The 72089-nt window shown below is 38.7% G+C and overlaps 1 protein-coding gene across 1 annotated transcript; it reads left to right on the top strand.

The window, feature by feature from the left end:
* The first annotated feature begins 16094 nt into the window (after window positions 1-16094).
* On the top strand, window positions 16095-57815 carry ALDH1A2 (aldehyde dehydrogenase 1 family member A2). The gene is made up of 13 exons (XM_075208061.1): window positions 16095-16303; window positions 26055-26159; window positions 26649-26789; window positions 27994-28123; window positions 31583-31644; window positions 43228-43356; window positions 43449-43562; window positions 49130-49232; window positions 50257-50441; window positions 51248-51412; window positions 52113-52270; window positions 53523-53597; window positions 55606-57815. The coding sequence occupies exons 1-13, from the start codon at window positions 16187-16189 to the stop codon at window positions 55676-55678; spliced, it is 1557 nt and encodes a 518-aa protein (XP_075064162.1). The 5' UTR covers window positions 16095-16186; the 3' UTR covers window positions 55679-57815.
* The last annotated feature ends 14274 nt before the right edge of the window (window positions 57816-72089 follow it).

Here is a 72089-nt window from a genome sequence, read left to right as displayed (position 1 = left end):
GAGATAATGTGCCAAGATTGGGATCTGGTAAAATACTGATTTACAAATTACAGCCTTTCAGTCTTCTAATCACAGCTCAGTGTTTATTAAGCCTCCTATTGTCTGGAGAATTAGTGGAGAGAGGACGTTTTTTGCCATTTTTGTTTTCTTTAGCCACTCTTAGGAAGTAAAGAAAAAGTTTACCAAAGAAAAAAAAACTTCTTTAGATATAACGAATTTAACACAATTATATGCATCTTTGTTTGAGACTGGTAAATAATTTAGCATTGCCTTTATGTTAATTTAACAGTACTTACATGTATGTACAATATATTAAAAGAAAATTAAGGAGCAAACCTAAATGGCACAACTGTTAAAATAAACATGTAGTTAACTAAAATGGAAGTGAACTGAAAATATGAAAACATTTATCTTAAGACCATATTAATAGGTAACTATTTATATAAGAGAAGGTAATCATTAGATGGACAATTTTTCTGGTGTCGTTAAATCAATTCTCCAATCTCAGTACTTGCTGACAGGGGGCTTACATGATTAGTCCAAAGAAATGTACTATATAGCCAATGTAAATAAATTGCTTAGTTTTAAATGCCAATCTGTTAAAACAATTGACAAGTAAACAGGTGACTTGGGTCCAAATAAAAATAAAAAAAATCCGCTTTAGCATACAATATAATTCAACTATTTGTATTTAGTTCCACCTTAACACAATTCAAATGTATTGTGTTAAATTAATTACGGCATATTTTGTATACATTATCTTGATGGAAATTTAGTTCGACTTTCGTATCTAGTTGTCCATGTAGAACTTTTGGTTATAAACGTAAAGTCTTCATCAATAGAAAAATCATTTGATAGACATAAGAAGATAAAGCCTTAACAGTAGATAAAGAGGAGGATTACAACAACGCTATAAATATAATGAAAACATTGGAGAGGATTCTACAAAGTGCCCGTGAGGAAAAAAATAAACGGAACATGTAAGATAAACCAACAGAACTAGATCTGTATTAGTGTCTGTCAGAATTATGGGTTTTTTTTGGTGTTAAAATTGAGTGTGGCATAAATTTGTCTTTAAATCAACAAAATAAAAGAGAATACATGTAAAATATGCCTTAAGGACATTAATTAAATGTCAACCTAAAAAAATAATGCTCAATCAACGCTCATTTAAATGTGAATTCTCACTTGTGCTATATTAAAAATGTCATTTTCTTACCCAGTCATTCTTACCCTAACTTGCTGGGAAGAATAAATAAGTAGAACATACTGTAGAAGGTAAACTAAGCTTTTGATGTAACAAATAAGATTTTATTTAAATGCTAAGCATTTTGCAATGACCTATAATTGATTAAGTTGAATACTTTTTATTCATAGTTTTAGCGAATTGTTTCTTGACCCACAAAAGTTTCTTCCTGCATTGTTTATTTTTTATTTTTTATTTTAAGTGGTAGACAACATTTTTACATAACAAAAGAAGGAGTCAGTTGAAGTACGGAGAGCAATTTACTATGAATACATCATTTTGAAATTTATTTTTGTCAATCCAACACTGATAAATTCTCACTGCATAAATTAAATTCCCTATAAGTCATGTACATGTATTCTATAAATAAGCCCCGTTTACAGCTTTTAGCTTCTAGCATTTGGTTTTCTTAATATGTTTTGTAAAATACCTACTTTTTTATTTATATTCCATAATTGAGAAGATGATCTACAACCATTTTCATCATTTTCTCCTACATTATGATTGATAAACTTATCATCTTCTTCAGAGCATTAAAACTTACATTTTCCAGACAGCTGCAACATTCACCCCATCCTCATTTAGACCCCTTTACTAACTACAGTTGTTCTTTTATTACAGTCTCTGGTTGAGAGTATGTAATATTGTTTGTACTAAGTAAAAAACCCCTCCTGTCTGTTCAGGAGCAGCAGCTATACGGAGACAGAGAATATGGTGAATACAGCACTCTGTCAGTTCCTACATTGGTTGCCTGTATTTTTTACCAAATACAATATAAAACATACAAAACATACAATATAAAACATACATATACAAGTCTGCACCAACATACATCTCTTTGCTTCAAACTCAACCCACTCTGCACAACATCTGCGTCTTTCATCCACTCTCATTACCTGCTCTCATTCCCAGTTACAGGATTTTTATCGGGCTGCACCCACACTGTGGAATTCTCTCCCTCACACAACAAGACTCCAATCCTCCAGGCGTTCCCTGAAAACCCACCTCTTCGGGAAAACTTATAACATTTCCAAACTACCATTCTAACCTCCCTAGACCAGGGCCATCTTAACAACATTATGGGCCCCCGGGCAAAGCAGTGCACCGGGGCCCCTATATATATATATAGATATATATATCTATATATATCTATATCTATATCTAGATATAGATAGATATATATATATATATATATATCTATATATATATCTATATATATATCTATATATATATATATATATATATATATATATATATATATATATATATATATATGGATGCATGGAGATAGATATATAGAGATAGAGATAGATAGATGTACTTGCTCAGTGACCCTTGAAGGTTTTTTTGCAGGTGTTTTTTTTTCAGGATTATTTATTCTAATTAAGAGCCGTGCCTATGGGACCCCCTTGTCCGTGGGGCCCCCGGGCACCTGCCCATTGTGCCCAATGGAAAAGATAGCCCTGCCCTAGACTATTCGTCCCGATTACCACCCCTCTACACAGTTCACCCAAATCATATATTACATGTGTTCTCTTTCTATGTTCAAACAACCCTCTGACCCCCAAACCAACATTGCTGTGTGACTGGATTACTTACACAAAGCACTTTTTACCCTTGCACTCTGGTTGGAGCAATATACAATATGTGGCATATTAACCTAAACTTATGTATCAAACCCTGGTATTGTCCTATAGATTGTATGCTTGCGAGCAGGACCCTCTTACCTCTTTGTCTGCCTGTTCATATCCAGTCTTGTTTTATTACTGCTTTAGTTCCCAATTGTAAAATACTAAGGAACATCCTGGTGCTATACAAATACATGTTATCATTATTACTCTTATTAATATTATTATTAGTAGTAGTAGTAATAATAATAATAATAACAATAATAATAACAACAGTAATAATAATAATATGGTACCTGCTGCCACCTAAGCACAACCTTTAACCACATATAGCAGCAGAAGCACCAGACAGGAATGTTTTTGCACAATTCAAATCATGTTAGATACTTTCTTATAAGGAGTATATTTTATTATCATATGTCCATAGGTAGGGGTTTTAAATATGAAAAAATCCACAAAGGTTGACCTATTAACATTCATGCTTTACCTATGGTGTTTAGTGGTCCCTTAATGCCAATCCTTTGAAAGAGTACTGCACCACAATGGTACTTCAGAGAAACACTATTTTGATGTTTCCAATAGCTACTGAATGATGTACATTTCACCTTTGTGAAGACAATTTTCAATGGCAATATCTGTGTCTGAAAGTTATGTCTGGTTTTCTTATCTTGCTGTTTCGTAGTTATTTTTGAACTATTGTATGTAGTGCTTAACTGCTATTATTAGTTACAATATAATATGTATTAGCGTTATATGCCACAGTACAACACAGCTTTTCTGAGATCATTAAAACATAAGGGGTATCTTCTTTGGGCTGTTTCTCTAGTACCCAACTACACCCTAGAGCCAACACTTATGTTTCAAATCAGTTATTATTATCTTTTATTTATAAAGTGCTGACATACTACACAGCGCTGTACAATGAGGGAATCATGACATACACAAATTACATACATGACATGAAACAAAAGGTAGAGGTGTCCCTGACAAAATCTAAGAGGTCTGGGGAACCATGATAGATAAGAAAGCGGAATAACAATTGTAGCAGCTGGACGGGAATGTGTGTGTTGTTATTACAAGACAGCGGCAGTATCAGCCACCGATAATAAAGAAGCTCTTGGTGGAAGCCATTTCTGTGCAGCTACCGGCATTGTGACATTGGCGATACAAGGAGAGACAGCAAAAAGTGGAGACATGATTGTAAGCTTGCGAGCAGGGCCTTCTCACTTCTCTGTCTGTTTTACCCAGTTTGTATATTAGTTTATTATGTTTGTCCCCAATTGTAAAGCGCTACGGAATATGTTGGCGCTATATAAATAAATGATGATGATGATGATGACATGGAACAAGAACCATTCACTGTAGAAACCATAAAATAATCAGCTGCTGTCATGCATAACTTTACCATTTATAATAACTGGACTTCCATCCTCCTTCTGCTTGTGGAAAAGACTTGTGTTTTCATGCTGCACAGGAAATATTAGGATAACAGCGAACTTGGAGTAGTTGTGAGAACCCTGGTGTCTTACTTTAGTATAATCTCTAGTATCATCATAGTTCTACGTGAGCAGATCAGTCAGATATAACCATGAGACTCAGGGGAAATCTATATTTTCTTTTCCCTGGTCTAAGAAAAGAAAGCACACTGCCATAAAAAGTGTACATGTCATCAGAACTATGTATACATTATAGAGTAACTAGGTACATGTCCAACAAGGACAGTACTGGTCAGGGGGCAGCAGAGAATTGCTCATATGCTTTTTATTGGCGATGGTCGAAAATGTTAAAACTGTCTCCTGGAATATTTGCTTCATTCTGCAATTTGAAGCATTTGTTGGCCTCATATGTTCCACAAAGAATTCACAACTCTTATATAAACCACACTCCACAGCAGAGTAATTTAGTATTTAAATTCTGAGAAATGTGAAATTTGCAAAAACAGTTCTCCAGAGTGTGGCAAAGCAAAACTGAAACTTAAAGATTGTATCATGGGAACGTCATGCCTCTACAAAGTTACCTGTTGCGCTGTGAAATTAAACTTGTACCAAATGTAGAGGCATAGTTGACTGAATTGGTGAATGGCCTGGGAATGTGGGGCATAAATAAAATGTCCCAGTATTCCAATCAAGACAGTTAGGAAGTATGAGATAGAACTGTCTGAGCATAGTGCATGTAAAGGTCGAAACGCGTAGGTTTGTACTGGAGAGACTGACTAAGTCCCCATATAAAGATAGAAAGTGGAGAAGCAGCACACAGACCCCAAGAACCAAAACAGATTCACTGTGGTTGAGGCGCGCTTTCCTGATCAAAACAGATAGGAGAACTGGCAGCGTCCCAGCAGGAGATATTTGTACAATTGTTGTTACGTGTATTCACTTTGAAAGTACATAAGCTATTTTTTTAATATAACATAAAATAATAGTATGCAAAGATTGTGATCCTTCTGTCTTTTTCTCTTTCTTGAGTATATGTGGTAGGAAAAAGCTGTATAATGAATTTCTACGAGTGTCAGAGCATCCTGAAGATCCACACTGTCAAACAAAAAAAGGACAGGAATGTAACAGAAAATAAATAAATCAGAGGAGCATGTATATTGTTATTATCAATTAAGTGTAGAAGCAAAGAGGGAGAGAGATAATAAGGTTCCCTAGAAAAAGAACATTATGTCTGTTTCAGAGACTTACAAATGTTTTATGTGTTATTTGTTTGAAGAAAGACAATATTAAGCAAATGCGCCAATACACTTATCTACTTTTTGTTTGTTTAGCTGTTACAAAGAGTGTGGTGGCAATTCGTGTTAGGCAGCAGTTGTTCTCTTGTTGTTTTTGAAGCGCCTGGAATGTTGGTATCATTTTTGTTCTTGTATAACTACGTATTTAGGGCATATTCATTCAAAATGCATACGGGCAAATTTAAATATGCACTTATATGTCAGTAAATGTAATAATATAATATAAGCCTTAAGAGTTCCTGGAAGGCATAGCTTTACTAGTATGGATTCATTTGAATGTAGAAACACAAAGACCATTCTAGAGAAAATCAGCTGCAAATGATATTCCTCTATTTCTTCTGCTTTCTGCTACGTTGTCTTTGTCAAAATGCAAATTTACAGTTGGTGGTGTTCATGGTGCCCAACCTGTGGCAGAAGAAGCTGTGACACATTGAAAGGTCCACGTGCTGTGTTAAACTCAGTTAGTAGGGTTATCCCATGGTCATTAGGAGCCAATCAAAAGTCTGTGTTCATGCTTTAAGTCTAAGACGTTCCTCCAGTTTGAAGATGTCACATAACACATTGAGTCTCTTCCTACCAGTAAATACTGTAGAATGTTCACATGCTCACTCAGTTATGAAGGCTGATGTCTGAACTGAATGACTTTGACCATAAACCATTATACAGAAGTATAAAAGTTGAATAGACCCAAAAATATACAGCTGTAACTAATAGATTTAAAACAATTATTTACACATTGCTTTTTCCGGAAAAAAAAATTAATGTCTCAAACCAAATCATTTCTACCAGGCTAACATTCTTCTGCCAACAACCTCCATACTAAGTATACAATTCTAGCTTCTAAAAAACTACAAAGCTCTTTCTAACACCAGTCTACCTTACATCTTATCCTTTAATATTAAATATTCCCCAAATGGTCTCATACCGCCTGGTAACTTCATGACTGTAAGATTTCTACTGAAATTCATGATATCAAAAGATCAGACACTGTTACACCTTAAAAATATTTAAATATTCTCTCAAATCTCATCTCTTCATACAAAATTATTAACAGATTTTTCAACTACTGAAGATCCACCAGTCTGGATGCAAAGCTTCATAACTTAGACCAGTTTTGTTGTAGCAACCACAGTCCTCCCTTTCCTGGATGTTTACTAGCTTTATTCCTGGATTGAAAATCTTGCACACAGGGAGGGATCTCACAACACATATTGACTGTATGTTTATGTAAGTATGTTATATAACATTCTGTATGTCCCCTAACGTACCGCACTGTCCACTGTGTTGGCATTTTATATGTTAATAAATAATAATACTAATAATAATAATAATGTGAGGGCGCTAGGTTCACTTTAAATCTAGCGTGGGCCAATGGATGTACATCAAGACCCAGAGCCACATTTTATAAGTCACATTTTAAGGTCAGGCTTTGCATATAGTCAGATGTGGCTATTCAAATACAGTACACTAGGGAACGTTTTTAAATCATAATCAAAAACTTATTCTGTATGTGCTGGTTTTAATTATTTCATAGGTTGCCCTTTTTCCTCTCTACATCCCTTTCTAAAAAATAATCTCCTGCTGTGTCTTTCAATAGCTTGAATTATAAGGCACTTATTTTAAGGCACAGTTGGAAGCTACTCTGAGTGTGGACTTTTTTTTTTTTTTACACTGGGCTATATAAAAAACAATGCGTTATGCTCAAATATTTTTACCATTGAGATATATAATATGTATTTTTTTATTTTTTGAATACAGCACTGTGTAAATCATGAATATATAGCAGTTGATCCCTTTGTTTGTGTTTCTGCTGACATTCCCATTCAATGTCTATTCACAAGACACTGAAAATAGATTGTGCTGTGATTTAAAATGTTTTATAATATCAATGGCCATTTTGGTTTTCAAACATTGTTTACAAGCATTCCACTACCTACATTGTTCAATGAAGTACACATGCGATCAACATGGGGTTATCCCATATATATTTTACTGTGAAAATTAGATTTATACTGATTTTGGAAACCATTCATAATTTGAAGATATTTTTCAGCCCTCTCCGGTTTCAATATTTCCATATTTATACAAAAATTTATTATTGCTTATATTGTATACCTGATACACATGTCCACCTGTATATAAAGAAGTAATTTCCCTTCTTATTCACATGCATTCCTTAAGCCTGAAGAACATAGTGTGAGCTATTGAAGCGCGTTGCTGGGTATACTCTCTTGCTTGTGGATCTGTGCTCTTTTCTTCATGAAAATATTTTTGTTATATGCTGATGTGATGTGTTTTATGCTTTAAATATTAGTATTAAAACTCTGCTTGATCGAATGGAGTCTGTTTCCCCCTTCTGACAGTGCCTTCTGATTATGAACATGACTTCTACTGACTTGACAATGTCAGAAGGACAAAATATTAAGCAAGCTGCATCCAGGGACCATTTAGTATTTGAAGTCAATACTATGAGCTGTGACAGTTTAATCCTCAAAGTGATCTCTATTCTGATGTTCACACCCAGGGTAATAAAGAGCATTGATCTATAGGTAGTGAAAAAAACAATGAACACACCAATATAAAGTCACTTAGTAGCGGTTGGGCCACCACATAAAGCCAGTACAACCTGTATGTTCCATAGCATTGTTTATCAATGTCCGTTATTATGCAAAAGGAGTTTAGAACCCTTTTCCTTGAGACAGTAACTCAACTGATGCCTGGTTGATTATGGTGTTAAGCACCATCTCAGGCTTTGTTTCAGAACATCCCATAATGTTTAATTAACTTTGGATCTAGTGATGGAGAAGGTAATGACATATGGGTAAGATCACTGTCATGTTTATTAACCCAATAGGGTGAGCACACATGCTCTGTGAATGAGGGTATTGTCATATAGGAAGACACCTGCCAGGAAACAAATGGTATAACATTGAGAAAAGATATTCGCTCAGTACTATTAAGGTATCTATTAGCATTGTAAGCACCAGAACCCTTCTTGGAAACAAGCACTCATTGCTGTAGAGTTATAGAAGTTGGCATCACATATGTAGTCATCCTTTCATTGAGGGGTGATTCATCTGACCATATCACCCTTCTTCACTGCTTGGTAGTCTTTTGCCTGCACCCTTTGCACCAATGAACTTGCACATTGACAGTTGTGACGAGTGGTTTATATGCTGCAACTTGGCTAAGATATCCTGCTCTTGTGGATTATTGTATTTATTAAACTGACTGCTCATGTCACAAGTTGAAATTTGCAATCAATTAATTTGCAATTCCTTGGTTGTTTTGAAGTTCCTGCCAAACGTACCATAACAATCATCTTTCTTTCAAAGTCTTTCGCAACCATGCTTGCCATAATTATAGACAACCAGGGCAGCCCCGCATTTTGTTACATAACCCTGACCATGCTAGGATCTTATTTGCTTAATGAACCCAAGAGACAGCTGTATGGTTCTTTTGCTTTCAATATGCTTGGTAACTGTCATTTACCCATGTGTTCCTATAATTTTATCCACTACCTGTAGAGTAAAGTTGTTCATAGAACACTGTAAAACTATCATTGTCATAGCCTGTAACTGTCCTTCTGACTAATGGTAGTCTCAGCAATTGAATCAGGCATTTTTAATGTTTCAAACTAGAATACCACAACATCACTCCATGTGTCGGGCCAAAACAAGATTTTTGCATATTAGATTTCTTCATATTCATATTCATATGGTCATTTGTGTGTGAGTAGGTGCTTACTGCAATGTAAGAGAACCCATTAGATCTGGATATTTGGAGCTAAGTTAATGGACCACTGTAACTAAAAATTGCTGCTTTTTACTTAATTCAAATAACTAATTAGTCCTTTTTGCAGGGCTTTACAGAGAAGCCTTGCTGGAGAAACTCATGTTACCAGGGAGTGTATGATCACTATTCAGCAATGGATGGGAGTGCTTGCATGGCTGACATGCATAGCTGACACTAGTGTCGGACTGGGGCATGAAGGGCCCACCGGAGGACTGCAATTCTACTGGCCCACCAGAGGGGGTGTGGTCAGCCATAATAGAGGCAAGACCAGACACTAGAGTGGGAGTGGTCAGCCCATAAAGGACAGCTAGCACTATAGTGTAGTATATAAAGAATGCAATGTGTATATAAAGAGTACACAGTCTTGACCTGACCCTTAGATTGGGCAGAACAGTCACCAAAAATCGGGATTGTCCCACTAGAATCAGAACATTTGACAGACTGTCATGCTTTCTCCTACCTGTTCTTGTCACTTTCACCACCTGTGGCTGCTGGTTTCTTTAGTTGCTGCTTGTCTGGATCTTGGAATGTTGGGGGCCCTAGTTGGAAAAAAATTGGGTCAATTTAGAAAAATCCAACCAGCCCTGGCGTTAAATCAATAGGACCCACGATTAATACTTAGGCCGTTCTCCAGCCCCAACATTAAAATAATAGTATTCCCATTTAATAGATACACCTGTTTCCCTCCCTCCAAACAGCCCCAGCAAAAAATGTATAGCATTTACGTATAATAAATATACCTAGTTCCAGCAACCGTCGCTGCCATTAAATAATTCATATTCACATTTAATAGACCTCATGCTCCTCAAACTCCACATTCAATTAATAGCCCCCAAACCACCCCATTTTAAATTAATATTCCCCACTATAAAATTAAATTGCCCCACCATCACCCCACAAACAAAATAGCACCCATTAGTTAGCCACCACCTACCACTCACACACTTTACATTGCCACAAGCCCGCTGTGCCATCACAAACACACATTACTGTGCCCCTTCATCACCAAACTGGGCCCCCTTATGATGACACTGCGCCCTCCATGCTGCTTTTGCTCCCCCCTTCTCCTGGCCCCCTTTCATCACCCTGTGCCATGCTGCTTTTGCTCCCCCCTTCTCCTGACCCCCCTTCAATACCCTGTGCAGTTCTGCTTTTGCTCCCCCTTCTCCTGACCCCCCTTCAATACCCTGTGCCATGCTGCTTTTGATCCCCTCTTCTCCTGGCCCCCCTTCATCACCCTGTGCCCTGCTGCTTTTGCTCCCCCCTTCTCCTGGCCCCCCTCCATCACCCTGTGCCATGATGCTTTGGCCCCACTTCACACTCTGCCATGCTGCTTTGGCCCCCCTTCACACTCTGCCATGCTGCTTTTGCTCCCCTCTTCTCCTGGCCCCCCTTCATCACCCTGTGCCCTGCTGCTTTTGCTCCCCCCTTCTCCTGGCCCCCCTCCATCACCCTGTGCCATGATGCTTTGGCCCCACTTCACACTCTGCCATGCTGCTTTGGCCCCACTTCACACTCTGCCATGCTGCTTTGGCCCCCCTTCACACTCTGCCATGCTGCTTTGGCCCCCCTTCACAATCTGCCATGCTGCTTTGGCCCCCCCCTTCACACTCTGCCATGCTGCTTTGGCCCCCTTCACAATCTGCCATCCTGCTTTGCTCCCCCTTACTTCCGTTCCTTCACTTACCTTTTCTATCGGCTTCTTTCTTCTCTTTTTTTCTCTTCTTGTCTACTTGCCGACTCCTCTCTGCGCCGCTCCTCACTGAACGTCGGGCATGATGACGTCACGCCTGTCATTCCGTGTGAACGGAGCAGAGAGGAGGGAGGAGGGTGGCCGGTGTCACGGTCACGTGAGTATTTTTTTTTATTGTTACTTTTTTTTTTTAAGGTATCTGCTCCCCCACCAACGAAGAGGGGAGCCATCAGGGTCGGGGCATATATGTAGATAGATATACACACACTCTTTCAATGCACAGTAATGTGCAGTAAATGGTTGAATATGTACATTGAGAAGTAATAGAGAAAAAATGGCACCATTTTTAATAATTTTCGTCATTGACATTTTGGCTTGTGTTCTGCAGCTGGATTAGTTGCCAATTAAAACGCTTAGTCTGAGCCTCACATCCATTTTATCAGCTATTTTTTTTTAAGCCAATTTACCACTAGTAAGCTGCCTTGGCTGGAATTCCGAACAAATCCCATAATGGAGGCCTATGTATAGCATATTGACAGATCATAATGTATTGCATATAATAGTATATATCATATAGATAGTATATCGCACGTCCAGATATATATATTTACTATTGTTCCTACGTGGAGCTCTGGCTACTAAAAAAATTAATTATTCATAAGAACTATCTATTTCCCAATAATTGGGTAGTAAATCACACTGATAGTCTATTTTCTAAACACCACTTATTAGTCTAAAATGCGCTTGTAAGTCTTCATTTCAATATATGTTTTCATTATGACTCATTGCTTTAGTATCCAAACTGGACTTTCACAAGACTATTATTCCCTTTACCAACAATATTTGAGTCAAAATATACTTTGTAAGTTGAACCAGTTATATTGCTTTATGTAACTGCACTCAAGATTTGTATAGTTATTGGAATGGTAAGGGCTACTGAAAATATTTTTTTCCTAAAGCTGTGTACACACTACTGATCTTTCCACCAACTTTTTATGGCGATCGATTTTACATCCGATCGCGCGGTCCATGGACTGCATACACACTAGCCTTGTTTTAGACGATAAAGGGAAGAGTGGACGTCCCTTTAGCGACTTTTACAGCCATGTTGTCGTGAGCAATGATTGCAATTTCGTACACACTGAAGCAACATTTGCGGGTTATGTAACGATATACCAAAGACATTAGCATAAAGGGGCATTTCTGGTGTTGGATTAAGACTTTTATTAACTTTATTACAGATATAGAAGTGTAATTACAAACATTTTTTATTTTCTTGTTTTATAGATACCATCGTCATATCCGATGAAAGTTCTGAGGGAGAAAACAATGTTGTAAAGCTCCACGAATATTTTAAATGAAATAAAAGGAAATATAGCCAACATCAAGAAAAAAATTAAAAACCTTGATAATATTTTTGTTGACATGTATATGCTGTTTGGAACTGTTGTGCCAGAAACCAGTAGCACCCTTAAAGTAATACTATTTTTTTTCACTTGACATATTCTACAATACAAATTTTTGTACTTTTTTTTACCTGCAATAAAACTGTTGCATCAACACTGTGTGATTTATTCTGGGCATTTTACAAATATTAGTTAATAAAGGTTAATATGACTTTATAAGTTGAATAGTTTATAAAGGTAAAAGTTTATAAGGGGTAAATATGAATAGATTCCCAACATAGATGCAAAGGATAATAACACACGTGCTTTATACAAGAGTAATGGTCTGCAGCCAGACAGGTGCAATACCCATCTATATAAAACACAAGTCTGTGATGTGCGGATACCGCATCACGTGGGACTGGTACAGGCATCACAAATTTACATACACACGCCCCCCCCAGGTCGAGGAAGTATCGGAGGATTGTCGTGGATCGGTCGGAAATTTATACACACTACACAATGGAAAGGAGATTGAAACGAAAATATTGAACGGTACGACCAACCAAATGAGGAGACAATCGTCCATTTGGGCAGACTTTCGACCACCGTGTCACTACACACACTGACCCGACTTTCAAACGAGCGGTCGTATGTTGGCTGGTTGAGCTGATTATTGGACAAAAATCCTGTAGTGTGTACCAAGTTTTAGAAAGCAAGAGTCATTGAAGGCTAAATATATGCAAATAAAATTGAACTGCACATTCGAGCAACTGTTGCACAGCATGTAGTTGGAGCATAACCCCACCATGCATCCGCGGAGTTACAGGGCTTGGGTAAAAATCGGAATTGCTTGAACGCCAAAACGCCTGAATGAGAGAGCTTCCTGCAGAGCCCTCCGCTGCTTAAAAAAATAAATAAACTGTACTTCTATTGTTCCATCACAATAAACAGCATATAGTTAGTCAGGAAGACATCAGGCATCCTAACTCTAGCTAGTCCCAGTTCCCTCTGTGGTCACCGGTCACTAGCTGGCATCAGTCGCAATGCACAAGTGCACAACACAGGTGTGGCTTGATAGACAAGTGACACTCCCACCTTGCCTTTGAAAGGAGTTCCCTGCAGATGCTCTGTAACCACTTTGACTGGAGACCAACCTTGTCAGCTTTGCTGGTGCTGTGGAAAAAGACACTTTCAAAGCATATAAGTTAAATCACACTTTATGCACACTTTGTGACACGTCTTATACCTGTATATCTCTGAACCTAGGTGTTCTGCTATACCTGTGTTTAAACCGTTCTGCAGCCTTTACATGCAGACTGTCACTTGAATAGCTGATTCCTCTCTTAGAGTCCTGTGACACATTGCTCCATATGTTCCAAAAAAAAATAAAAAAATAAAAAAAATATATATATATATATATATATATATATATATATATATACACACAATATATATTGTCACTTTCCATTTTGTCAGCCAAGTTTTGTATTTGACTTCTGTGCTTATGTTTTGGTAACCCTGTAAAATCCACATACCAACTAGTACTAAGTAAAAGTGATATATTTCCGACTTTGTTTTTTGTCGCAAAACTATATTCTCCCAGCACTCTAATTGAAATGACTTTGCTGCATATGTCAGAATGAATGGTTAATATACATAAAACCCCATTCCAGCACCTGGAACGGATGACTAATATAAACAAAACCTTATTTCAACACTCGATATGCATTGCTAAGGTACTCAGACATCCATTCCGGCACCCGGAATGGATGTTTATGGTCCATGGAGCCCCATTCCGGCATCCTGAATGGATGGTTAAAGTCCTCGGAGCTCACATCCGGTAACCGGAATAGATGGTTAAGGTCCTCGGAGCCCCATTCCAGCATCCGGAAAGGATGGTTAATGTCCTCAGAGCCTCATTCCAGCATCCGGAAAAGATGGTTAAGTTCTTTGGAGCCCCATTCTGGCAGCTGGAATGAATGGTTAAGGTCCTCGGTGCCCCATTCTGGCAGCCGGAATGGATGGTTAAGGCTCTCAGAGCCCAATTCCGGCAGCTGGAATGGATGGTTAAGATCATTGGAGCCCCATTCCGGCAGCTGGAATGAATGGTTAAGGTCCTCAAACCACCATTCTGGCAGCCGGAATGGATGGTCAACACCCTCAGAGCCAAATTCCGGCAGCTGGAATGGATGCTTAAGATCCATGGAGCCCCATTCTGGCAGCTGGAATGAATGGTTAAGGTCCTTAGACCACCATTCTGGCATCCGGAATGGATGGTCAAAGCGCTCAGAGCCAAATTCCGGCAGCTGGAATGGATGCTTAAGATCCTTGGAGCCCAATTCCGGCAGCCAGAATGAATGCTTAAGGTCCTCAGAACCCCATTCCGGCATTTGAAATAATTGTCTACAAAACTTACACACTGTGCAAGAACATATCTGTGGAGCAGAACAGAATGCAATATACAGGGAAAGAAAACAGCAAGCAGAGGGTGCGGTAGGAAGCTAACTCATTCCAGTGTTCCGGCTTTTATCTAATCCCTGAATTACACTGGTGGATGGGGTTACTGCGGTGCTATCTAGCATGTCCACTGGATCACCAAGTATCCTAAGTCTGTAGTTAAGCGTTACATATTTGGGTGTAGTCTCCTTAGAGTCTCCTATAGAATTTATTTATAAAGAAATAGTATTTCTATTGCTTTTAAATTACTACACTAAAAGTAATACCCATATATCGGCTTTCTATTATATAATGCAGTCAATTTTTACATACCTCTATCTAGTTCTAAATAGCCTGTTGGTTCGACCAGGCTTTGTGATTTATCTACATTTATCATACTACACAATCAATATAATTAAATTAGACAACCTTAAAAGTAAAATCACAAATTCCAAGACATCTTAAAACCTACAACTGACATAGGACTGCCTGTCTTTACTTGGTGGGTACACGCAGATGAACAATTAGCTAAATGAAGTCTTTATTCAGGTACAAATCCCCCCTGTAAAACCTTTTAAGTTGTTTAAAGAAACATGATGCATCTAAAAACTCATCAACATGGATTATAAACACAAACTGATCTCCTGTTCAGAATCATGTAGTTTATCTGCCCATCAAGGAACTGATTTCCTTGTTAAATTCCCTGGTCCTGTTTAACAGACTGTATATAATTAGGTTCTGAGATGCTAGTCAGTTTAATGAGCTCTGATTGTCTAAACCCTTTTGGTTTTTCTGATAAATTGAACACAACACTGAGGTGATAATTTTTTTTTAATTACTGCAAATTAATCCCCTACAAGGACTCTCCAAACATCCCCTACTTGATATAGTAAGTATGGCAAGTACAATGTGGAAAGAGAATATAGAGGTGTTGGGAGAGCCCCAATCACTGTGCAGCGCTGAATGTGTTAAAGGGAAGTCCTACTGACTGCTGATGTGACTGAATAGGCTTGTGTTGAGTGGCTTATGTAAATAGACGTTTGTAATTATATCATCATAGGATGAACCAGCCCCCCTGCTTCTCCCCCTGTGTCCAATAAGAAGAGACCCAGCTTGAACCCTGCCTATATACAGGGGAAGGGAACAAATATCCAGAACACTCATCTTTTCTACACCACAAACAAATATTAGGTCAGTTAAAAAGAGCCAGAAAGGAAGAGGTGGGTTAGAAAAAAAAAAAAAAAAAATTACATTTTGCAGCATCCAGCTATGACTTCCAGTAAAATAGAGATGCCTGGAGAAGTGAAGACAGACCCCGCAGCTCTGATGGCCTCTTTACATCTTCTGCCCTCACCCACCACAAACCTGGAGGTCAAGCACACCAAGGTAAGAGGATCCACTGCTGGGTGACTTCTGAGGGAAGTCTGGATCTCCTCCACTACACACAGACACAGCTGTGACTAGTACAGATAGACTCATTCCATTACTTATTACAACTCCCATTTTTCCTCACTGAGTAGCTGGCTCACTATAAAATCTCCACCTATTATACCAGGCGATACTTTATAAGTTGCAGGTCTCTTTTTGTACATTTTATATTTGATCCACACAGTGGCAGTTTCCATTGTCTTTGATTGTGCTTCATTTATTTGTAATCTTGCTAAACTGAAGTGGTCCAGACATGTTTGAGTATATAGTGTTGCTCTTTTTCTTGCATTAAAAGAGCAAAAATGTTCTTTTAATTTCAAGTGTCTCCAGAAAACTGTTCACATTGCTACAATTGATTGTATCCACTCTATAAAAAAAAATGCTGAAACTTTTCTGGGGTTAATGCCCTATAGAATCCCAGAGCGTATATTGAAGAATGAAATCCGTTTTGTGTATAACTTTTTTTTTTTTTTTTTAGTATTACTTAAATGTAAACTATATATGGCAGATTCTTGTGTAGTGTTTAACTCTGTGCAGTCTGAACTGTGAGTATTCTATTAATTTGCAGCACTATATAATCTTGCACTATTTTCTTACCTAAAAAAAAAACAACCCAGTATTAATCGGGTATAACCATTACTTGTACATATATACTGGTACTTGCGGTTGTTTATTTGAGGTGGGGTGTTTTTCATCTTTAAGCTATTAGCCATTTAACTTTAAAACTGCATGGCCTTTAATGCACAATATGTGAAAGTTAGAGTTTAACCATTTCTTCCACACGACCTAACAATTTGAGGATATTTTACATAGCCTTTGTGGATTCAGTAAATCTTATATGCTATCACAATATTACCAGCTATTAAGGAACTAATTATAGTCTTGCTCATTTAACTTCTTCTGTTGTGCCATCTGCAATCAATTTTGTTTGCATTGTAATTGGTAAAATTATATCTCAAGCACCAAAAAAAAATCTGTTTAATAAACCCAAACTATTATTCTCAAGTATGAGTTTATCGCTATGTACATTATAAGCTTAAACTAAACTGTTCTGCCCAAAACAAACTCCTTTTTAGATAAATAAACACCTCTCAACGCAGTCCCATGGAAGATCAGGAAACATGCAATACTTGTATATTCCACATATACCAGCTGAATACACTTCCTCCAATCACTGGATATAGAAGGATGTTAAGAAGGCACCACAATGAGTTTTGCTGCTGAAACCTTTTAAAAATATAGATATATAACTCAATCATATGCTGATGAATCATTATTTCACCCACACATTACTAAAAGGTGGTATTTATTAAGGCTGCAGAATAACTATCCGTCTAACCTATTGCCAGATTTTCATTAGGCAGCCTAAGGTCCTGAGAAACTGACCTGATCTAATCTATATTTCTGTGTAGAACTGTGAATGTTTAAACAAAAATAATGTTACATTGAAGGAAATAAGAAGGCACCTATGAGTAACAGATTAACGAATAATATTGTCTCCTCACAATAGTTAATTTATAGATCTAGGCATTCAGTAGTTACTCAAAATAAAAAAAATTTTGCTGTGCTAAAAGAAATGTTTCATAGCCTAGGTTAAATATTTCACCCTTGGTTAGTAATAACTTATTTGATAATAAATATGTACACCTTCCCCAGCAAATAGCTGCCCATATTTTATATAGAACTACGGTTTCCTTTATTTTGCCTAGAAATACAGTATAACTACTTTTGTTTGAGGTTTTCATCATAGAATATTTTAATCTGCATAATTAAACCATGAAGGATTTAACGCCTTTTAACAAAATATTAAAATATTTTTTTTTTAATCAGTTAACTGAATAAAGTTGAAGTTTGCACAGAATGATATAAATAATGTTGCGCAGGTTTAATATGTGCCTCTGTAGTGTTTTAATACATTAACCATTTTACTCCTTCTTAAACTGTGTGTTTAAGAATTCTTACACCATTTTGGGGGAAAAGGTACATATGGGGCTTCCCACCTACCAGAAAAGTCTAGGAAAGAGCATCTGTGTATTTTTGTGTTGATATACGGTATAATTGTAGACCTCTCTGCTCCATGATAAAAAATAAATGAAATGGATTTTATTTCGCCTCTGTCCAAATCGCCAGCTATAAAACTAAATGGTCTTTAGGGATCGGGAAAGCTATGAACCTCAAATAACAATATTTGACTTTAGCTGGACCTTTGGTGAATTTACTACTTGATTAATGGATGAAATTAGCAACATGTATAGTAAATGATAACTGCCCAGGATTGCATTAAATTAACCTTCACAAATGGATATTTATTGATGCACTTTTAAAAGAATGTTGTGTGTCTGCAAGGGGGGGAAAGGTGGCGGTTGTAATTAATCCAGTCATTCATGCTCTACATGCTGATAGGCATTTCTACTATCTGGGTGAAAAATGTCCCAGATTAATGCTACAATGGTAGTTTTAAATCTTCAGTAATTATTTGTCATTGTGTTTGCAACTCTGGACATAATTCTGTCACCTAAACAGCGGGGATGACCAGCATGTATTTTGCACAAGGATGGGCCCCCTCCTCCATCACCACAACTCCCTCTACAGATGTACGCCCTTAAACTGTTCTTTACATTGTAGTCCTAGGTATTTCTTCATGTTCATCGTGATGGGAGAAACACAATTTTTAAGTAAAAGGTGACCATTAAATTGTATTCTTATATCCCCATGTGATGTCCGGAGACTGGCTGCACTAAAATGTTAATACAGGCTGTGGGGGGACTGTTTGGAGGAAATCTTTAACATTGTTGAATAGTATTGAAAGTGTAGTCAAGATAACTTTGTACTTGAACTTGACTGTAATAGGAAGATGGATAAATATTGTACATAGGTGAAGATAATTGTCTAGTGTAAGTGTATTTCTGTGAAATTAAGTAAACCTGGTAGGTTGAGATTGAGAATGTTTTCAATTAAGTTGATTATTTGGGCAGTTTAGTGTAATGTAAATTAATCTGTACTTAATTGAGATACTTTCACTAGAAACAACAAACCTATAAAATAGTATAGTGTGATTAAGAGCTTGTGCTATGTTGTGCCGCTATATCCTTCTTGCTATAGGATCGAACAAGCTGCAGCTTTGACATGGTGCGAAAGGCGTATATTGCAGGATTATTTGTGATTATTCACGCACCAGCATCTTTCCTATATTACCTTAGATTATACAGAGATTCTTTTAATAATAATTTTCCCCCATAATATATTGAGGTACTCTTATTATGTAAATGTAGTCTTCTACACACAAGAAAAAAAGTACAAACTGCCTTAGTAAATTATTTATCAATTCTATTTCAACTGACTTCAATACTACAGCCAGAGGAGGATGAAAATGTATTTGTTAGATCTTGGATTACGTGCTTGGTCTAAACTAGTATGAGAATAACTGGGATCCACAGGTGTTGTCCACTTGCACCTCTTCAAAATGTTCCATAGCTGCAGAAAAATGTCTTTCCTGTAGAAAGCCGTGATCTGTGTAAATGTGTTCAGCATGGCAACACTTGAGTCATTCTATATACTACTTTTAAGATGTTGGAAGTTTAAAGCTATACCAGCTATTTTGAAAACATCTAAAGCCCAGTAAAACGGATATGCACAAAACCTATAACACAAGTTGCCTCATATAAAATCTCTACAAATGTATTTTAGTTATTTCAAATGCCTTCAGTTCTAAAAGGCTTGTGAAGCGAGACTAATCATGGATGAAACCTTTTCTCCAATGCACATTGAGCAGCATGTCTGAAGTATTTAGAAAGTTAAAATGACCACAAGGTCTTTCAGTGTGGTAGACTGTCAAGACAAAACATCATGCCTCATTAAAAAAATAAAAACAACAATTCGGTAAAACATCAACCGTCAAATGGCAAACCTGCAGAAAAAGTACCTCCGTCACCCACAGTTTGTGAGCCTAAGATGGGGTGCTTCATTTACAAATGTCTGAAACCCGTTAGATAGGGAGCACTGATTGGTCAACTACATAGCTATCCACTCTGCACTCTCGACGAAGCTGTGCGCATTTCACTTTTATTTTCTCTTCCAACTAGAAAACAAAGTTCAGCAAATACCAGTGAGGATGGGGGTTTCTGGTGGAAATTTGTGTAGGGCTTTAACTTATCTTGGTATGAGAAATTGTTTTTAAATGTTACAACTTGCATTTTATTCTAGTTGTGTCAAAATATGGACATATTCAAATGTTAAAATGTCCCAAAGTTACTAGAACTGTGAACTGCTCTTTTAAAGCAGACCTTTGAAAAGAAAACTGTTCTACATGTGTTTTGTTTGCATTGGTTAGATGTTAGTTTAAATTATATCTAGTATAGCATTGGCACTGTTGCAGACATCTTATAAACAAGACGGTCATTATGACCCTTATGACAAGAGAAGCCGCACTTGATGAGTGTTCAGGACCCAACAAGATGGGTAAACCTTGAAAGTCTGGCTTATTAAGAAATTGCAGTTTTCTAGAATTAATTGCTATTATTCATAAGGGCAGGTATGTTTGCAGCAATTCAAGTAAAAAATATTGCTGTATTAAAATATAAGACTGTTTGGGGGCATTGATTTGTGGGTTTGTGTTAGCTGCACACCGCATACGAAGGGGGTGCTGACCCAAGCTTTTAATGGAACTGTAACTGCAATTCCTGTTTGCTTTTACAAAGTGATAATATTTACATTAAAATGCTTTACATTATGAACCCTTTTATAATCATTTTGTTGAAAGTAATTTCACTTTGGCTTTTATCATTATTATAGGCTTGAATTAACACAAATTCTTCATATAAATGTCACACATGAAGTTAAAGGGAACACTACAGATTCTACTATAAAAATATGACCTAACTGCCAATAACGCTAACACTGGGTTTGTAATGGTGACTGAAGTAAAAACAGTGAGTAAGGGACCAATAGTCTGAGATGAGACAAAGATGAGCAAAATAGTTTGGAATGGTTAGAGACCGATAAAGCCTCAGTCACAATTCTAAACTAAATACACAATTTGGAAAGTGCAATTTCTTTACTTTAAACAAGAAAAAAGTCAAGTACAGAGTTTCCATATATAATAGGCAGATCGAGGTAGTAAAGGCCCCCTTGATAGAAAGTTATCAAGTCCATTTCCATCCGGTAGAACAATTACCGTATGGTATATTTGACATATTGTACATTACAAGTAAATAAAGTTGTTCAGGAGTTTATGGGACAGGTGACTTCTAACATAAGTTGCATTAGAGGGTGCATTACCCCTAATATAGAACACTGTAGTGAGAGCATCAGATGTCAGCATTTTTGCTGACTTGTACAGGAAAATATACCATAGCACTCTCTCTATATTTTATAAACTTCAACCTACACCCATAATATCTGGGAGAGAATGTTTTCTTGTGTGCAGCAGGATGTGCAATAATAACTGAGTTCAGGGAAACTTCACATTTTGGGCTTGATCTGATTGGTGGAGGGAGAAATTCTTCCATGTATTGTCAATCCTAAATGAAAAATATTTGTACATCAACAAATCACAAAGCCTACTGTAGCTTGTAGCATTACAGGTTGCAGAGTTGTCAAATCTGCTAATTGCTGTACCCACAGTGAGGGTACCATCACTAGGAGATTATCTAGATGCCAGTTGTCAAAATCTTGCTCCTATGTATCTTTTTAATTTTTTTTTTGTCTTCCATCTTTTACCAATTTGTTATACAGCATTATTACATTGCAAAGGAATTGCTTTAGTAAAAAAACTGTAGAAAAACTTGTTTTAAAACAAACCAACACTATATACACACTGCTAGATTTCACTGGGACTCAACTAGATGGTTGACAAACCAATGTTTATAGCTCATTCCTAAATAAAAATACTGTAAGTGGTTTGATTAAACAATCCATCTAATTTCAAACCAAGCAGGCTGAAACATTTGTATGCTATGCTTAGTTTTTGAAATGTTTGCCCCCTGTGGCTCTGAAAACAAACAGTACTGGCCTCCCCCTGTCTTGTGTGATGCTGTTTGTAAATTGCACCAAATGTCTTCCAAATTGCACACACAGAACCAAGTCTGTCATTTAAACAAGGAATATATGACGTTGCCTGACGTCTCCTACATGACCGACAGGCTATGATGAAGGATGATGTTACACAGGACTACAAAACACCAGTCTTTTATAGCTAAAAAAAACTGTACTTTTTTTTTCTTAAAATCTCTGCCTTTCCTGTCTATTATATTGTATGAAGACTTTTGGGTTGCTCTACCAAGAGCAATTTGCTGCTTCTCAATAGATAATAAAAGGAAGGTGAGAAACAACTATATGTATTGCCAAAACTCTACTTTGTATCCCTGTGTAACAGTCCGATTTTACATCAATAATAGCCAACACTAATAAATGAAGATGTATACACTTTACAATTGCTAAGTTAGATCATAGTTTAACTTTCCTTGCATTATAATATGTCGCTTCTGGGCTCCCCTCAAACGTTTTACAGCTCTATGAATAATGGAGAGGTAAAGGTGGAGATTAACTTGCGGAAATCTAGTGTCATGTAGTCCGATTTTACTTAAATTATCAGTGTAGAAAAAATAGCAATACAACTTTTTTTTTTTTTTTTTTTTTTTATAAATTTGAGCACATGAACCTATTCTTCTCCAGTACAGTAATATTTTTCAAATGATTCCTAATGAATAGAAAATGTGTTTTCTGAAGCAGCCTGTACGACTCCTCCTGTCCTAGTATAGGTCCAGGTGCCCAGTGTCAGAGAATTGAGCATTGGATTTTTTACATGCCTCTTAAACCTGTATACAACTTATTTCATAACATGAAATTGCTAAGGGGCAAACAGCTGTGATTTATTTCTACACTTCCTTTGTGCATGGGGATTTTTTTTTTTGCATTCTTCCATTAGAATTTTTGTAAACAATCGCGTTCACTGCATATACCAAAAATATTGGAAGGTGATTGGGATAAGTGAAACTACATAGTTATGCTGAAGAGCCTAAATCTTACAAGTTGTAAGACTGGCTACACAGTACAGAAATTTCAGCCAATTATAGGGCCAAACACCTGATAAACAACCGTTTGGCCCGGTATTGCATCAGTGTATATACTTGCACGATGAACAACAGTCGTTCCACAGTACCGATTGTCGTTTCATTTGAACTTCAAATCTTGTTCAGCTATGGAACAATGTTTTGCCAATCCTGCGGTGTGTATGCACTCACAAGCTCCATAGTTTAGAGTCATGATTTATTTTTATTTTTTATTTTATTCAGTTGTTATTTTCAGTCGTTAGTACAATTGTTGTAGATAATACACGTATCTAACATTTCTGTTGTGTACCCAGCCTAAGTGATTACACTTTTTCTCAGTCACTGTGTTAAAATTATTATCCCACAATCTAAATATGTCTTGGCTCCCCCCCCCCCCCCCCCCCCAATTTTAATGGCTCAAGTAAACATTCAGTTCTCAATGTACATTATTGCACTGGTGCAATAATTAAAATACTAGCAAGCATATCTGACCTTTTTTGTTTGTTCAAATATCATGCAGAATAATTCTGCGTGGGTCATGCTTCACAAAAACAATAAAATAAGAAAAATCCAGATTTCTGTTTTAAAACATAAATGTTGTGTTCATAAGAGGAGTGGGGATACATTTAGGAATTTTTTTTTATTTTTTTTTTAAATTTAGCTTGGTCTGGATACTGTCAGTAACTAGCACCTCATGAGTCTGCAGATAAATTATAACATCTCTCAGCAGTATCAAATTAAGAATGTAAATCACCATTGTTACAATAGCACATCATTTTTACAACTGCTTTAAAAAAAAAAAAAAAAAAGGAAATTAGATCTTACTTTGCCGCCACCTGTTGATGTGTGTTTTTAAATGAATCTTATATGTGACCTACACTGAAAGGTTTATGTGAACAGCGCTGTGATTAAATTATATCTTTTGCTGGAAGGGTATGTATGGACTTGGGTTTTTCTTCTAGATTTTCTGTTTATACTATCTTAAGAAACGTATGGTGGGGGGGAATCCTGTAGTTAATCAATTACTTTTAGTTTTCTTTAAATATGTGTACTTATTGCTGCATTAAGCTGTAAAAACACCAGGACTGATTTATAGTAAAAAGTCAGCCTTAATTAACACTGAATCCAGGGGAATGGCGATAGTGGATGGCTTTTGCTATTGAATTTGAACAATGGGCTCTCAGGGTTCTATGGGGTGATTTACATGGAAACAGCCCCCTGCTTCCCGAAGGGTCCTCATTTCTTTGTCACACAGCCTTCAGTGCTGGCTATATATAATCTCCAGATAGGACGATTTCATGTCATAGTTTATCTGATTTACACACTGCCCTTGGACCACGCGCTATAAATTAGAAAGTGTGGTGGTGGGGAAACTAATTTAAGCTTTGCAGGGATTCCTTGTGTTTTCTTGCAATGTGTCATCACTTGTCCACTACATGGCATTTTTATGAAGTGATCATAATGAGAGTCAGATTAAATGCACAGGGTATATATACATTTAATCGACAACCATCAGTCTGTATAGCTGGAAGAGTACTATATATATGTATAAGCCCCAAGTGTATGCATATTTATTACAAAAGAATGTGTGCACTTTTTGGTATGGATGTCTGCAGACTGGTACTACCTGACACAGAACACTTAAGACTTTCAAAAGTGAGTTATTTAAGTGTAAAGGTTTTCCCTTGTAAATCCAACAGCTGGTGCTTTTCAAGACTTGAATCTGTTCCAGAATGTTAGATAAGGTACTTTACACACACTGGAATAAATGGTATGAGTTTTGCACCCAATTTAAATGTGATCAACTTGTGTTCATAAGAAAGCGGTTCCTTCGTTATGGTAAAATATTACATACTAGTCATGTCTAATTATATTGGTGAAGGGATAACAAAAATATGTTGTGAAAATGAACTAGAAGGTGTTTAATAGAATTCCATTGTAATCGATAACTATACAGTATAGTCTATGGTAAAGATAAAGTTTCATCAGTCTGTTCCATCTTTGGCAGCACTTATACTATACTGCCCCCTCATGTATGCAGACCTATGATACGGTGTACTGCAAAGTGCAGATCAAATGGGAGATAAGTGAGGTGCATGTGTTGTATGGGGTTAGTGGTTAAGTCCAAGTAATGCTTGTGGTATTCATGGAAACCGAGAAGACAATACTTTGGCTTCCTGAAAATTAAGGCAGCCTGGCTGTGACTATTAAATATTGCTCAAAGACCTAAAAAGTCAGTCGTTAATGCTTTGACTAAGGAAGAAGGCATTTAATTGAACAGTGCCTGCCATGCAGTTTTGAAAAATGTAATATTACAGCTGAAGTAAAGTCTTATAACTATGTATTGTTGTTAATACACCTCATGAAACATTTGCTATGAAACTTTTCCCTTTTGTCCATCATACATACCTTAAGCATTATTTGAATTGGCTCCTGTGATTATTCAGAGCCAGTGTACTTAAAGCACAGTTTGATGTTTCTCTTGAGCACAGGGCATGTTCCTACATGCATTGCTCCCTGGGGAGGATGGGTAAAAATTTCTTGATCTTCAAAATATTCTTGGTGCCTAATGTCGTCTTGGTGTCTAATGTCAAATTAGGGGAACCTGAATGGACTGAAGTTTATTTATTTTTTCAAATGTTTTTTCGCCCTCTTCTCAGATATTTATAAACAATGAGTGGCAGAGTTCGGAAAATGGAAAGGTGTTCCCAGTCTACAATCCAGCTACGGGGGAGCAGATTTGTGAAGTTCAGGAAGCTGAGAAGGTAACTACATCTAACGAACTGATAATTCAGAGAAAGCAACTTGCTTTGATTCCCTAGTACTCTAATTCTTAAACCTATGTTTGATCAATAAAGGTTTGTAAATCTGAAATCTAAATGATCATAATGGCCCCTGACAGTTGGTACTCCAGTGGGATAGCTGACCCCATCCTATTGCACAGTATAGGTTCGGGAGATGATGTATTCCTTTCAGTCAAGGTAACATAACCATGAACATATCATCCACAGCATATTAACAATGCTTAATATTGTTCCTGATTGACTTGGGAGTATAAAGTGTAAATATTTTTTGATATGTTGCATTTTTAATATATACATTGTATATTACCAGCTGGAAGCATGTGATAATACATGTTTAATAAATATGATTATATTGTCCAAGATGGCAGCATCCTTAGTGAAGTGAGAGCACAGGCAGGTTTTTGTTCCCCTTCTGTTTGATAACCATGTCCTTATCTGTCATCTCCAAAGGCTGATGTAGACAAGGCGGTTAGAGCTGCACGCTTGGCGTTTTCCCTGGGTTCTGTGTGGAGGAGAATGGATGCATCGGAAAGGGGAAGACTCTTGGACAAACTGGCTGATCTAGTGGAAAGAGAGAGATCTGTACTTGCTGTAAGCAAACTATTATACTACACATGTGCAATGGGTACAATGATCTTTCTGTATTGGGTATTTTAAGTAGGGATGTAGAGCAGAGCTGTCATATCGAAAGAAATACACTTTTTTTTTTTTTTTTTTTAGTATTAAACTGTAAAGGTAAAAAAAAAAAAAAAAAAAAAAAACTCTGTTCCATTCAAGCCCATAGTTCTTAGTTTTTGTCTTTCAAAAAACATTAAATTGGGCTAAATAATACAAAATTCATTCCTACTATGGCTCATATTGTGTGGAAAATGGCCTCAAGTTAAATTTAAATACTTAAGGGGGACTTGCTAATATTGATATTCATGTTTCTAGATATGGATTCAATAATCTTCTATAGGGTGTACCCAATCCCTAATCTGTCATATAAATTCGATCCATACCAGTGTTTGGTGTTTCTTGCACAGGTTACACTAAGACATGGTATTCTTGTATCAGTAACTTTTGGGTGTTGCAGAATCTTCATTCGGTTATTACATCTTTCATGTTCTACAAAAGGACTCGGTGCCCATAATAAGTAACAGATGTTGCTCTCTGTTAATGTTCAGTGAAGCATGTCTTGCATGACTGGCAAAAATACTGTCTGGACAACTTTGACTCCATACAGAGCTTGATGGGATTGTAAAAAGAGGCAAAGAAATGAGTAATCATTATTTTTTTTGACCAAGAAAAGCAGTGCCTATGCTTGAAGAACATTATTATGCATATATCTTGTGTTATTCCATTTGTATTCTACATTTGTGGTGCAAGTTGTGCCTTAAATGCTATGGCAAATGGCTGGCTGCAATGCTACTCTGCATGTAGGTGGATAAGAGTTCAATTACTGATATTTTATTTGTTTTTTTTATTTTTTTTGTTCCTGTATTACAAGGGTGTGTATGTGTGATTAAGCTGACCACTTGCTACTGTAACACTCTTACAAACCAATTAATTTTAAAGAGAAGTTTGGAATAACCCCATATGAAACCAGGTGTCAGTAGTTAAAGTTTTATTCCTACCATTTGCTTATTAATTTAAGGACTTCATTTAATAGTACGTATTTCCAGTAAGTGGTATGCTGTTTCTCAGTTTTATTGCCCTACACAGAAGTCTAATGCATTTTCAGCCTTTTTAATATCTAGGTTATATATTTACTTTAGCATCTTGCTGACTTTCCTATTCACTTTTTGCTTTTCAGACACTAGAATCTCTAAATAGTGGTAAACCGTTTCTACAGTCTTTTTATGTGGATCTTCAAGGAGTGATTAAAACATTCCGGTACTATGCTGGCTGGGCAGACAAGATACATGGCATGACCATCCCAGCAGGTTTGTGCAAAGCTTTCTAAACTTTCTCCCAGGACAAACAATAACATATCTGCATATGTGATGTCTGCCTCCTTCAAAGTTGGGTTTGCACACATCATTTTTTTTTTTTTTTCACCTGACTCTCATTGTGGGAAAGAAATCCACAACAGTAATGGAAAGGCTATATTTGATATAACATTTGTCTGTGTGAATAAATTAAAGGAACATTGCCCAAATGAAAGGGCTACTAATCTAAAATGCAAGTTTTCTAAAAAAAAAACCCAAAAAAACAAACTAATCATATGCTATTGGTAGCCTTTTAACACGGGACAATAACATGTATTTAGCTATATAACTGTACTATATGTATGTACATATTTAATTTTTGCATAATACAGGATAAAAGCTTGTATCTTGGGTATAGTGGCCTGCTGCAAGAAAAGTTCCTAATGTTCTGGATAAATCCAACCAAGAGTTAAAACACTACATTTACCAAGTGACTAAACCATAACGAACCCCCCCCCCCCCCCCCCACCAAGCATACTGCTCAGTGGCGCAGCAGGGGGGGTTTCTGAGTCTCCAGAAACCCCCCCCCTGCGCTAAGTGGCCGCTATAGCTGCACTGTCCTATACAGCAGCCGTGGCGCTGTCAAAGAAGCGTCCACAGCGGTGCTGTAGTGTATAAAACCACCCGCCGCGGACGCTTCTTAGACAGCGCCGCGGGGGTGGTTTTTTTGGGGGGTCGAGGGGTAAACCCCATCCCTCCCCCCCCACCCCGACAATCCTCTGTTCGCCCCAGCTGCTGCTCTGAGGAAGGAGCAGCCTTGGATAACCTGCTGCTGCAGATTGAAATTACATTTGAGCCGTAGTAATCTGGCGCACAAATATTATCTACTGAAAAACTGAGCGAGAAAACGAAAGAAATAATGAGGTGCACTGAAGCTCGCTAAGATGTCACCAATTCAGAGAGTGGGTTCAGAAATAACTTAAAATATAACTTTTATTTAGTCCACTTAAACAGTGAGATATATAAAATATCAAAAGTTAAAACCAATGTATAATTAAAACTAACTGGATGCATGCTTAGCTATATATAATAAAGGAGAACTATGGATGGATAACCGCTATAATAAGCCTTCTTCAAATTGTATATAGAGTAGTGGAGAAAAATCATGATGCAAAACCAGACAGCCTTTCTATCTGGATAATCATAAACCACCAAACCAAATTAAAGCAATAGGCAAAAAAGCATCCAGTGAAACACAGACGTGCGTTTCGCTGGATATGCTTAGGACGACTAAGCATATCCAGCGAAACGCACGTCTGTGTTTCACTGGATGCTTTTTTGCCTATTGCTTTAATTTTGAATGGAGGTCTTTCCCATGGACTTGTGAATTTGCTCAATTAAGCCCAGAGTTAGTGGAGCAGTGTTGAGGTAGTCAGCAATACACCCCCCATAATTTGATTGAGCCAGGTGCTGTTCCTCCACTTGATTAACAATAATACCCAAACATCATTTAGTTTGGTGGTTTATGATTATCCAGATAGAAAGGCTGTCTGGTTTTGTATCATGATTTTTCTCCACTACTCTATATACAATTTGAAGGAGGCTTATTATAGCGGTTATCCATCCATGGTTCTCCTTTATTATATATAGCTAAGCATGCATCCAGTTAGTTTTAATTATACATTGGTTTTAACTTTTGATATTTTATATATCTCACTGTTTAAGTGGACTAAATAAAAGTTATATTTTAAGTTATTTCTGAACCCACTCTCTGAATTGGTGACATCTTAGCGAGCTTCAGTGCACCTAATTATTTCTTTCGTTTTCTCTGTTTTTCAGTATATAATATAACGAGAGGTGCACCCCAATTAGTTGGATATCACAGGTTGTTTCCTATTTTTCATTTATATATTGGGTTGATGCTCGGCACTGGTGCGATCAAAATACTTTTTCTCCTCTATCTAGCTCATCCTAATGAACACAAATATTATCCACAATCTATTGCTTATAATATTGATATTCATTTTTTTGGGGGGGTGGGGGAGGGGTTCTATTCCATTTCAAGAGTTCAAGTGAACATAAGTTGCAGTTTCCAAAAGGTTGTCTGTAGTATGTATATATTTTATAGGGTTTTCTTCACTCTGCTTAAAAATTGCATGACGTTCTGACAAATGTGTTCAGTGAAGTAAAATGTCTTCAACCTTAAATGACATGAAAAACCAGAGAAAACTATGACTGAGAAATTAACAAATTAACATACGATTTGAGACGGTGCATATCACGCCTCACACCCCCCCCGCCCCCTTCATCCCCAGGCTGATGCAAAACAGGAGTAAATTACTCTTAAAAAAAAATAATTAAAAAAATGGAAGGAAACATGGGAAAACCGTGCATGTCTCAACCCCTACACTTGTAGCAAGTGCAAATATACGCCTCCAAGCAGCATGTTTCTCCAGGTTTGCAGGAACATACCTTTGCCAAACTCAGCCTGCGGTCACACATACCTTCCTTTCCAATGTTCCACATCTCCAGGCACAGCCGGGAGCAAATCCCAGTATCACAAGTCTAAGTAGCATATGGCACACACGTGTTCCTATTCAAACTGGTTTGCACCCCATTCCGTATCTGTAATTTTATCTCTGCCTCTTCCTCTTCCCACCAATATTCATCTTTCAATTGACACCATTGTGAAAGTTTTGCATAGTGATCATCCCGTGTTTCAATTTATGCCTCCCATGCCTAGTCTCTTACCACTCGTGGTGGCTGGAATCTGGGAGGTAACAGATGTGGGATAGAATATGATCTCAGCAGTACCCCATCTGCTGTTTCCCTGCCATCAAGTGTGGTTTGGGACAATGTTCAGTCAATAATTAAATCCCACCTTTTGATCTTAGAGTCCAGACCAGGGGTGGGCAAACCTGTCCTCAAGGGCCATATCCAGTTCATGTTTTTAGGATTTCTGTCTGTAGAAACAGGTGGGATAATTACTGACCCAGCCAAATAGATTAACTCAGCTGTACATGATTAAAGAAATCCTAAAAACATGAACTGGATATGGCCCTTGAGGACAGGTTTGCCCACCCCTGGTCCAGACCCTCCCATTCTTAACCCCTTACACTCTGAGACATGGTAGGGTCCCCAGCTGTTCAACACTTCCTATGGGCAGCCTCCCCCCTTCCTCCCTGGTCACAATACAATGCTGGATGTGGCTACTGGGAAACTTGTGTGGGGTCATTGTAGCCCAATCAGCCCACCGACTGACAGACCGGGTTGACCTGATATTCCCACTGTGATGCCTGGCCTCATCACATTAATGGTTTTACACTAATCATTTTGTATTTTTTTTTTTTTTTTTTTATAGGCACAAATTAAGATCATGGGTTACCGATCTAGTAGCTGTGCATGATATCTTGTTGTGGGGGTTTTTTGTTTTTCTCTTTGGGCAAACTTCACTAACCGTAATCTGTTTCTTAGATGGTGATTACTTTACATTTACAAAACATGAACCTATTGGCGTGTGTGGACAAATCATCCCGGTGAGTACCAACATTTTTCTCGATTTGGTGACTTTCCTTGCAGGTACGCATGACCTTGCAGATGACTTCCCCTCATTTTTAGAAACAAATCCTGTAATGTGGAAATATGTTATCAAATAACTGAATCTCCCATAAAATAAAAATAGTTAACTCATTGTCTTGATCAGTTTATTTAAAAAGTCCCTGAGTGGCATTCCATACATGGATAAAGGATTGTACGTTTTCCTGTTGATATGGGACTCTTAATATTTATGTTCTGTTGTAATGTTTTGTTAAAATAATTAGGGTAGATGGCAGAGGGGTCTGAACGGGGGTTCCTGCCACCTGCACATATAATGGCAAAGTCTTGCTTAAATTGATGTTCTAAATTGCATGTGCTCGACAAAATTCTAATTTATTCAGTTCTATTTTTAAATATGTTACCGTAGCTTTTAAACGAAGAGATTGAACGGTGCAATTAAGTTGAGGTATATAATTAGAAACATTCTATGTGAATTACTATAGCATAAAGCCAGTGGAAATCGAATACATTCTTCTCCCTAACACACCCATGGAAAATTCTTGTGGCAGGCATACAGTGTGCCTGCAATTTCAAAGAGCATGAACATTGACTTTTATGGTAAATGTTTCCTCTTCTTTGCATCACGTTTCTTTTGAGATCACCATAAGTTGTAGAGCATGAACTTTTCCTGAGTCCTTATTTATCTATGGAGATGGTCAGAAATAACAACTTCAAACTGCATTCATGCGAAAAATTCTCCAGTTTGTCATTTTACTCTTCAAATGTCATCCATCTGTGACTAATGACACTATGATGGCTATCAGCAGTCCAGTGAAACTGTTGCCTCCCATAGATTTACGTCTTTGATCTTGCTAGTTAATATCCTACAATTTATGTATCTGTGTGTGAGTGAACGTTTGAGTCAACTTGTTTTTTTTTTTTTTTGTTTGTTTTTTTAACTGAAATAAAGTTTATTGAATTTTTCTAAGATTGCAAAGGATACAAAAAAAAAGCAATAGGGAAAGGGTAGGACATAAAGGGGAAAGGGGTACATAGTGGGGACGAAACACAACAATATGTCATAAAGCACCAGCAATCTAGACATGTATCACTTTGTAGTATTTAAATATAATTATAGTCAGTTGACAAGTAAAACTAAAGATTGGCACTCTAAACATAAGTCACTTTAACTTTACAATACGGAGACTAGTCCATTCCATCCTTGTACCTAGGCCCAAAAGCAAATATTTCTTAGCTCAAGGCATGAGCCACTGAGTCGGAGATATCCAGCCTATGGGGGACTGGGATGGGGCCCCACCTCCGTCTGTGACGTAATTATGCCAGCTACGCCATTTCACTAATGGGGAAGTAGCTGCCGTGGAATACGGTACTCCTAGGGTCTCCATCTCAAAGCTGAAGTTGACTTTAGATATCACCTTAGCCAAAGACGGGGGAGACAGTTGTTTCCAGGCCTGAGCTATAGCAGCTCTGGTTGCAATGAGCACTTGGCCCATCACGTACCTGTCCCAGGAGGGAACGGAGGGGGGATAATGATGTAACAAAGCAAGCTCTGGGGAAGGAGATGTAGGATATCTAAACCTTTACCAACAACTGGAAAACCTCTAACCACAGGGGTTGTAGGACTGGGCATGCCCAAAAAATATGGAATATATCCCCTCTCTCAGTGCAATTACACCAACATGTTGGGGGTACTGAGGGCCAAATTTTGTGCAGTTTCTTAGGGGTCACGTACAATCTATTCAGAAGCTTCACCAACATTTCAGTATGATTAAGGCATTTGGACATTGTGAAAGAGTTTCGAAAAATGCGTTCCCATTCCTCCTCCGTGAATACTACCTGGAGATTTACCTCCCATTGGAGTTGAATTTTTGATTTGGTGATAACGACTTGCGAAGTTAAAATATTATACCAGGTAGTTATTCTAGCTTTGTTGTTAATCTTTGTCAGGTTAACCTGATATATAGCCGGGGGGGAACCTATGACTATACCTCTGAATGAGGGCTCTGACAGCCAGTGTCTAAGCTGAAGAAATTTATAAAAGTCGCTCTTCGGCAAATGATATTGTTAACTCAACTGAGAAAAGGAGGAAAGTGTACCTGAATTAAACAATTGGCCTAAAGTCAGAATCCCCCTAGATACCCATCCCGACAGGTTTAAGTCAGGAATCTGTTTTGATGCTGCTTGTATTGAGACATTTTCCGTGGGTCGAGCAAAACCCTCAGGGCCTTCACACAATCGGTCCCAGACTATCAAGGCGTCCCTGGTGAGAGCGGGCAGGTTACGGGCTTGCGGTCTCCATTCCCGAGGAGCCCAAACTAGATCAACTAAAGGGAAATCAGGATTACGAGCCTTTTCCAAGCCCACCCATGACTTCCCACACCCTGGGAGGAACCAATCACGCATCTGAGAAAGTAAACAAGCATCATGGTATTTTCCCAGGTTGGGGAGGGCCAACTCCCCTTGTGCTTTCCTCCTAACCATACGCTGCAAGGCCATCCGAGGCGGCCTAGCCTTCCACACATATGTCCTCATAACCTTGACTAGTTTATTTAACAGGCGCTGTGGGAGATGGAATGGGAGCATCCGGAACAAGTACATCATCTTTGGGAGGAGCATTATTTTGAATGCCGATATTGTCCCCAGCCAAGAGACCTCATAGCACATCCATGAAGTAGTTAAGGACTGGAGTTGGTCAAGTAATAAAGATAAATTCTTATCTATCAAACTATCAAGATGTGGGGTAACCTGAATACCGAAGTACGAAATTTCTGTGGATTTCCATATATAGGGATATTTGTCTTTCAACTTCTGTAATCTCTCCTGCGGAATGTTAATGGGAAGAGCCTCCGTTTTGGAAGTATTCAATTTATACAGAGAGGCTGCGCTAAATTGGGCTAGAAGTGTATGGATGGCAGGTAGCGAGGTCTCCGGGCTGGCAACGAATAATAGGACATCATCTGCAAATAAGCATAACTTGTGGGCTTCTTCTTCCACAACCACTCCCACACACTCCTGATCAATTCTCACTTTAGCGGCCAGTGGTTCAATAGCCATGAGGTATATGAGAGGAGACAAAGGGCAACCTTGACGGGTGCCATTAGAGATTGGAAAATTATCGGACAAAAACCCATCGCTAAATACTCGCGCCGATGGTTTGACATACAGCGCCAGGATAGAACTCAGGATCTCCCCGGCCAGCCCCATACGCTCCAAAACCTTTGTCATATACATCCAGTGGAGTCTGTCGAACGCTTTTTCAGCGTCCAATGAAAGCAAGAGCAGTGCATCCCCCTTCAAGTGGGTCTGCTCTATAATGTGAAAAATACGCCTTGGAGTTGTCTGGGGCTTGTCTGCCGCTGACAAACCCCACCTGGTCTGGATGGATCAACGTGGGGATAACCGGGGAGAGCCTGTTAGCGATGAGTTTTGCAAAGATCTTAATGTCCGAATTCAGTAGGGCTATAGGCCTTTAAGTTTTACAATCTGTAGGGTCCTTACCCGGTTTGGGAATTACAATTATATGGGATTTCAGGAGGAAATTTCCCTACTGCTGTACCTGCATTAAATAGTTGCTCCAAAATGGGCTCTAAATCTTCATGGAAGGTGGTAAAAAAGTTATTAGTGTAACCATCTGGTCCGGGCGCCTTATCTGTGGGTAGATACTTGATTGCCTGTCTAATTTCCTCCTGGAACCACGGAACATTGAGCTTTTTCCGTATCGATGGGTCTATAGAAGGGAGGGGGAGACCTTCCAAAAAGGAGGATATATCATATTCAGATGGGTGGTGTGTAGCGGGGTCTAATTGGAGGTTATATAAATTTGAATAAAATGAAGCGAAAGTATTTGCTATATCACGAGGGTTAGAGCATTTAGACCCTGTAGAGTTTACAATGCTTTTAATTCTGTTACGGGCCTGGAGGCCCTCAATTTTCTTCAATGCTAATGAAGTGCGGGTCAGGAGTAACTTATGCAGTTCAGATTTAACATGGGAGATCTCTGCACCAATAGCTCTAGAAGGATGTTGTTTATGTTGTGTTTCTAGGAGTTTAAGCTTGGTTTCTAGCTCTGACTGTCTATGAAAATTTGCTTTCCGCATTCTAGCTGCCACCTGAATAGCTGCACCTCTCACTACAGCTTTGAGGGCACATCAGTAAGTAAAGATAGAGGTCTCTTTGGGGTCGTTTGTTTGCATGAATGGTAAAAGAGCCTCTTTAATTGCTAACTTGGCTTCTAGAGAAGAAAGTAGGTGGGCTGCCAAACGCCAGGGCCGTAGGGGAGGGGGCTGTCCCGAGGGTTTCCAAGACCATACCACTGGCGCATGGTCTGACCAAGAGATGGGGAGAAGGCTAACTTGGTTTTAACAAGTAAGTCTCCTACAATAAACCAATATCTGGACAGGCATGTTACACTTGCTATGAAGTCTCTTTGAATTCACATGCCTGCATTAGGTCTTCCATCTTCTGGGCAGCTTTGAATATGAGTAGTCATTGGTACATCAATTTGTCCAAATTATGCCCCCCTGGAGAATCAGGACAGTTGCAATACGTTGAAAGTATGAGATGTAACAATCAAATTATCAAGGATCAACGTGTGTGTGTGTGTGTGTGTGTGTGTGTGTGTGTATATGTGTGAAGGAAAAGGAGTTAAAAGAGTTTATGGGCCTCTGTCACGCTTCCTGCATCCTAGTGGGTGAGAGAAGGGGTTAATGCTACTACATTTCTGCTCTATGCACACTTCATACATTTACATACAACTTCATGAGCCCTATAGTAACTCGCAATATATTGTCAAAAGGATTATGTAGATTTTTTTTCATTGCACATCTCCTCCCTCCCCCCAAACTTTTATCAATCCCAAAACCCTGGTATCTGTACATATTGCCAATATAGATTTATTTATTTTAGTCCACCTTCTGCATGTTTCACTAGTCAGTCTGTCCATTCACCTCTAATTGAAGCCTTATGTTGGGAAGCCCCAATATCAAATATTGGGTAATTTATAGAGATTGCTGAATTAACAAGTAGCCAGTCTCTTCGCATGGTTGATAAACTTGTTTTAGCCAAAACAGTGATTTTGAGGATATAAGTTGCACATAAAATGATTATACTTTATAGTTCAAGCTGGAAGTTCCAATTCTGATTATTCTTTGGAATCTCCATAATCCCCCTCTAATCATGAGACTTTCTCTATTTGGTCACACTTCTGTGGACAGTGTTATGTCCTAGCAGTGATGAAAATAAAGCACACCTGAAGTTACAACTAACTGCTGGTAAAAACTATTCACAGCTATTTTGAGGATGAACATAAGATAGTAGAACCACAATGTCCTCTTTATCAGAGGAATGAGTAGGATGAGCATTTATACTTGTCATATGCTTGGTGGTAAATTTTCATCCTCATCTGACCACTACGTGATAAACCTATATCTGGCATGGGCAAATGTGCTCAAACATCTCCACTGTTCTAATTCCTTTTGACAAGAAAAGAAGCAATCCTAGTGACAGCAGTAATGAAGCAAAGAATAGCGCTGATGGATCTTCATCCAACTTTATTAGACTTTAGGTTTCCTGATGTTGTGTAAAATTGTGATGCTCTCTCCAGAAAAGTTGTATCAAGTAGTGGTCATGATGAAGAGCAAAGTCATGCAACTAGATGCAGGTACATAAAGATGTAACCTTTCCAACCAACCAAAAGCACCTGAGAAGTAGTTCCTACTCACAATTCTGAACCCACTCCCTCTCCCCAGAAAAAAAAATTACTGTAATGCAATACTAGACTGTTCCATGGCTAGTTCTATATTGCCTACAACATTAAAAAAGTTTCAAAATCAAGTACTAAAATCCATAAACTATTCAAAATGACAGACATCTTTTCAACCTAAGTGACTTGGATAACACTGTGATAGTAAAGTGCATAGGGCAGATAAAGTTCAGTTAAGGTCGTCCGAAACAAAGCTCAGAACATTAGCCTGAAGTCAAATATAAAAGGGTATCGTAGCTTTTGTACATGTCTTGCATGTAGTGACATTGTCGATGTAAATGTTGCCTGGGAATGAAGCTAAACTTGATGATCATAATAAAGCACATCTGAGATTACAACTAACTGCCAGTGATAACGATTCACAGCAGTTTTAGGATGAACATAGAAGTTGTCAGGTCACTTAATAGTTGTGGCTTGTTTGTAATTTTACCATGAAAAAACTACAACTGCTGTCCATCGTTATTTCTGCAAGTATTACAGGGAAAGAGCGCATATTCTAGGGTATTCTCCTCCTGTCTTTCGGCCATCTCGTCTTGGATGTCCCAACGCTTCCTTAAACTCAATATTTCCAAGACCGAGCTTATAGTCTCCCCCACCCCCCCCCCCCCCCCCCTGCCAGGACTCTCCCACCTCCCCCCTCTCTATATTTCTTTTAATAACACTACCCTCGTTTCTGTCCCCCAAGTCCGATGCCTTGGGGTCATCCTTGATTCCTCCCTCTCATTTAAGCCTCACATTTTCTCCCTCTCAAAATCCTGCTACTTCCACCTTTGAAATATATCTAAGATACGTCCCTTTCTCACCACGGAAGCCACAAAAACCCTTGTTCGCTCGCTTGTTATCTCTCGCCTTGACTACTGTAACCTTCTTCTCTCTGGCCTACCTGATTCTCACCTTGATCCTCTTAAGTCTATCCTCAATGCTGCGGCCCGCCTCATTTTTCTCTCCCGCCGCTCTATCTCTGCGGTCTCCCTCCAACAGTCACTACATTGCTCCCCATACCCTACAGAATAAAATTTAAACTCCTCACCCTCACCTGTAAAGCTCTTAGTCAATCTTCCCCTCCCTAAATCTCAAATCTCATCTCTACCTACACCCCTACCCACCCCCTCCGCTCTGCCTCTGACCGCCGCCTCACTACTTCACTCATCACCTCCTCTCACTCTCGGCTTCAGGACTTTGCCCGGGCTGCTCCCCTGCTGTGGAACGATCTACCACGTTCCATCAGGTTAGCATCTACTCTCAAAGGCTTCAAGCATGCCCTTAAGACTCATTTCTTTAAGTCTCAGTCCTCCTAACTTCCTTGTCCTGGCTCTCTCCCCCAGTTAGTACCACCCTTTTTGTGTCTCCCCCTTCCCGTTAGGTTGTAAGCTCTCATGAGCAGGGCCCTCTTTCCCTGTGTGCTCCTTCTACTATTCCTTCACCCTCTGTACCTCTTGGCCTGCTTCGCTAGCCCTGTTTTCTTAAGCTTCGGCCTTCTTGCTGATTTCTACCATCATTCACGATCTGTCAGATATAATCTGATTTGCTTTACCCTCTCACCTGCAGGCCCGGCGCTCTGGAGGGCGCCACAGAATGGTAAATGACTTTAAAACTGTGCGGCGACCGCTGACCATACCTGTCACAGCCGCCGCACAGCATTCAGATGCACGGGGAGGGGGGGGAAGAGGCTATTGCTCACCACCGCCGCCTCTCCTCCATCTCCTCCCCTCCACTTACTAGTGTCAGTGAGTGGAGGGGAGGAGACGGAGCAGAGAGGCGGCGGTGGTGAGACAAGGTAAAGAAAGATGGGGGGAGAAGGGCGTCGGTTTTTGCGGGGGGGGGGGGGGGCGCCGATTTTGTAAAAATGCCTAGGGCGCCATGGACCCTAGCACCGGCCCTGCTCACCTGTGTTTGTATATAATTGTGTATCTTGTTGTGTCTTTGTTCTGTTTTCTGTATATGTAATGTACGATGCAGTGGCGCCTTATAAGTCAAAGATAATAATAAAATAATAATCTCTCTGAACATGCACTTGGCAAACAAATAACTTTAGAAATAATGCCTCAAGCCTCAAGTCTGTAAAAGTTATGTCCTTTGGGAATTGACACTGAAGCTAGATGGCAAGTAGCTAGTTGCTAATTTTTTTTCAATTATAGCTCTGCCCAGTTCATATATGAACACCTTTTTGTTTTAAGCACCCTCTTAAGCTTTCATGTGCCATGCTGTGCTGTCTGCAGCTCCCACAGAGATTGTAGCTGGGTGGAGTGAATCGAAGCTGGGATCACACCACTTCATTTGAGTATAATTCAGCCTTATCCAGGAGTATAAATGAGCGAGCACCCCCCTGTACTGAAGGACCACCCTTGCTGTGAATAACTGGCTAATTTTATTTTTTGTTTTTATTGTTTGTTTCTTAAATGGGTGGCAGCATGTTGGTCATCAGATATCAGAGTAGAGCACTTTGGTAATGGGGTAACAGGGAGGCAGTGAATAAATGGGTCTTAACTATATGTGCAGTTATTTAAAGGCACTGAGGCCCTTACTTTATAATCTGCCAGACGAGAGAGCCTCAATACTTAACAAGATATTGTCATATTGCCTTTGTGGCAAATTGAATTCCCCCCATAGTGTAGTCAGCTGTTTAATTATTCAAAGTGCCTCATGGCTGTTCTGGAAACACTCTGCGCTGACTTTTTTTTTTTTTTTTTTTACAGAAATATCTGTTCATTTTTCAGGTGCTAGGAAAAATGTGCATATATTTGTACTATAGTAAGGGCAAAAATGCGTAGGACAATGTTCCCTATGAATCGTCACACTAGCACACTTTTGCTGGAAAAATAAGTGGCTATTTGCCATTAAGGCTGTATTTTATCTATGTGTTGAAATAAGTGTGGCCACCCCTTTAACCTTGTGTAGCTACAGTGAATGCTATATAATGGATTAAAAAGTGAACAGTAAAATACAGGCAATTGTATGCAAAATATGGTGACTTTTATGTAAATCTCATTCCAACAATAGTTTTATGAACATTTTTTAAATAATGTGGAGCATTTGTGCATGAAATTAATTTAATTACCCATAAGTCAGCAGTAGTACTTGGCAAAGTCTTTGGTCTGTGCCTAATGCTTTCTCTGGCTATCTGGCATCCAAGTACTTTAAATGAAAGCTGCCTGCATTTTGACTTTTAGTCCAATATTTTTTTTATTTATTTTTTTGTTATATTTAATATCTGGTTTATAAACATTTTGTGCAATGAGAAAATTGAGTGTTTGGTGAAGTGAAGGCACTTGTGTATTTGAGTAATGCTTTTGAAAAAGTAAAGTTTCTAAAAATGGGCAGCTGACATTTATCAGATGGATCTTGCAATTTTGACCTAAAAATTAAGAATTCTTTCTGCACAAATCTTGAAGATTCTCGCTTCAATACCTTGATCACAGGAAGTTTGACCTTGATTCCAAACAGGTGTTTATGCACATCAGCATGCAAATGGATCCCTCAAACTTTATTTACTTTCACACTTTTTTTTTTTTTTTTTCTCCCTGCATGTTACAAATGTAATGATGTCACACAATTACTCGGTTTCATCCTTAAAGTAGCATTTCTCCTTCCAATGACTCTACTTGATCTGTTTATTTGTAAGTTGCCACAGTGCTCCGCAGCGCCAAACAGTAGGGAAAACAGGAAATCCATAAGACAAGGATATAAACGTTAAACAAAACAAATGCAGACATGAGTACAAAGTAGGCAGGGCATTTCTCATGAGCTTACATTTTAATTGGAAGATGGCCCAACTGAAACGAGAGGAATGAGTGGAGATTGGGACAATTACGCAGGATCTTAGTGTCTGTATTATACATGCCTACTTTGGAGATCTCCTGTTCATTAGGGGAGGTCTCACTGATGCACCCTGGGAACGTGGCCAAGTGAATTGTCTTTAGTTCCCACCCCATGTTAATTTTATCCTATTACAGCAGGGGGTGGGGTTAGGATGACACAATTGGCCCTGTCCCCATCCACCACCAACTAAGGGCAGGATGCAAAAGGTTGCCCTGCTCCCCCAGGAGTCCTCACAAAAATTTAGGAGTGTTCCAGATATTCCGGGAGAGTAGACAACTATGGTATTATAGTTGGGAATAGGATGTTCTAATAAATGGGTTTTCAGATGGCATGTAAGGATTTGAAGTTTGTGGGAGAATTTTACTGGTCATGGTAGGAAATGCCATACACTAATATTGATACATGAGAAGTCTTGTAGACAGGAGTGAGGGGATTTCTAGAGGGGAGTTGCAAGCGTATTTGGAGATATTTCAGATGCATGAACAGGTGGCGGTGTTGAGGACTTTGTAGGTGAGAGTAAGTAGTTTGAATTGGATTCTGGAAGCTATTGTAGGGTTTTGAAAACTGGTGTGGTAGAGGAAGATCAGTCTTGCTGAGGCATTGATGGATTGAAGCAGAGATGGAAGTAAAAGGAATGCTGCATAGGAGAAGGTTGTAGTAATTAAGGCTCGAGAAGAGTGGGCAAGAAAAGGGTGTATTGTGTTGGAGACAATAGGAGTAGAAGAGACTGTGAATGTAGGGAATAAAGCATAGTGATATCAAGGCCGTGGTCTTGGGAGACTGAGGAAATTGTTTTCTAACCAATAGTGAGTGAGCGTTGAAGGGAGGTGAGAAGTTGAGCTCTGTTTGGAGATGTTGAATTTTTAGAGAACTTTGGAACATGCATTCTCTGATGCAGGTGGGCAGAGAAGATAGTTGAAGGCTGCAAAGAGTCAATGGGGGTTAGATTGGGTGTATATTAGGGACGTGAAGGATGTTTGTTTGCCAAGTGAAAGTGTAGTATTGTAAGATTAGTGAATTTATAGTGGAGAAAGTCTGAGTGCAATTTCCTCCAGTGGTGCTCAGCAGTGACGGTGTGTTCTTGCAAGTAGCAGATCTCTTTGGTGTGCCATGGTTGAAGTTTGGATTGCCTGAGACCGAGGTGGCTGAAGGTGCATGGTCTTGTGCTGAAGTGACCATTTTGTTTTAAATGCTCTTCGGCAAATGTTACATATATTTTATACACTTATTTAGTATTTTAAATACAAAAGAAGATGGCTTGTATGTTGCACTGGCATTTGAAAACTATGGCTTCTGCATCAGATGTAACTGTATTTAGTGTAGGTAGGCAATGTTGCTTAAGTGTCCTGGGATAAAGACAAAAAATCCTGGTTTAATAGAACAAAGCTGGAAAACCATTTTAGGACCATGTGTATAATGTCCTTTTGGTTTGTGAGCTATGACTATTCATACCCCATTCACACTTCCTAAAAAAACCTGGGACGAGCCACGACGACCCGAGTCGAGGCTGTTTGAAAGGTGGTCAGTCCAAAATTAGAGGAGGGTTATTCCCATATCGGTCCCATGTCGCCTGCTGTGTGAATGGTGTGACCTGAGTTTTTCAACCAGTCTCTCAGAACACCTTTGAAAAGTAAAAAACAAAACAAAAAAAAGAGTAGCCAATCAGAGCTCCTCCTGCGATGTTGCCAGGGAGGCCCAGGCAGACCTATGTTCAATGTGGATACAGTCTACCCAGGAATCTGCTGAGCCCATGGTGCAGTGGGAACAGGGTCTCTGAGCTGGGATGCTCTCAACTCATTAAATTGCAGGGGTGGCAATGTGAAAGTGGTATTGGTCAGTTTTCCCATGTTAAGCAGTAAATCGGAAATGTCTGTAACTACAAGATGCCTACCTCCTCTCCCCCTTTTCTGAAACCTACAAGTATGGGTGCAGTGGTCTCTGGGTCAATATGTTACAATATGTTATCTGTTGTATTCTGCAGTGGAACTTCCCCCTGTTGATGTTTGCATGGAAGATTGCACCAGCTTTATGTTGTGGGAATACTGTGGTCATTAAACCAGCAGAACAAACACCACTTACTGCACTTTATATGGGTGCCCTCATCAAGGAGGTAAAGATAAAACTTGGAGTAATAGTATGCATGAGATAAAATGTAACAGTTAAGCTTTTAACCAGACAGTCTTCTTAATTTTATTTTACTAGGCTGGGTTTCCTCCTGGAGTTGTTAATATTTTGCCTGGATATGGTCCAACTGCAGGCGCAGCAATAACCTCTCACCCTGGCGTAGATAAGATTGCTTTCACTGGATCTACAGAGGTAGGTATAAAGGGCAATGTTTCATGTACTTACAGTACAAAAGTTCCCTTGGGTTGAATGTAGATTCGTGACTTGGATGTTAAATGAGTGAACCGGTTTCTGAAGAGAAGAGGTGTACGTTGGGGAGAAAAGAGAACCAAGAAAGAACAGAGCTATGAGGGAGTCTTACATTGAGCGTGGAGCATGTTCCCATAGTAAAGACAGTAAAGGATATATTTGATAGGTAGGAAGTGAGCCAGGAAAAAAAATGCATGCCAGTGGAGTGAAGGATGTGCAGGAGAAGAGGATGATCAGCAGAGTGGTCCAGGAGGACCTGCAGTTGCTCTGCTCCTCTGATCAATTGTGTGTAAGGGTGGGTGCATGCCCCATGAAACCCCTTATCTCTGTTCTGAAACTACCCAAATGGATTCACTGGGCATACACAGAAGAGCAGAACAGGGGCCTTTGGAAGATCTACCAGCATTGCTAGGCCCTCAAGTTTTGCTGTTCAGTCTAGTGAGGGAATTGCACCCCTGAAAGCATGTGTCTCATAAGAAATTGAAGCCATGCCACATAGAAAAAGGCAAAATTGTCAGGTCTGTAAATATGACTAATAATAAAATAAAACCTAACACTAGGTTAGAAGCTTGCTTGCCATGTTTGGCCCTTTCACTAAAGAAGCTGATTACAACTAAGCAAACGTTACAAATTGTGATACATATAATTGTAACTGAGCCTGACCTCCCTCCCCTTCCTTCTCAATTTAACATTTATTGAACAGTTAAGGATTTATTATATAAGCCTACTCTTTTGTGTATTGGTTCCCTGAATATTTGACAAAACAGGACAGTGCAGTATTTTAACAAATGCCTTTAAAGTTCCTCATTCTATAACCCTGGGAGAAATGAAGAATAACCTATTGTACATATCTAAACTGCACACTGCATTAAAGAAAATATTTATTCTTTGGTAAACACAATTCCTTAATTTCTGCTTAACATACGATTGAAGATCAAAAGCTGTGATACTTCTTGAAAGGAAGCTTCTTAACCAGTATGAAAACAAGCTTTCTAATAGGAAGTGGTAAGCAGCACTAATATGCGAGAATGGGGTCTAAACATGCTAAGCAAGAACAGATGTAATTTTTTATTTTTTATGCAAGACTAACAAACTGTTCCATATTTAGATTTCCTGCAACAGTGGGCAACGTTATCACATCTCAAATACACCCACTGTAATAACAATTTGTAAACATAGGGTTTTGCTTTCAATTAATAAAAAAAATGCTTCCAGGAAAAGAACTGTCCCCCCTCTTCATCATGACAGTTTTATACTCTTACTGAGAGACTGTCACATTAAAGCTGCAGCTTGTAAATTCCAGAATAGGCAATTCCTTTAGGTACCTGGCTTTTGGAGACTTTATTCCTATAGCTTAGCAGACTAATGACAAGCCATATTAGCCAAAAAGCAAATGGATTCAGTTTTAAATGTCTGGAGCTTAGGCTAATCTGGAGTTTCCAGGGTTTGTTTTAAGAAGATTGTAAGAAAATAATAAACACGTTGCCTGGAAATTGCTTAATTTTGTTATTTCAAGGGGTTTTCCATCTTCGTTGCTGGTCTAGACCACGTCCCCATTTAAGACTAATCAAAATTCTATATAGAACTTTAAACTGACAAGCTACAGAGTTACAGGGTCGTTTTTGTTTTGTTTTATAGTATTGGTTAAAGTTTGCTTTTTATTTAATGTTGCTAGCTTTTTTTTTTTTTGTTTTCTAGTTTGTACTTGCAGTATTCAGATTTCAGGCAGCTCCACAAAACTTATGGACTGTCTGGAAATCTCCTGTGTTTGATGCATCCTGACAAGGCCTTGGCAATGGGTGTCCCTGGGTACAGGAAGAGGGTCCCCCTCCTACAATAATGTAAAGCTGACCAGGGGTGCAGAACACTAGTTATATCCTCCTAAGCCTTTTCAGCTTTAAGAAGTTGGGAGATATGGCTTTGACTGTCTTTTGGCTGCAATATCAAATGGCTTTTGGTTAAATTTTTTGTTTTTTCAACCCAATTCTGATACCATGAATGCCAACCTCCTTTCCAGGGACACTTTGGTGGGAAGCTACCTCCAAGATTATATACTGTAGTGCATCATGGCCCAGGATTTGGGAAAAGAGGTTATCCCATAGCTTATAGCGCCGTGCTAAAATCTTGTAATAAATGTTTAAACCCCTGGTCTTTCCACACTGTCATTGTCATTCTCCTCATCAAATTATGTAGAGCCTCTCTTGGTAACTGCAGGAAGAGACACTTGGTGATGTCTGTGTATATGGCAAAAAAAAATCACCAGTATGATCATTTTTTTCTTTTTTTTTCCCTTTCCTTTCCTGTGTCTCTGAAGTTCCTCAGAGTTTCTGATGAGATCCCATTGCATGTTATTCTTCCTAGAAAAATACAGCGAAGTAGGAAAATTGCTCATTTAGTACAAAAGATTTTGTTAGCACACTAAACCTAGTTTTATGTTCTGTTCTGCTTGGCAATATGTTTTCTTTATACAAACGATGATCTCACCATTACTCAACTAGATACAAGTGAAGCCATCAAAGTGCATTACAGGAGTATTGCAAGTGTTTAATGCAAAACAAATGTTTGTAGCAAACAGCTGTATTACCACTTATTCTAATTTACTCAGCAGGATTCCCCTTTCATTTCTTAAGTGAGATTAATGTTGTGTATGGTATATACAGAACATCTGACATCCTGACTAAATAACAAGTTCTTCACTTTGTTGTGCAATGTTTTTGAGAGCTAATGAACCAGAGCAGGATATAGTATTAAAAGGGCTAAAGACTAGTAGCAACTTTCATTATACACTAAAGTAAATTACTAATAAGAAAAAAAGTGGGCTTTGGGTCTATCTATTCACCCTATGGGCGTGTACATTTTTGCTAAACATGCACCTTGGAGGATTTATTTTTTTGCCACGGTTTGACAGGCATTCCAGCTGCACAGGCAGCTTATCTAAACCTGCTCTCTTTACATGGCTTGGTTGTTCTGGAAGCAATCTTAATTAACAAATCAACTTCAGTTACTGTAACAGGCATACTTGGTAATATAAGGAATATATTTGAGTTTGTCAAAGTATTAAAAAAAAAAAAAAAACCTTGCCGGATATCATAGTCTTTAAGCAATTTAATTTTCATAAGACTGAATTCACTGAAGTCATATTTTCCTTCTTCAATAAGTCAGAATTCCAGCAATACTTTTACAATTATATATTAATCCTTGTAACCAGGGTTAGAAGTATGTTCAGCCTTTAGTGCACATTAACTTCTCTAAAATGTCTATAGTTTGATGCAAAACAGAAACTCTAAAAAATGGAGGCGATCAACAAATCCTGCTGTAAATTAAAAAAAAAAAAAGCTTTGAAACCCTTAACATAAAGTAACATGACTGAATTATAACTCATTTCTACTCTGGAATATGTAGGATACATGTTGCAAAAAATATATTTCCTTTTAAAACATTTTAATACTCTACTGTGTGCATTTAGTTTGCCCTACTTCTCCAGCTATAAGTTATCTCTAAGCAGTATGGGTCCACTAGTTGCATCTAAAAGGGATGCTAGATGTCTATCCACTAAAACTGCAGACCTTCATCTCTTAACAGTCTAAAGAGGGCTCTGCTCATGAGCGTTCACGCTATAGGACAGTAGTCTGATACATGAGGTTAAGTGTGACATATTGGTACAGTCAGACTGTAAAGGTAGAAAGCACTTAGTGGGCTATATGATCCAGTCACGGTGATGTGGGTCAGAGGGTTGATTGAGTATAGAAAAGACCCATGTGATTCTTGGGTGGTAATGGGGTTCTCAAGGGTGGTTGAGGATTTTGAGAAACTAGCCTGAAGAGGTGGGTGTTCAGAGAACACTCAAAAGTTTGAAGACTAGTGGAATGTCTTGTGTGAAAGAGGGAATTCTAGAAAATCGTGCAGCCCGAAAAAGTCCTGTAACCGGAAATGGGAGAAGGTAATTAATGTGGATGAGAGGCTCAGATCTTGTGCAGAACAAAGGTGTTGAGTTGGCCGATATTTTGAGACCAGTGAAAAGATGTGAGTTGATGGCTTTATATGTTAGAAATATCTTATATTGATATGGATTATGTATAAAAAAATAATAATAAAAAAAAAAAAGTGAAATAGACAACCAGTGTAGAGACTTAGAGGATCAGCAGTGGATAAGTGATTTACAACAAAAATCAATCTGGCTGCTGCTTGCAAAATAGACTGTAGGGGTGAGGGTTTGATTTAGTGAAGACCAGTAAGAATGGTATTGCAATAGTCAATGTGCATGAATTAAAGTTTTCGCTGTATTTTGTGAGATATGTATATATTCTGGAAGTTTTTTGTTTGTTTTTTTTATTTTTTTATTAATGTAACAGGACTTAGATTGCATGTGGGGAACAAGGGATATCTTTGAATTGAGGATCACACCTTGACCCACCCCTCAAGTTTGCTACCATGTCAGCAGAATTAGAAATGTCGGGTAACTTCTGTTAGTGGGTGGGAATACTATTGGTTCTGTTTTTCAAAGATTAAGTTTGAGTGGGCGAGAGAAGGTCAAAGATGAAATGGCAGAAAGACAATCAGTGACATGGGCCAACACAGAAGGTGAGGGATCAGGAGAGAGTATATAAATTTGGGTATCATCCGCATAGAGCTGCTGAAATCCAAAGAAGCTTATTAGTTTTCCAAGAGACGTGGTGTAGATAGAGAACAGCAGAGGACCTAGGACTGAGCCTTGTGGTACTCTGAATCAGAGCCGGATTTAGACCTCATAGGGCCCTAAGCAGGATACTGTTTTTGGGCCCCCTTCCTGAAACAATCCATAGCACTATTTTTGCAGCCTACCATATACCCCTATAGTTACGTAGAAGTGAAAGCATGTACTGCCGCATGCCTACCATATACCCCTATAGCTAAGTAGATATGAAAGCATGTGCCAAAGGAGGTGAGGGCGTGGCTTGCATCTTTGGGGGCGTACCTAACATGTGAAAAGAGCAAGGCCACCCTGCTGCAGAAAAAGGCACCCCTAAATAATTACCAAGCAGTCCCGTTTTTTTAAGTAGTTGGGTCAAAACAACTTAATAAATATTGAAGTCAGGGCAGAAATACTTACTTAAGTTGTTTGCAAAAATAATATGCATAAATCCAAGTATGTGCTCTTGTCCCTCTATCATCACACTGTACCCCTTCATTGTCACTTTTGCCCCTTCACAATATCACATGTGCCCTTTCACCATCACCACCTCTGTGCCCTTTCACCATCACCACCTCTGTCCCTCCGTTGTATTACTTACCTTTCTATTGCCTTTCTTCTCCGGCACGCTGCTCGTCCTCGGTCAGTCCAGATTTAAAAAAAAGTCACGTGATCGCTCGTCGGGTCCCGGCAGCCTCTCCTCCTCTCTCTATCACTGAGGACACTGAGAGGAGAAGAGGCTGCTGGGACCCGATTCGTGGCACCCGATGTCTTGAGCTTTAGGTGTGTATTTCAACTATAGTGAGTTGCATATGATAAACTCCCTCTATTTCAATGCTAGGTTGGAAAGCTAATCCAAGAAGCAGCTGGAAGAAGCAATCTGAAAAGAGTGACTCTTGAGTTAGGTGGGAAGAGTCCCAACATCATATTTGCAGATGCAGATTGTAAGTCTATTTTACTGGATCATTTTAAATGGCTATCCTGGTTTGTTTGGTTTTTTTTTTTAGGTCTCCTCCCCGATGCTGCTGTCTAATGCAGTCTAATCAAATGGTTTCTCTTTTGCTTGGGGTCATGAGTTCAATTCCCGATCATGGCCTTATCTGTGGAGTTTGTATGTTCTCCTCGTGTTTGCGTGGGTTTCCTCCGGGTGCTCCAGTTTCCTCCCACTGTGCAAAAACATACTAGTAGGTTAATTGGCTGCTAAAAAAATTGACCCTGGTCTGTGTGTCTGTCTGTATGTATAGTAGGGAATTTAGACCGTAACCCACAATGGGTCAGGGACTGATGTGAATGAGTTTTCTGTACAGCACTGCGGAATCAGTGGCGCTATATAAATAAATGGTGGTGATGATGGCTCTATGTATTTTAACTGGTGGACAAATTATGTCAGGGAAGAAGTTTAATTTTCTCTTTAGTTGTATAGTTTTAGTAGTTGAATTTGTAATTGAGTTTGAATGAGTTGGAATGTCCTCTAGAAGATTATTCTATTCCCCTACTTGGAAATGTAAGTGGAGTATAGAAACGATACCAAACTTAAAGAGAATGAGCCAAAAGAAAGAGGAACAATCTGGACAATATAATCAAGATATATATGGTCAACTCGTAATCCTATGTGAATTATTTGGATACCACAGATACAGCATGGCAGCTTGTTACTGCTGTTTTATTTTTTTTAACGTTACTGCTGTTTTTATAATACATATTGCACTTGTTTCACTTTATTTTTTAAACCAATATTTTGCTAACAACAAAAACTATTAAGGTGTATGGAAAATCTTGTATTGTTAAATGATAAAGATTGTGATTTTAGCTTCATTCGTCTGAATCTGTTCAGAGAGCCTCAATTGCAACACATGTTTCGTTTATTTTCTTTTTTTTTCTTTGTACTTAGGTTTGTATGCAGGTCAGCAACTGCTTTGTGCAATTTGTATATTGATACTGATACTCATTTACATTAACATCTTACAGTGGAATATGCTGTGGAACAGGCACACCAAGGTGTCTTCTTTAACCAAGGACAATGCTGTACTGCAGGCTCCCGAACGTTTGTTGAGGACTCAATCTATGATGAGTTTGTTCGGAGGAGTGTTGACCGTGCAAAGAGAAGAATAGTTGGAAGTCCTTTTGATCCAACTACAGAACAAGGCCCACAGGTATTCTGAAACGGACCTTTTCTCTTTTTAAAATTTTTCTATTGGTTAACCACTTCAAATTATGGTTCTTTAGATGAAAAGTGGACACATTTTGGAGTGTCACAAGTGTACCTACAATAAAGATTGGTTTTATGTACCTACGAGGTTCTGAATCTATTGCCCATCTGTAAAATTTATAAACCATTAAACAGTACCAAGGAAATGAAGAATGAACTTCCCTTAACTATAAATCGCACCAAATGAGCAAGAAAAGCAGATGGTTTCCATTGTCTTGAGCATGTACCTTTCTTTTTTTTTTTTTTTTAAATGGGGTTCATAATAGCATTTCCTTGGGTACATAAACTGAGGTGGCAGAATGTATGTAGTCTGGTACAAATTAAGATCTGATCGTTCTCATGTATTAATGAATATATAAGTTGAATTGTCCATACTTACCACCCCCCAACTCCCCCCCAACTAGCAGTTACTGGGAATATAGCATTCACCACCACCTTTTCCCCCACACAAACACGAGCGACCTCATAATGTCTTTCACACTAAACAGTCCTTAGCCCATGCCATTTAGTCAAGGAACCTCCTGGATATGTTCAAAATGAACATGCAGCTCACTAAAATGTAGGAATAGAAAGCTGAAGATTTAACTAGGCTTTTGCCAGTTACATTTTTGCTTAAAGGTGTCTCTACACTTCAAACATAAGTTACACTGGAAGACAAATCTCAGAAAAAAGGTCTAGTGTATGTTGTCATGCATGTAATGGTCTTCATCTATTTATATAGTGCCACTAATTGCTTTATTTGTATTTTAGACTGACAAGAAACAATACAATAAAATCCTGGAATTGATTCAGAGCGGTGTCGCTGAAGGTGCTAAACTGGAATGTGGTGGCAAACCACTAGGAAGGAAAGGATTCTTCATAGAACCTACTGTATTCTCAAATGTGGCAGATGACATGAGAATTGCCAAAGAGGAGGTATAATTCTTTCCAGAGTTATAAAGTCTTATCAGATCTGTATCATCCCCTGGACATAGTAGTATTTTTGAAGCTTCTTCTGAACTATATTGTTCCGACTACAAATTGTATCAGCATTAAAAAGTAACTAGAATTCCACTTTGTTGGTGCCGTCAGACAGATCATGATCTCAAAATGCACTGTGATCGTCTTTTGTAGTTCAAACAAGGTTCTGGCTGGCTCTATATAGCGCAGCAGTAGCAGGACATAATAAAGAGTGGTTGCTTAGAGGGTAACCACTCTTTGAACACTACTGTAATCTTAATGATTGCTCTAATCCTAAACTTTACATAGCCGTAACATTTCCTGCAGAACATTGCTTCAATTTCTAAATTTGGACATGCTCCAAGCTTTAACCATACCCCAAGATCAGCCTAATCAAAAGTGATGTAGAAAATGTCAGGCTTTTTTTTATTTATTTTATTCTCTTTCATTTTATATTTTCCAGAGGTCTTAATCTTCTTTTTGCCAAAGAGCTAATGAAAGTGTAACAACTTCATATGGCCTAATTTGTGGGAACCTTAGTATATTTGTATATGGTACAGAGGGTAGTTACCTCCATGTTTGGTAAATGATTTTATAATAAAGTTGATATTTGCTCTGGTGCCCTGAATGGGTATATTACATTGTACAGTTTTAATTTTAAAATTATTCCTTACAGATATTTGGACCTGTACAACAAATACTACGATTTAAAACCATGGAGGAAGTCATAGAAAGGGCTAATAATTCTGACTTTGGGCTAGTTGCAGCTGTATTTACCAATGATATCAACAAGGCCCTTACAGTGTCGTCTGCCATGCAAGCTGGAACTGTGTGGTAGGAACATTTCTGGAACACTTTAAAGAAATTCTGTACCAATACTATCTGCAGTGAACCCTTAAAGTGTGTGTTCATGTGGTGGTTGTGTTGTGGCATTCTGTAATGTCCTGTAAATTCCTAAAACCAGATACTGGCCCCACTTGACCCAGCCAGTCACACTAATCTAGGGTAATATTATATTGAGCCTTAACAATAATATAGTACTCGAAGTATCTTGTAACCTCCTGTAGAATCAACCTTTATTAGTGTGCATTCTTTTGCTTTTCTTTATTATGTAGTTATGTGAAGTAAGCAATACTGGTATTTTCTGCCTTTGGGGCTTTTTCTTAAAGTAGATGAAAATTGGCCTTTCCAAGTTCATGAAAATAGCTTTATTACCAATGAATCCTAATTAAAGCACACATGACGTTGGTTGCAAGTTATTTAAGGCAGTGCTAGTTATGTAGCTTCTAGCCCAAAGAGCTTTAAACTACTATATCTTGGATTTTACAATTAATATCCACATGAAATTGGTGCTATGGGGTTTTACCAGAACACTAAATTGAGAACTGCATCTCCCCAGAGTCTGTTCTGGAACTGTAAGGAATTTGCACTAATCGTTGATGCCAGTGGAGGGTCAGTTTGTGAAATGCTGCACCTTATGGCAATTAACAGTTTTGTGTGTTTAAAAAAAAACAAAAAAAAAAACTAAGTACTAGTTTCACAATACAAGTCTATTTATATGAAGAGAACTTGCATGGCAGCCCTTTACCTACTGAGACAGAATTGCCACTTGAATATAGTTTTACACTTTGAGGTGCTTGAGAACCTTATTCTTCAACAACAATACTTTATTGGAACCCTAGGAGTAGAAGTTTCCATTGCTTGAGAACATACTTCTAATAAATAAAATCTGAATGATAGAGTTTTGCATCAGTGTTGTACCAATTTGGTTTACAGAGAATGACTCTAACTTTGTTTAAAATAACTGTAGCTATTTTTATGGCATTTAAACATGCACACTGTTTTAGAGGGGGACTGGATGTCCAGGTTATACGTGTTTGCGCAAATGAAGTCATCAATCGACTAAACTTTGTGGCATAGATCAAATCTAATCGTGTATTGATTGGACAGGATTTTTGTTTTAGGGCACTTATACAGTTGGTTGGCATAACATTGAAATCTATTAGATTGATTTTAGCATTTGTCACATTATCATCTGACCTGTTTCATGCAATGTATATCTAACTCTTTCCTTTTCATAACATAGGATAAACTGCTACAATGCCTTAAATGCTCAAAGCCCATTTGGAGGGTACAAGATGTCTGGAAATGGCAGGGAAATGTAAGTAAATGTTGTGATGGCTTGATGATTTTAACACTCTGGGCTGTATGAATAATTATGTAGTGCATCATTTACTCATTTGTTTGTTCCCTCTACTTCACAACCCAATATTAAAATTCAGGCAAAATTTTGCCTAAAATGGAATATTCCTTTCCACTGCTTGGTTCAGTTGGAAGTTTTATCAATCACTGCAGCTAGCCTCTTGTCTGACATGGCTTTCCTGCATAAATTAGAATTTTTTTTTATTTTTTTGTATTCAATTGCAAGCTTAAATTTGCACAGGTTGCATAATTTACCATAAAACTTGATTTAACCGTTCATTGGCTTTACCAGTACTAGAAAACTAATGAATCCTTTAAAATTTTGTAGATATAAATATCTTTCTAAAAAAAAAAAAATAGACCCAAGAATTTCAAACAAGTAAAGTAAAATTGCATTGGCCATGTACCCTTCCTAAAGGTCATTGATCAGAGAAGCTACTTTGAAATTGAACAAGTTATCAGTGGCTTAGTTGAAATATAATGTGCATTGGTTGACAAGCTTCAGTACATTTTTGAAGGAGTGTTTATGCTGACGTTTCCAGAAATCCTGACCAGAAGAAACAAAATAAATATCATTGCAAAGAATCAGCAAAGCTCTATCTTGAAGATATTGTAAGGCTGTGGTAGAAACTCTTGTGGTCTAAAACTAAAGTGGAACTTTTATTCCTGAATGCAACACCATCTCTACAATGAAGTATTGTTGTAGTATAAAGTTGTTGGGTTGCTTTTCATGGCAATAAAAATGAAGATTCTCATTCATCTTGCCAACAATGTAACATGAATGAGAATTTTTTATTTTTTTATTTTTTGTTGTGTAGAGTAACAGGTTTTCTTCAGGATTTGCCTGTAATGTCCCCAACCTGGGAACAAGTTCGCTTTTAATAGTATGATTCAAAGTACACTACAAAAATAACACTAGAGTGTTCAAAATGGAGAAAATGTTGTCCTTGTTTAGCGGTCAGTCCTGACCTCTTTAAATTTGCTGTCCTTTGACTCTTCCCAACTAAACTGACCAAGCTTGCACAATTTTGCAAGATGGAATTGGCAAATATTGTTATATCTCAGTGTTCAAAATAATAGTAGACCTGTCCAAAAATCGGGGTACTGGATGTAATGGCTTTCAGAAGTGGTTAAAGAAACTGGTATCCAGGTTTTTACAATACTTTGATCTTACAATTGTTTTTGGAGGAACTCTGAAAATGAATGTGACTTGCAAATAAAAAATTTCCACTGTTAATCAATTTCTACATGTATATTTGGATTTTTTTTTTACTTTGTGTTGAATGTTCAAGCTACCTTAAGCTTGGCTGCAGAACAAATTTAGAGAGAAATTGCAGTAAAATGTATCTAACAATAGTTTTATGGTGGAACAGAAGTTTGGCAATATAGTATCTCCTATCCATTTGCTGTGTGAGATAGGCCTTGGAAAGTTCTAGGCCAAATGCGTAACAAGACTAATATTTCACTAAACAGTTGTAAAAATGTCACCACTATCTAGCATAAGGTATTAATGGCCATTTTTTTGCAGAAGTTGGCTAAAAGGATTACTTCTGTGTTAAAGCGAATTACTAACAGGAAGTCGGTCACATCTAACATTCCTGGGAAAATTGGGGTGCTTTAAGCCATGCCAATTTCAGACTGGCATGCCCCCCCTTGACTGTCCAATGAAGTTTGGGACTGTTGTCGCATATGTACTCTGTTTATAGGAAAAGATCTCCTCAAAATTTGTCATGTGGTTGATCTCCTGTAGCATGCATTTGTTTATAAATGTCATGCAAGTTTAATTGTATTGTTAGGTTTGTGAATCTTTGAGCTGTATGTAGTACAGGTGAATGTTTAATGTGCCCATATGGTAATGGTATAACTTAAGGTTAATTGTTTATACGTCCAGTTTCTGATTGTCTCCAGCACAGTGCTCTAGGTGTTTGTTTTTTAAAAGTGTATACTTTTATTTTATTTTATTTCAGGGGAGAGTATGGACTGAGGGAATACACAGAAGCAAAAACAGTGACCATAAAGATCACACAGAAGAATTCCTAAGAAGAAAAATGAAGCCCATTTAAAGAAAAAAACAAACAAAAATATTCTCCAATTGACTGTTTGCTAGGAAGTGTTGAAATGTAAGCATGTCTTAACACTAATTTTATTGACACTAATGAAGATGAAGACTCTCTTGGATTGAGCTTTGTCTATGACATCTGGTCCGCTGACTTCTTCTGTAAAATGTATTCAGACCACTACTCAGGAATAGAATCAATAATTATAAGCAGTTTCTGTAGTTGCAAACTACAATCTTGAAATGGTCAGTCTTAGGTCTTCAATATACTCTACATGAGAGCTCATTTAATTGCCATCATAGTATATTTACAGTTGATATTCATTGTACTACAGTCCTTAATTGTATAATATAGAGCAGAATAAGTGTGTTTTACTGTAAATGTTGGAAGTAGGTCGTCTGACTCTTGGACGTGCTGGCCTTTACTCTGTAAGCATGGACAGAGATGGCTTGTTTCAAAACCAGAAATCTCCCAGACTTCACCATTATAATTTTTTTTATTTAATCAAATGTCTTTGCTACTCTTATTGCCCAAAATGTGTTTCAAGCCAGATAAGTTATCCTATTTATAACAAGTGCTCCTAATTTCTTGCAATCTAGCCAATATTTGTAAATGGGATTTTAATTGTAAGGTTTTTATTACAAATAACAGCCCTTAAAATGAAGAGGGGATGGGAGGGAGAGGGCTTTTTATAGTAATTCCTGTTCTTGATTACTATGAATGCTAGAAGTTCAGCCTCGGCATTCTAAATGATATATTAAAGCTTCCATTACTGGTTTTATTGCTCTGTAAAACAGACACTAGATAAATCAAGCAGATGCTTTTTTTTTAATTTTTTTTTATTTTGGATATTAAATGTTTACACGAGAATGACTAATAAAATCTGGAAGAGTTCTGCTTTCAAGTGGGTCCATTTTATAGCATTGTAGGGGACCCTTAAATTAAAATATGTGTTCTAGATATTGTATTCGGTTTGAATGTCTTTAATTATTTTTTTTACTCCTTGTTCATGCTATACTCTGCTTCACAGTACTGTGAAAACTGTCTCAATCTAACATTAGAATAGTATGCAAAGTGGTGGTCCATTACTATGACCTCTCATATTGTATGTTTCTCAAACTAATTATAGTCTACATAAGAGGAAAATCCATATAAATATTCTATAGGACCACTAAATCTAATTTGCCTTTATATGAAGGTACTAATTTCAAATACTGTATATGTAAGCAGGGGCACAACTACTGGCCAGTGATTGTGAGTTATGCCAATGTGCGTCAGAATAGCCCATGACTTTGACAGAATTTGAGGCATTTGACATATTTACATTTGCTATACAGAACGCGGCCTTTTCACACCGAAGAGGCTTATATAAAAGTCCTAAAACTATAAGTTTTATCCCAAATATGTTCATGAAATGTTCTGAAACTCCTGACATTTTAAATATATATATTTGTGAAAGCTATTAATAGCGCTATTATATAAATGTGTTAGTGTGCCTTTAATCTTTTAATCTATATTGGCTGATGTTCTATTAGAACATGAACAGACTGCGTACAGTATGTGAATATAACTCCAAAGTTTTAAGTTAAATCAAATTTTTTTTTTTTTTAAACTTGTATGTGTCAAACTTTACATGTAATTTATGAAAGATACTGTGGCATGATCCTTATTTTTGACCTTTGAGGATAAAATAAGATTGTTTGGACTTTTTTTTTTTTTTTTTTTTTTTTTTTCAAAAATGGACGCTCCATTATACAATCGCATCCATCTTTCTTGTGTCCTAAATAGTAGTCTCAATTTTAACTGGAAACAAATTACATTTTTTTTTGTTTGTTTTTTGCTTTTTTTTTTAATTGAAATACGTTTTCCACCAGTCAAAGATATTTATAAAAGGTTTGTCCTAATGTATGAAGATGTGTCAAAGACAAATGTATAAAAGCCACAATAAGGCTTAATGGCTGTTTAAATTGATGATGCGTACCACTCTTGTGTTGCTCTAGATCAAGGTTTCAACCTGCATGTTTGTTTTATCACTTATCATGTGTATATACAGTTTTAAAATTTAAAGAATATGAATATTTTTTTTTTATTTTTTTTCCCATTAAAATCTAAATAAATTATCTGCCTTGACTTTCTTTTATCTCAAAGGGTTTGTCCTATAAATATTTTATGGGGAAGGTGGGTGTGCATACAGGGCTGACAATCTGAGGCCATGTCAAAAGACCATAGATAACTGCATATAAAACGTTATTAAGGATGAAGTATCCTGGTACACTGCTGTCCATATTTGTAAGTTTACTACTGATCATAGGTGTGGTACTTAGTGGGTCTAGTGAACCTAAAACTTTAAATGCCTTCCATCACAAGGTATAAAAAAAAAAAAAAATTGAAAGTAGAAAAGCTAGATGGCCATGTTGACAATACTTGTGTATGCGCAATTCCTGTCATAAGGGAAGATGGAGTGGGTACTGTCAATACAAGCTGTACCAATTTTCAGCTGAGTTGGTGGGGGGGGGGGGGTGTTGAGTCCAATAATGAAAACTAGCTTTTCAAGAGCAAATAATGACATAGACCTCAAATAATTAGAAGAAAACTACTTTCATGGCAATCGGTTGTTCCTGAAATAATATGGGGCATATTCAATTGACTGCGGTTTCCACCGTACTACGGTAATAGTAAGCTGGATTTCAGCTTGCGGCTCCCTGAGCCGCGAACTGAAATACAGCGAGAAAAGTACCGTAATACCAGTATTTGCGTGCACTATTACCGTAATGACGGTAACAGTACGCGCGCCACGAGAATTTTGGCTATAACGCCAACAATTGAATATGCCCCTATGTGTTTCTCACTGTTACATTGCAATGTCTAAAGATGAGGTATCTGCTAACTGGGCCTAATTGCCTTACATACAGATCTGATTTGTCCATACACCTACATGTATAACTGTTGCTAAATCTTAAACATCGAACACTTAAGAATCAGTACTCCAGTCACATGGCCAGATCATGCAGGACAAAGTCAAAGTTCGTGTACACTCGGTTAAATAAGAAGCTCACCTGTATGCCCTGACCTTCCTTTGTGCAGAATGTAGCAATTTGATGCAATGTATAGAACAATGCTGTTCCTTCATTGCAGAAGGTAGTGGCAGCTGTGCTATTAGTCAAACCTCACGTTATTGTATTACTTATAGCTGGTAGAAAATCTATTTGCTCCTTTCCAGTAGTAAACTACTGGTTCTATAATGACTAAGTGCAGGGCGTGGCTCGATAAATGTTCAGAACTGGAGGTATGTAAGTGGTGTTGGGTAGTGTGTTTTAGGTCGCTTCATAGTCCCATATAAATCAAGAAAAGAAAAAAAAATATGTATATGCAAAAATGACAGATTTTCATTGTTTCAAGTAAATTTTATAAATGCATACTAGAAGCATAAGGGTGTTTTCTTTTAATAGGCAAAGCAGGTCTCCATAGCACTGTTCCAAGTTTTATTGAGGACAAAAGTTCTAGTGTAGAGCCACTCTTGGAATGTGTGGTGTGCCAAGTTCTTTCCCAATGCATTCTGTTATGGGCGCTTCGATGGAGGGGTTTCATGGCAAACTGCAACAAAGTCTACCAATACTCCAATTAGATGTGCTTTCCTATCAGCCAATCACTGATGGGGTGTTTGACTCTCAACTAATATAATTAATGGGATCTTGAACAGAATCGTTACTGTGTTGCCTGTTAATTATTGAATTGAGGTGTAACAAACAGACCTATTGCCATAGGTGTATATAATCAAGCACCTAGCTATGGAGTCTCCTTTTGCAAACATTTGTGATACAAAATGAGTTGTCCTGATGAGCTCAGTGACTTCAAGCGTGGTACTGTGATAGAATGTCACCTTTTCAATAAGATGGTTTGTGAAATTTCATCCCTGTTGATATTTCCCAGTTAACTAAGATATTGTAACGTGGAAGCATTTAGGAACAACAGCAACTCGGCACCGAAGCGGAAGACTACGTAAAATCAGAGTGGGATCAACAACTGCCAAGGTGCATGGTATGAAAGTTGCCAACGCCTGTTGATTCCGTAGCTGAAGAGTTCTGAACTTCTACTGGCATTAATGGAAGCACAAAAACTGTGCGGCGGGAGCTTAATGGAATGGATTTCCATGACCGAGCAGCTGCATGCAAGCCTCACATTACGAAGACCAATACCAAGCGTCGGATGGAGTGGTGAAAATCTCATGCTGGACTGAGGAGCAGTGGAAATGTGTGGAGTGACGGATCGCACTCCTGTTTGGCAATCAGAGGGGCGAGTTTGGGTTTGGTGGATGCCAGGAGAATGTTTCCTGCCTAACTATTATGCCAACTGTAAGTTTGGTGGAGAAGAGATAATGGTATGAGGCTGTTTTTTGGGGTTTGGGTTAGGTCCTTTATCTTCAGTGAAGGGTAATCTTAATGCTTCTGGATACCAAGTCATTTTGGACAATGCTATGCTTCCAACATTGTGGCAACTGTTTTGGGAAGGGGTTTTTTTTTTACAACATGACTGTGCCCTAGTGCACAAGGCAAGGACTACAAAGACATGGCTTGAGTTCAGTGTGGAAAAACTTGCCTGGTTCACACAGAGCTCTGACCTCAACCCCATTGGACACCTTTGGGATGAACTGGAACAGAGACCGTGAGCCAGACCTTCTCGTCTAACAGCCGTTCCTGACCTCATAAATGCTCTACAGAATGAATGGGCACAATGTCCCACAGAAACACTCCAACATCTTGTAGAAAGTTTTCCAAGAAGAGTGAAAGCTGTTATTGCTGCAAAAGAGGGACCAACTCCATAGTAAAGTATATGTATTTGAATATACAATGTCATTAGTCCCTGTTGGTGTAATGGTCAAGTATCTGTATTTTGTCTGTGTGAAAAAAAAAAAAACCCAAAACAATTAATACATTTAATAATGCATATGTCTTTGAATTACTATGTAATACTGAGAAAACCTGCTTAGAAGTATGTGTGCATGTTTACCCAGATTACTTAGTGCTCTGTTATTGATAACGCCTTATTCACTCATTTATTTGTAGAATCTAATCACAAATAAAGAACAAAATATATTTATTACAAAAGAATGCTATATTTTCTACATACATGTCAGATACAAAAGTCGACTGTCCGTAATAAAATATTCATTTGCAACAACCTCACATGATCAGTAAAGCGTACCGACTTGGTACAAATAGCGTTTACGTTTTAGTGCATTCAAAAGAGAAAATGTTGATTCTATACATACAGAAACAAAGAATTGAAATGTTAAAAAATTAAGAGCATATTAAAGTCTCAAATTATGATTAAAACCAAACAACGTTAGCACAAAGCATATAAGGGTTTGCAGTGGGGACTCCCCAACCCCCCGCTCCTATTTGGACTCCCTGCCAGCCTGGACATTAAGATTAATTCCTTACTCAGCTGAGAAAAGGTAGAAAGCAACCAAGCATATATAAGGTGACTCTTCCTTAGTTTTTTTTTACTATCTCACCCAGCTGCATTGCCAGAGTGTCGGGTAGGTGAGTGTAGTAAGGTTTTTTGGTTTTGTTTTTTACACTATGACATGAGATTTGCCTGCATATCTGGATATGGAGTCCAGAAGGCCTTGGGGCTACCTGGGACTGCTACTTTTCCTCTGTTGACCATGGAGAGCGGGAGCCTTTCTTCTGGACTTTAAAGCCACGACTGATGTTAAGTATGTGACTGGCGCGTCATAAAGATATGCCCAGAGAATGCTCTGGATTTTACACTGCAGTTAAAGGCGCCAAATGTGAATTGCAGCTGAAACACTACAGACTGTGTATCACAGAGAATAGACCCAGAGCCTGCCCTGAAAAGGCTAAAGATCATAGAACCAAGATGAGCCCTATTAGCCTTCTATGTATTTGTTAGTTTTATTTATTTTTTTAGTACCCTTATGGAGGAGGTCAACCATGTAGACAGTACTTCATGTATTTTGAAATGTATTTGTCGTTCCCACCTTTTGTGGCGCTCGAAGCAGAGAAAGACGATTTAGAACAGTTAATCCTGAATAACTCAGAGGGGACTTAGCTCCCAAGTCTGTGGTACAGGGCAGTGTGAGGGAACGGAATCTACCAAGGCTGAACAGCCTAATGAGCTCCCCTGTACGTGGGTAAATACTTACACCCAAGCAGATATCCAACTTAAGCAATGGTAGCTTTTATTAATGGAACATGAACATCAGGCACAAAACCAACATATGTACAGGAGTAACAATTACATGTATGCACAATGGACGACACGAGAGTAGTACATACAATACAATACCGGTCCTATTATGGCCACCTTGGGAAATCCGACTATAAGCTTACGCTTTCCTGGGAGTATGAAATCCCATTGACTGCCAGCAGGTCAGTGGTCCGGCTTTACTCTCTCCTTGCTTTTGGCGAGCACAAAGATTCACAAGACCTGGGGTAACTTATCCAAAGGAAGAGGAACAAGGGTCCTCCCAGTCTGAGCTGGCAGGAACCATGCCTTTTATACCAGCCTGATCTTTCCTCCATCAACCCCCTGACACTCCACTGCTTTTTTTTTATAACCACAAAATAGCCTCAGGCTGTAGGGGTGTATTGACTGTCTGCTGTGTCTTGGGATATTAAGGCATAGGAATACAATACACGTTTCCTAATTAAGGTGCTTAAATCAGACACAGAAAGCCACCATGTTTGGCTTGTGAATTGTCAGCAGTCGTGGCGGTGCCCGCGGCCGCCGCGACTCTTCCTGCACTACTAGTGATGTCCCGGCTGTCTCCACGATGACCGGGCGTCACTTCCGGTTCCTTCGTCCCGGTTGCCTAGGCAACAACTGGGACGCTTCAGGTTCCCTGCCGCCTCGCCCGGGCCAGCTGTCAAACAGCCGGGCGTGCGCGCGCAGGTCTGTTCAGACCCAGCCATCCTTGGCTCATTAATAATTGTGCTGCAGCCTGATTCATTAGTGCAGCTGGGCGCACTAGATCTCATTGGCCCCACTACTATTATTACTTAGTCAGGTCCTGGGGATACTATCAGGGTTTTTGCCCTGATTGGCTGTCATTGGCTATTGCTAGTGCTATTTAAGGCAGTGAGGACTGAGATTCACTGCCGGTTATAGCGTCCTGTTTCAGCACTGCTGCCTGCTATTGTTCCTGTGTTTGGTGTTGAAACCTGAGATTGATTACCCGTATATGACCTTTGCCTGTTCCTGGATTCCGAACCTGTGCTAGTGACCCTGATCTATTGCTTATACCCGGATTCCGAACCTCTGCTAGTGACCCCAACCCAGCGCTTGTCCCTGGATCCTGAACCTGTGCCTGTGATCTTGACCATTTTGCCTGTACCTGACATACTCTCTGGTGCTCTGTCCAGTCCGCTGATCTCTGGCCTGCCTCCACACCGTGTGCTACCTCCTGTACCTGCGTGCTGCCGTTTCGGCATAAACTCATGCTGCTCTGAGCATAAGACCTGGGGACATACGAGTACCTGTGAGCGTAACCAGTCTCTATGGGAAAGCCGGCTGCTGAAGGTGAAGACCTTTTATACCTGTTCTATGAATTTATGCCGGACTGGTGGCCATAACATGAATGCACTACTAAACATTATCTTATTTGCCTCCAGATGAAGCTAAAAGCACAATATTACTGTTTCTCATTTTTAGACTGTAATGTGTGGTTAACTAGCAATGTAAACAGCAGGGCCAAATATACACCATCTATATAAATTGTTACAACATAATGTAATGATGACTATTCCCTCCATTGTGTTTTAAACATAACACTTGCCTGGCTAGATTTTAACAGAGGAGGGGGCACTACCCCTAGCTAGATCTCCTGTTGTTTAGGCAAACAAAGATAGCTTCTGTTAAACAATAGTCTGGGCTACCTGATAATATAATTATTGATGTATGTGTCTATAGATCTAGAATACAAATGGACTTACGCCTTTGGCATAAGTGAACAATAGGACTAACACGAATACCTCTCCTACAGTGTAATAGATAACATAATACAATATAGATTATATATTATTAATATCATATATTACCAATCTTAAAGCAGAGACTCTAGGGGGGACATAGGGATAAAAAGTACATGTTTAAAGGTATCGTAACATTCCTCCCCCACTTTTTAGACCCAATGTCCAAGCAAATTGTAGTCTTCAATGTCCAACCCAGGCTGCTGGGGAAATTCAGTAATTGTTTTCCTGGGTCTGGTGGGAAGGTAATCAGCAGTTCACAGTTTCTTGATCTCCCACCAGGGTCCCATGGGTGTGGGCATATCATTCCGCCCAGCTGGAGTGGGGCTTTATGTCATAAGAAGAGACAACAATAAAACTGGGTCACTCCTGTGCACAAATCTGTGGTAGCCCACACATCTGTTGTAGTCAACCATCCCTTGGGTGACTTGTCCACCCTCAAATGCCCAACTGCAAATTGTTCCTTGGCAGATCCTCTGTTTCTGGAGCCCACGCTCCCCTCTCCCACATACCCAAGTGAAAACTGCCCAGGGGCAGGAAAACTTTGGGGCTCTTTGTCCGGTGCTTTCTCCCAATGATCCAATACTCCCTCCCCCAAATGCTCAAGTAACCACTGTCCATTGGCAGGCAAACGTAGGGGCTCCTGTATGTATGTTAGGGTGCATCTCTCCTCCCCCGCTACCACATCCACCCAAGAAGTCACGGCTGGCTGTAGAGGAGTGTACAGACCTAAAGGTCCTGTAGACAGCTCTCACCCCTCAAAAGCCAGGTCTCCACAGTTTAAAGTTAAAACATTAAGCAGTTCCAGCAGACTGTCATTGAAGAAATCTAGGCCTGAGATCTCCTTCCCAAAACATCCAAAATAACCTGGAACAAGAGTTGGGGTACATAGGGGCTTCTCACTGCCTTGCTCGCCTCCTTCGCCTCTGGCACATCAGGAGGGAGCGTTTTTTCTACAGAGGGAGGCTTATCTGGACTGGGGAAACCAGTGCCATTTCCTGGGTGCAACTCTGTTGGAATCTTAGTTGCAGTACCCAGGTTTACAGCAGGCTGGAATTCACTTACCAAGTCCTCATCCTTCAAACCCGCAAATGGCTAGTTGTAACACAGCTCAGGCTAATCACTGATAGTTTTGCTGTGACCTTTCCCCATTGAGGAGAGAAGGGGTTGCAAGCGGTGCTTCCTAGCATCCATTTGTTTGAGGTCGGCATTCCCCAACATAGCTAGCGGTTTGGCTGGTTGCAGACTCTCCTCCTTAGCTGCGTCCTTCCCAGCAGCACTTTGATGCGGTCCTTCCCCAGGGTTGGCTGGGGAGCAAGGTGTCTCAACTTAGCTGACCCCATAACATCAGCAGCTGGATAAGGCTTCTTTTCCCTGGGGATGACCTCCATAGGCTGGGTGACCGCTTCTTCAGCTAGTGGAAGAAGCTGCTGCAGGCGGTGCCTTTCAGCCCGTGGGCACTTTGAGCTGTCCACAATCTGATGCCTCTTCTTGTGCCAGTTCAAAACATTCCTCTAAGCAATCCAGCTGCTTCAAGAGACTCATCTTGGGACCCGGCTTAAGAATCCACCCTCAGTAGTCGCTGAAAGCCTTGACAGGGTTTGCTTGGTCACGTTTGAGGTCCTGGATGATTTCCCTATGATCCTGATAAAAGTAGGGAACACCAAACATTTGACATTCATCTACTAACGCCATCCTGTCCATCCCTACCAAAGGATCTTTTGGGGCCATCTTTATGGTAGGGGTGGGACCCACTCTACTCGCTATGGGGATGGGACCCACTCTACTCACATTTGGCAACTTCACTGTGCGCTCCTGGTCTTCTCACTGCAAGATATTCTTGGTAGTTCCCAGGGCCCACTGTTACTCCCCAGCGAACACCTGGCCAGCACTTTACTCAGGCCTTTACTTACAGGAGCACTCACCTCATTCCAGTTTGCAGGGTGTAACATCCCTCGCCAAGCCTGCACCTAGATGGATTACCGTTACTACTCTAGGCCCCGTGTCTTTTACCTGGGCACATGGTCCCACATTCAGTACTGCCAGTAAGCGTTCACACCCTCACCTTGCCAATACTTTTCTCGTCCTGGATTACGCCCAAGTGCCACAACCTCGTACTCAGTATTTTGTACCACTCGCCCAACTGTGATGTGCCTGTTCCTGTTTTGGATATCTGCAGAGCCCTGGCCCGCACCTTGTGTACATTCCCCAGCGGCTCTACCCGGCTCGCCTGCCCGGGACTGAGTGATCCCTCTGCTTGCCACCATATGTGAGGATACCACCCTTAGCTGGGATGGCAGTTACCCTCTGTGGAATTCAACTCACTCCGATAGACCAGAATATATCCAAAATCAGGCTTTATTACGACAGCACAAGATGTTCACAAGGTACATGGTAAATGGTAGCATATATCCTCCAGCAGCCTCTTGCAGTCAGCACTCCAAGGTAATAATGTCAGACTATTACAGAGTCTTATCCTTCCGCAATATTACCACTACCGTTTAGCTAGACAGTTACCATGTCGCCCAGCCTGGGTTACTGGCTAACACAGACCCTGTCCTGGTAGGGTTTCCTGCAGCGACACTACAATGCCTGCCAAGAGTCCTTTTCACTGAGGTCTTGCACACCAGGATCATCCAAGCTAGAATCGCTTTCTTGGCATTCTGCTCTTCCTATATTCTTTGCTGTATACACAGGGAGTCGGCTCAAATGTCTCAATCGTTCCCCTTACAGTAGAGGTCTCTCAGTGGACACTTTAGCTGTTAGACATAGAGTCTTTGTTACCTTGATTATACAATGGAATGGCTTGACTCAATTAGCTATTTGGCTGAATACAGAAAACAAAGGGTTACAATATAACATCAAGGCATGACACTTCACGCTTGCCTGAAACAGCAAGACATTTGACACATGGTATCTGCAACATTACACAATCTGAGTCTGTGATATATTTTGATACAATCACATTTATACTGATACATATTAATACATTTCCCAATGCTATTTCAGCCAGTATATTACTGTGGAGACACATTGCATGTCATCTAGAAGTTCTAACCTAATTAACTCTCAGATTACCTGTTGCCCTAGCTAATTAACTTGGGCTGCCAGCTAGTTAACTCAGACATTGTTGTGATTACAAACCAAATCTAAGTTGAGGCTCATAACAATGGACATTTGAGACAAATGGTAATTACATTAGCTAACACAAGCAAAATGACTTCTGCTGTCCTGATATTTTCATACAGTATGGCAATATTCTTTATATTTGAAATATATACAGTATTGCATGTAATAGCAAGGGCAAAATGTACCTAATAACATGAAATAATAATACACATAGTATACCGATGCTCTGGGGTATATACTTAGACTGGGCCAAGAATTAAAATGTACATTAAACCATGAGAAAAGAGTGATTAATAAAAAGTTCTCAGTCCAGTAGCACCCAATTTCCTCACAGGCAGAATAGCAAATTATATGCAAAGTTGGATACTAAATACCATTCAGTTGGTAAGAGACATATTAGCCACAGCGTTACAAAAGAGAATTCAGAGATATTCCAAGGAAAAGAACATTTTTGCATAAAATCCAGAACTCTTGTCTCTCCAGTGCAAACACAAGCATTAAAGCAACATTTTATAAACACTTCTGGAAAAATAAGTCATTTCATTCCAGTCAATCAAAGAGGGAGGGATTCTAGCCTTTTCTGTTACAAAAGTAGGCAAGAAACTTCAGGACAGTACAGGATTTATGAAGACTGAACAACTTTAACATCAAGTAAGCACTTTCTCACGGAAATAGTGAACTCCATTATAAAAGCAATAGAGGTAGGTCATTTCTAAAATCCATAGATTTGCAAGATGCCTATCTACATATTCCAGTGTATCCCAACATCATTGTTTTTTCAGATTTTGAGTTCTCACTACTTTCAGTTCACATGCCTACCATTCTGTCATTTAACATCCCAAGAACATTCACCAATACGTTAGCCGTACTATGGGTGGCACCAAGAAAGCAGGGGATCATGGTCCTGCTTTACCTGAATGATGTTTTGGTGGTAGGAGGATCAGAAGAAAAATCTCAAAGAAGAATGGACAAAATGATTCATTTCCTAGAGTCAAAAATGGATCATCAACAGAAAGAAAAGTTATCTAACACCATTACAGCATAATAGGTCAACAAGATCCTTCAATAATAGACTATCTGACTTAAAGGTATGTTTACATCCACATTAGGAGATATATCATGGGCAAGATGGCATATGAGAACCCATCAACTAGAATTACTCAAATGATGGGCTCACAGACAAGAGTCTCTGGATCAAGAAATAAAGAAACAGATGCAATCAGAGAGTCTATCAATTGGTGGAAGGAATCCAGAAGCAAAATCCAAGTAACACCAATCACTGAACCAGAATGATTTATTCTGGCACATTTGAACTCTCACATAACACAGGCTACCTGGAGTCATTGTGAAAGAGAACTACATAAAAAATATACTAGAAATGCGAGCCGTTTGTAAAGCAATTATGCATTTTCAACTTTTCTTACACCATATGCATAATTGTACTCCCAGATTACCAGACTGTAGTAGAATTCATAAACAAACAGGAAAGTGCAAGAAGTACAGTTATTAAGAAAAAGATAACACCAATCATGACTTGGACAGAAAGCACCATAGATTCTCTCTCAGTTTTTCATGTGGCTGGCAAAAACAACATCATGTCAGATTATCTCAGCTGCTATCAAATTCACTCAGGAGAATGGTCTTGAAGGAGGTGTTTTGACAACTGATACAAATATAGATTAAACAGTGATGGGTCTGAATACCATGGCAAAAGATTTTTTTCTACTGCCACAACGATCCGAGAACAGAGGGGAAAGATGCCTTGACAAGACCCTGGAATTAGCATTTGGGATACATTTCCCTGCATTTCCTCCATGATGCGTATTACTCTGAGAAAGATCAAGAAAGAAATAGTAGAGGTGATAGCAATTCTCTCCTCTGGCCTCGGCAACAATGATATGCCATAGCCTGGGAAATGTTTCTAGAGCCACCATGGCTTCTAATATTGCATGCAGATCTCCTGTACCATGGACCAGTGTTGCACTCGAACCTGAGTACACTCTTCTTGTTGGGGTGGAGTCTCTAGTCAAGTAACTGAAGCTTTGTTACAACCTAGAAAACAAAACTCTTCAATAATGTATTATAGAATTAGGAAAAATATTATCTGCTGAAGCAAACAAATATCAATTAGTCAAAAGGCACGAGGTATTCCACAAGTGTTGTATTTTCTAGAGAAATGCCTAAGCCAGAGTTTGGCTCTTAAGACTCTAAAACATTATGTCTCAGCATTAAGCATAATTTTGGATACAAGATTAGCATTGGAAAACATAGTAATACGACTCTTCCAAGCAGTTAAGAAAATTTGGCCATACATTAGAACATTTGTAACACCATGTGATCGTAATCTCGTACTGGACCCATTAGTAAAAAGTTCCATTGAGCCTTTAAAAAAATCTTATTTTAAATGGTTGACTCTTAAAGTATATAAATCAAGAAATTGCATTACCAGCATTTTGCTTACATGCAGGGAATGAAGTGGAGAAATGTCTACATGTACTAGATGTGGTGAGAGACATCTCCATATATCTTCAAAGAACAAAGAAAGAGAAAAACTGATAAACCCTGAAAGGTCTGGAGGTGCCTAAAGTTGTAAAGGCGCATTCAATGAGAGCAGTGGCAACATCTTGCGCTTGAAATTTATAAAGTGGCAGCATGTTCTGCAATTTACACTTTTACAAAGCATTATATGCTGGATATGACATAAATTATTGAAGCTCAGCTTGGAAAGAGGATCCCTCAGAGATTATTTTTTATTTATTAGCGTTTGGGCACAACAGCAATCCACAAAACCACGTAGTAATCACCTGTGGAGCAATTGAAGCTTCTTTCGGAATCAAAGCTTTTTTGCACCTAGGACTAAAAAAACCTCTATATTAATGCTGAAATCGTGGAGGATTGCATAGTGGGTGAGACCATTTCTTTTTCTGTTTCCATATCTAAACAGAACCACTTATGCAGTAATTAGAAGATGTTAGACAATATATCCTGCGCAATAATACTCTGCTATGAGGATCCAGATTGCACATATATTAGTTGATCATATCAGCTCATTGAGAACATAAATTAAAAAGTTGCAATCATATTCAGAGTTTTATATGTATGGTGTTATTTATGTATTATATATGAGACATGAGAGTATAGAAGTAATTTAATATTGTGTGTGCTGTGCCTTTAAGATTGCTTCAAATATAATCTAGTAGCTAGTAAGAAAAATAATGAGTATGTGGCAAGGTTCCAGGAAATGTAGAATAGGCTTAAAAGTAGAAGATAACAGAGGCACTAGTAGAGATAGTTTATTTTAGATAACAATGCAACTTTTAAGCTTATTGGAATTTGCTCTGCAAGGCTAAAACCACATAATTGCAGACTTATAGCTCCAATTATTATAGATATCTGATGCCAGGTGTTATCTCTTTTCATGCTAGCAAATAATTTCAGAGTGCTATAAAAAGTGTAACCTTTATTTGAATAAACAGAACAGTTTCTTGAGACAGCAACATATTGTGTTGTGTTTTTTTCTGTTCTCCGGCCGTGAATGCAGTAAAGTTTTCTCTGTGTACGGAGCTTCGATCCACTGGTAGCTCACTTTGGATTTGACAATACTAAATGGGTTCTAAATAAATGTACATTTTTTATGTATCTTAAAGAGCTGCTATATTAGCATAATTATAAAGAGTGTTGGTCCTTTTTTTAGAAGTCCAGTGCAGTTCCCAATATCCTCTTTATGCTTGGGTACATCGAATTGGTCTGGAGAAGAGGAGTCACATTATATAGGCTCAGGTGTTTTCTTTCCTGTATATGCTCAGCTGAGTAGAGAATTAAACCATTTGTCAGGGCTGCAATGGAGTCCTTTGTGGAAATGAAATGTAAATTTGTTTATTTATCTACTGAGCATCAAGTTATTGCAACTCACTTCATAGCAAATTAAGTTATTGGCGGTACAAGACACTTAAAGTATATCAAAGAAATTCTGAATAATATTTATAAATGTCATAATTTGAGCACTTTTTTCACATTTATTGATCATGCCACTTGCATATATTAAACTCCTAATATAAATGCAAATACTGACAGTCTATTTAAAAAATGAGCAACACAAATACATCCGGAGTTTGCTGCCAATTAAAAATGGTAATGTTTGGTAATTAAAAATCTTATAAATTCAAGGAGATAAAAGTAAAAAAGAACTAGTAGATTTAAAGCAGATTTATTATCCATTTAATTAGGGGTGTAGTGCACCGCTGTATATCATTTTAAATGTAATGATTTTTTTATATTGTGTTGTAGTTCTGTATAGGAAATGTATTTCTAATGTACTATCATCATCATCATCATACATTTATAGGTTAGAGCAAATCTGATTTGCTGAAGACAGGAAATGCTAAGTAGGTATTTTTATCTTTGAAGTGACAAACACATGCTTTAGCCTGAATGCCCAGCAGGAGGTTGGTACCTGTCATCCTGTCTTGCTAAAAATATAGACGAACTACATAAATAATGCAACCAGCAATTAATTTTAGGAAATTTATATGTCACGGGCACTAGGAGTTTTACCCAGAATTCACTAGGTGTAGCTACACTTACCAGAGGTGCGGACCTCTGGGTAGTGTGGTGAATCAGTGGAACCATACAATAGAATAGAGGAAAGGAATGTCAATAGTATAAATGCTGAGTCTTGGCACCGTGGAACTGTGATGATACAGCAGATTAGTAAGCAGGATACAATGAGGAAAGAGTCCAAGTGCCTTAGCACGCAGGTAGCATATAGCAGACCAGTACTTGATAACTGGATAACGTTAGGCAAAGACCAATCAACAATGCAGTAGAAGAGTCAGCGACATGCAGCTATATTACAGAGGCACTTGTAGACTTTAGTCCAGCTCATAGGTACCATACTGAGTAGTAGCTATATCACAAGGAGACATGAGTGGTCTACAGCTGGTAGGTTTCACCACAGATGTGTAGAGAAGACTTGTCCAGCGCAGGTATGTAACGGAATAGCGTGAGTGGTCTGCAGTTGGCAGTTTACATCACTGATGAGAAGAGAAGACTTGTCCAGGTGCAGGCATATAACGGGGTAGCGTGAGTGGTCTGCGATTGGCAAGTTTTACCACTGATGTGTAGAGAAGCCTTGTCCTAGGGCAGGCATGTAACCGGATAACGTGAGTGGTCTGCAATTGGCAAGTTGTACCACTGATGTAAAGAGAGGACTTGTCCAGGTGCAGGCATGTAATGGAGTAACGTGAGTGGTCTGCAATTGGCAAGTTTTAC

Source organism: Mixophyes fleayi, chromosome 4 (genome assembly GCF_038048845.1).
Source record: "Mixophyes fleayi isolate aMixFle1 chromosome 4, aMixFle1.hap1, whole genome shotgun sequence".
In the NCBI taxonomy this organism is placed as follows: Eukaryota; Metazoa; Chordata; class Amphibia; order Anura; family Limnodynastidae; genus Mixophyes; species Mixophyes fleayi.
The sequence above is the reverse complement of the archived record's forward strand: the minus strand, read 5'-3'. Positions and strand labels throughout refer to the sequence as shown.

Coding starts and splice junctions, on each gene's coding strand:
- ALDH1A2 (XM_075208061.1), top strand. CDS start 16,187: ATGACTTCCAGTAAAATAGAGATGCCTGGAGAAGTGAAGACAGACCCC. Junction 28,124..31,582: donor TGGCATGACCATCCCAGCAG/GTTTGTGCAAAG, acceptor TCTGTTTCTTAG/ATGGTGATTACTTTACATTT. Junction 53,598..55,605: donor TCTGGAAATGGCAGGGAAAT/GTAAGTAAATGT, acceptor ATTTTATTTCAG/GGGAGAGTATGGACTGAGGG.